General features: G+C 34.8%; 1 protein-coding gene across 1 annotated transcript; it reads right to left on the reverse strand.

Annotated features, from left to right (window-relative positions):
• Positions 1–44706: 44706 nt before the first annotated feature.
• Positions 44707–47574, reverse strand: LOC139854623 (uncharacterized). Its single transcript, XM_071843918.1, has 7 exons — positions 47486–47574; positions 46978–47263; positions 46827–46913; positions 46275–46676; positions 45939–46187; positions 45383–45560; positions 44707–45266 (listed from the first exon to the last, which is right to left on the reverse strand). The coding sequence occupies exons 1-7, from the start codon at positions 47572–47574 to the stop codon at positions 44707–44709; spliced, it is 1851 nt and encodes a 616-aa protein (XP_071700019.1).
• Between the last annotated feature and the right edge of the window lie 24515 nt (positions 47575–72089).

The raw sequence follows: 72089 nt of genomic DNA on the forward strand, positions 1-72089 counted from the left end.
CAACAAGCATACAAAACAAGACAATATAAGGATCGGCGGCTTGTACGGGCACACGACCCTTGCTGATCGGGCTAGAATCTACTGATAGTCCTTCCTACCAAGTCTCTGTATAACTATCCAAACGCAACACATGCGTTCTTTTATGCTATACTATATAGACTGTAGGACTTGGACTTAACCTTGCCTAGCCTCGGTTGACCTTATATGAACCCGACCTTGCCTGGCCTCGGTGGGTACCCAACCTTGCATGGCCTTGGTTGGAGTCAACATAGTGCGCACCTATACAACATTTAATTCACAGAACATGCAACTAACCAACTAGCATGGCAATTATTAAACTGCATAGGGTAATCATAATAAACCACAGTAGCATGACTTGCAACTTAAACTCTATCCGAAGATAGACCCACTCACTGATTACCAGCAACTGAAGATTCTCAGAAGTCTAATCTTTCTGAGTCTTCTCTTTTCTCTTTTCCACCTGAGCATAGACATAACACAGTCAGTAATCATGTCTTGATATTAAATCAAAAACAAGACAACAACACTATAGATCAACACTTAAACACTTAAAACTGGTCTGCCAACCATAAGAGTAACACACTCACTCATGCATTTGAGAACACTCAAATGTGCGGTTAACAACTCACTCGTACATTTGGTATAGGACCAAACATCCAACAACGAATCACCTGATACGTACGATTTGCCAAACGAGTGACCAGTGACTCGTACGAGTCACATCTCAATTGTATGTATCATCTTAACCAAAGCAACAGTTCTCCTTAACTACTCACTAGTATGGTTCATCACACAGTTAACCACCTCAACCGTACGAGTGAAAGCTCACTCGTACGAGTGAAAGCTCACTCGTGCGAGTGATGAAGAACAATAGCATCAACTGTTTAGGCGGGCTTTAACCCAAAATGCACAGCATAAAACATCAATACATACTGTAAATCAACACATACAATCATGTATTCATTATGACATAAGTCTATATCATAACCTCAATCAATAACAACATTCACATATGTGCAAAACAACACATATACCCTAAAACCCCTTTTTATTACCATAATAAAGTTTGATCCAGCTTCTTAAAACTGTATCATTAGAAATTAGACCTCAAGACGATTTCAATGATAGTTTATTCATCAAAAATAGAGTTACATTTTGAAAGTTATGCTCTTTTCAATTTTACCAAAAGCTGACAAGTGCTCAACCGCGTGGCTGAGCCCTCAACCGTACGGTTGAGCCCTCAACCGCATGGTTGAGCCCTCAAAAGCGTGCTCAACCGTGTGGTTGAGCTGTCAAAAGTGTGGGAGCTGATCAACAGCTCCAGCTCACCGATTTCATACTTTTTGACCCCAAATCTTGATTTTTGCAAGTTCTAACACCAAAAACACTTCAAAAACATCATATAAACTATATAGAAGCGATTTCTAACAACAATTGAGCTTAACAAATACTTAAGGTCAACAATCAAACATCAAAATCATACTTTTACTCAAGAACATAAAAAAACCCATTTAACAAGGATTAGAACAATGGTTCAAGCAAGCAAACCTGGTTTAATGATTACAAGGATGATAGAAATCAGTCCCCAAAGCTTCTTAATCCAATCTCTAACTTGAATCAATTAGGGTTTTGAAATGGGTAAAGGTTAGGTACGGTGTTTTCTTAAAAATATCTAGAAATGAAGGAAACAAGCAGATACATACCTATCATTGTGTTAAAATATAATACCCTATTACACACGGGTATTTACCAGTTATCTAATATCTTTCGTACATTCTTAGGTCATCCTAACGGAGTTCGATTTAAACAAATGAACCTGTTCTGCGACCCTTGTGACAAACTGGTCTTAACCACATAGCCAATTAATAATAAACTTACTATTAAAATTAAAAGCACACAATTAGGCACACATAACCTAAGGGCAAAATAGTCATCTTACATCTAGCCCATGTTTCAGTCTGTTACAACTTTTCATAACATAAAGATCATAATGCCTACCCCTTCCTTAATCATATTCATTAAACTTTATGCCCATTTTATTTAACAAACATACAAACTCCTTCATTCAAACATTTCATCAAACACGTTATGTGCATAAACCATTTTCAAGCTTAATACTTACACATTAACCAATTACCATGTCTATTCATTTTCATATCATTCCGTTAACATAATCATACTCTTCACATAAACACTAGCAAAGTCTTATTCGTAAATAATTATCTTATACTAAGTTTATCATAAACACTAACAACTCAAAGTAGCCTAATTCATTTTTATTAGCCTTTTATTCTAAACTCTTAATACTTTATGTTGGTGATTTTAATGTGATCCAACATATTGTTTTTGGTGTATTGGATTTGCTAGGTTGAGAGTGGAAGCTATATCTAATACTCTAGAATGGATTTGGAGAGTGTGGAGTACACGTCCATCAAAGTGTTAAAGAAATAGCTTGGTTTGGGTGTTAGTTTATTGAAAACAAACTCAAATTATTGTCCAGGCTTATGGTGCTCCGCACCAAAAGGGAGGTGAGCCTCACCATATAACTAAAAATCTAAAAATCAACATCATAAAGTTTATGTGTTAAGGTGAGCCGCACCTCATGTCTGGTGAGCCGCACCTTAAGGCATGGACTGATGAAAAGGTGCAAAGTTTACCCAAACGAGTTGCAATGATTCACAAATGGTTGCTTTGTTTACATGGACGTTTTGGGAAATGCACCCTTTCAAACATGTCTATAGCCAAGAGATGTGTCATTTAATCATGATCCATTTTGAAGGGTTGCAACACTCCATTGCACCTTTTGACCCATTATAAATGAAAACCTTCATTCATTGAAGAAAGGTTCCAGATTTTTGATATTTCTAAATCACTTTCAACATTCAAACTTACAGAAATCTATTCTCTACAATTGCAAGGGATCAATTCTCTTTTGGACAAGAAAGTTGATCAAACTAGTCTTATCCCAATATTGATTTCATATAACCCGTGTCCAATCGGGTCGAAATACTTTATTGAGAAAGTGTTCATACGATTCTACTTTCAATCCAGTTCCAGATTCACAACCCACCAATCCTCATTTCTAATACTTTATAATTCAAGAATTTAAACAAACACTAGGTGTGCATAACTTCATTTTAACACATTTCATAGCTCATATAATCATCTTCTTCACCATTTACAATCTTTTACATAGTTTTATTCATATTCATAAGCCATAATACCATAAAACTACAATTTATACATAATCGTATCATAAACCCATCATAAATTAACATTATACTTTCATTTCATTTACAAAAACCTAAATTACATACACCTTAACCCTTAAATCCGATTTTCAACTCATACATACATAAATCATACTATATTTCATAGAATACATATCAATTTATCATAAACTTGTAAAAAATTCAAGTATTCTAGTCATACTTCAATTTTCACCTCAAACCTTAATCTTAGATCCATTCAACACAAATTATTCAAGTTAGGGTTTTACATCAAGAGGCAAAAACGAACTAGATTGCTGCAACACTGGGATTGGGTTTTGATTCGGGTTGTACAAACCCAACTTTACAATATTTACAAAACAGCCCAAAACACACTTCCAGACACAGGTGCGGTGCACCATTTGCCTTTCCAGCTTATAACTGTTCCAAAACGTTCGAGCTCGAATCACAGTCATTTGGGCTTTTGATTCGCCTCAATACGAGTTCGTACGAGAAAGTTATGGCCCAAATGGTGAAGGTGCGCATAACCTTACAACATACTTACAACTTTAAACGTTATACTCCCAACACTCCAAACATTATATTATCATAAAAAATAATAATATTTCAATTTACTTCTAACATCCCTAAACATCACGATCACTCCCAATATCATTAAATTAATGTATAAAAATATAAGAAAATAATACTTTAAATTTCTGAGATGTTACAACTCTCCCCCACTTATAATGGATCACGTCCCCATGATCCACGCTACATACTACATGTGATGCCCTGTACAAAATTAACGTGTACGGATCATCAACAACATTATCATTACAAGGTCAAACACTATATGTTGTTTTAAAATAAGTTTGCATTCATAAGAAAGAGTGACGTCATAACCAACATCAAAAGTTTTACAAACGATAGTAGGCTTCTACGAATAGAAGCAATTAAGATAAGTACGAGAGCCGAAGGTCATTACAAATTCATTGTTTCAAAAGTAACATAGTTTGTGAATGCAAGGTAAACGTTTCATGCAGAGACATCTCTAACAAAAGCAGCGAGAGTCTACATAGCAAGACTACTACAGCGGAAGCATCAAACCTCTAAGCACCTGATAAAACATGCTTAAAAACGTCAACACGAATGTTAGTGATCTATAGTTTAAATGTAACAGTAATGTAACATAGGCCACGAGATTTCGTATTTCAAAACAGTATGAAAAGTATATGCTAAACCGTAGGCACTTGGTAACTAACTTAAGTAATATCACCCCCTAAAAGTACACTTGGCGAGTGCATAAGTTTATAAAGTATTAAACACCCGTTAAATACTAGCGCGATTAGCCCGAGTGGGGATGTCAAACCCTATGGATCCATATCTAAGATTCGCGTTCACCGATTCAAAAACCAATGACTAAACGTTACCGAGCTAAGGGAAAAGTTAATGCCGTTGTATAAACCACATATATAAAGTTTAAGTACTCGTGCCTAGTATGTAAAACGTAAAAGGGGCATGTATTCTCAGTTCCCAAAATAGTTAAAGTAAAAAGGGATGCTATAACTCACAGTGAAAAGTAGTAAAGTCGGTACGAGATAAGTAAGCAAGTAGTTGGTCCGAAAGGTCCTCAACCTAAGTCAAAAGTTACTAAGTTAGTAAATCGTTCCCAAAGGTTTAAAAGTATGTAAATTAGGTCTTAAGTATCATCATCATTCATCATCAATCAAAAAGAGTGAAGTAAGTTTCAATCAAGAATAGAGATCGAAACAAGGGCTGATTTGTTCAGCTGCTACGACCTCTATACAAATCGAAAAGACGCGTAGTCAGTGGCTATGGCTCCGTATGTGAGTCCTCCAACCACTGACCAATTTTGAGAACCAAACTCGTCTTTGTTTGACCGTGGCAATGGTTTAAGTGCGAGTAGGTCAGAAATTTCAGCACAACGTTACAAAGGTGTAGTGACTTTTGGAAGGCTATAAATCCTAAACCGTAAATCGGATTAAGACAATTCCTAAATGAAAAGTCATCTAATCGAACCAAAAAATCTGGAAAACAACTTTTCCAGTAGTCCAGGTGAATAATCAGACCATAAAAACAGTAAACAAAGTGCTCCGGTGGGTTCTTGGTGCTTGATGTTCATCACGGTTCTCATCCTTGATGCTTGTAGCTTCAAGTGTACAACTCGTTGATGTGTTAGCATCATCTTTACCAAGTTTTGACCATCATGACACTAGTGTATGTCTAAGATATATAGCACAACTCATTTAAGGGTTGTAAGAAGGTTGATGAACCAAAGTTACATCAAGATCTTAGATCCGACACATACATGAGTTCTAATAGTAATATTAAGCTACTGTAACATCCTAATTATTTAAGGTATTATTTTATGTGAATTTTATTGCTAAGAAATTAAATGGTAAAGGTTATTTTATTTTAGAATGGACAAAAGTTAAGTTTATTGGTTAAGTTAAGAAGGACTAATAGTGCAAAGTTAGAATTAAGGACCTCCTTAACTATAGATGTGATGGGGAGGGTAGAAAGTGTAAATAAGCCAAAGTTATTTTAAATAAAAGAAATCAAATGCTGGAAATCTAGTTTTATTCACAAAAAAATAATACAGAAAGCCTCCTGTATATGTGTGTGTGTCGATTTTAGAGGGAGAAGAAGAAGGAAACCATAAATTGATAAAAGTGTGTTCATGCAAGCTCAAATTGGTGAAATTTAAGATATTCTAAGCACACTAGCAAGCCTTAATTCTTCTTATTTCTCTTCTTGTGCACAAATTAGGGTTCTTGAACTCTAGAAGACAAGGTATGAATTTTATGTCTAAGTATTGCTTATATTGTGTGATAATGATGAGTTTTATGCTTAAGAAGTTGTTATTTGCTGAATTATGCACATTGGTATGTGTTAGAATGAAATTGCTTATGATTTTTTAAGTAGATACATGTACAAACTTGCATTAAGAATTTATGGCATGAATATGGTGAAGTTGATGATATTCTAGTGCAAATTCTAGTCATGCACACCAAGTGTTTGATAAAATGTCTCAATGAGAAGTCATGTGTTCTAGTTAGTAAATTTGATGAAGGATGTTCATGTATGAGTTATTGTTATTGTTGAAAGTTATAGAAATTGGTTACTTGATAATTTAAGGGTGCTAGTAATGAAATTGGATTATTATGCACATTGAGGAATAATGAAAGGATTGAAGGAAAGTTGCATGTTATTGCTAAAAGAGATGAACTAGTAATGTACATGATTAAAGTTATGAAGTCTAATTGGTAATATTGTTACCTTAGAATAGATGAGATCAAAAGCTATATGTATGTTTGTTGTGTTTAGGGGGTTAAATGAATGTATAAGTATATGAAGATGTAAAGATTCATGAATGTTGTGATTTTGTTTTGAGTTGTGTGATTAATGGGATTAGCTCATGTATAGGTGCTAATCAAGTTAACGAGGCTCCAAGCGATCAAGGAATTTCGTTTAAGCAAGGTGAGTTTATAGGGGGTAAAATGGGTGGGTTAAGAGTGGCTTAGTGTTCTCGGATCGCATCCGTGCAAGAGAGCAACGACTAAGTGCACTAGTCATGTAGCTTAGATAGAATTATTAGGTTAGCCTAATAATTGTATCTATGGTTGATGTTTAGCTTAGGCAAGGTTATTACATTGCTAGTAATCTTGCCTATGGTTTGTTTTAGCTTAGGCACATTAAGTGTCTATGTATGAAATGATAATGAAATGAAATGATGATAGCTTAGGCATTTTTAGTATACCTATGGTTAGCTTAGGCATGATTACTAGGGTCGGCCTAGTAAGTCATGCCTATGGTATGAATGAATCGGATCCGAAAGTAAGCAAGCAACCGATAGGTTGAAGGATAAGTATTGTGATTTATGCCCATTGATTTATGTTTTAAGTTTTATTACTTGCCTATAACTCACTAAGTGTAAAAGCTTACCCCCTTGATGTTTTATATTTTAGGGACTAAAGTTCATCGCGAAGGTAAAGAGCCCATTTGAAGTGTTAGCGGAGCATTGGCACTATAGTAAGTGGTATTGCAAGTCTTTCTTAAAATCAAGCTCTAAGGTTACCGCTTACCAATGCCGAACGTTTTGTATGTGTCATTGATGTCGTCGTTTAACTTTTGGGACCAAATGTGAATTTGAAAGTAAAAACATGTTTTTGTAGTTTATTTGGTCATTGTAATGTCTGATGATGAATTGAAAGTGGTTTATGAGATTGGGTTATTGAAGTGTTCATGATTTTTGGTTTAGATAAAATGTTGCAGGTCAGGCCCTGGGCCCGTTATATGTCGCGCCGCAGCAAGAGGCTCCGCGCCGCGGCAATGGCCTAGTATTGGTAACAAAAACTGAGTTAAGAAGTGCAATTTTTCCTGTTATGTACCGCGCCGCGACAAGGAAAGCCGCGCCGCGGCGATTGCCCTGTCTGGGCAGTAACTTAGTTTTTCAAAAAAAAAAAAAATTTTACTCGTTCTAAGGCGTTAAAAGTTGATATCAGAGCTGTGGTTTAAGGGACTTGGATAACCCACGCTAGGGATTATCTAGGCTTAAACCATTGTTGTGAAGGGATAAGCGGTTTAGGACTTGCATAAGTGTTAAGGTCGAATAGTTGTGCCATGCTCCATAGGGTAGAGTCGTTGACGAGACTTGTAGTATAATGATTGAGATTATGATTGGTTTATGTAAGGAGTTTAATACTCGTTAGCCATGATGTCGTAGTAGACTAGATGTGTAATGAAATGGTGTAATAACAACAGGCCATTGTTATTACTTCATTTTAGTACACATGAACGTCTACTATGGTCACGGTGAATCGAGTTAGGAATTCTTTCGATTTGTTTGGTTATGATGATGATGATGTAGGTATTTGAACTAACGAGTTGAATGTAATTTTCAGAATGGCTATTGTATCACCGAATAGAGGTAATGAGGAGGACGACGAGTACGTCCACACCCCATCCATGGAGTCTATTGAAGACTCTCAAAATGAACCCGAAGAAGTTAACATGCCAAATGACATTTCTGGGCAAATAGGGCAAGCCTTGATACGTTATACCCCAACCTTGTTAGAAAAGATCAAGACAATGATAAACGATCAATTAGACGAGAAGTTAAAGACTCTTATTGCTAATAACCCTACTTTAAGAGGCGAAGGGGGAAGTGGGGTAAGGCAAGAAGAGGTAGAAGCCCCAAGAAGGAAGGATGATCGATTTGAATATAAGAACTTTGCAAATTGCCATCCCCCGGAGTTTCATGGTAAGGTTGACCCAATTGTTAGTGAAAGATGGATCGATGAGATTGAAGAAACTTTTATGTTGTGTGAATGCCCCGAGCATTTAAAGGTAATTTATGCGGCTCATCAAATGAAGGGTAGTGGTTATGAGTGGTGGAATTTCATAGTTAAGTCTCATGGGCGAGACGTGGCTACAAGTATCTCATGGGACAAGTTCCGTGAAATGTTTATGACCCAATTTTCTCCACCCGCCGAGGTTAGTAGGTTGAAATCCGAGTTTATGAATATAGAGCATGGAAGTAAATCGGTGACCGAGTTTAATGCCGAGTTCAATGATAAGTCTCGTTTTTGTCCGGACTTTGTGTCAAGTCCCAAGTTGATGATGGATCATTATCATGAAAAGTTGAATCCCGAGATAAGTGAATTTATCGACAAGAGCACTTATAAGACCTTAGCCGAAATGATGAATAGAGCACTTGTTAGAGAGCATGAACTTAGGAAGAAGGCGGCGTTTAAGCGAAAGTTAGATCAAGACTCTAAGGCGATGCATAATGTTAGTCCGAAGAAGGGTAAGTTTGGTTCCGAATCCCCGCACAAGTCAAAAGGGAGTTTTGTGTCGGGTAAGAGCGGTGGGAAAGAAGCCAAGTCGTGTACTAGGTGTGGTAAGAATCATACGGGTGAATGTAAAGCGGGTACCACTGATTGTTACTCTTGCGGGAAGCCGGGTCATATGGCCGTCGAATGTCCTAAGAAAGGTAAGCAATGTTATTATTGTTTTGAGAAAGGTCACTTTCAAGCCGAATGTCCGGAATACAAGAAGGATTTAGCTAGTGGTAGCGTTAAGAAAGAGGTTAAGACGGAACCGAAGACTAGTGATAGCCGACCAAGGGCCCGAGCTCATCAGATTACCGCACTCGAAGCGAAGGAGTCCCAAAATGTGGTGTCAGGTACCTTTATTGTAAACTCTTTACCTGCGCATGTTTTGTTTGATTCCGGTGCTACGCGGTCGTTTGTATCGTATTCTTTTTGTAAGCATTTTAATATGACCCCAAGTATGTTAGAACACCCATTAGAGGTTGAAATGGCAGAAAATAAAACCGTGATGGTATATAGTATCATTAAGGGGTGTGAAATTGTTTTGGATGATGAAAAGTTTGTCATTGATTTAATACCCATGCATATGGGGGAATTTCAAGTAATTGTGGGTATGGATTGGTTAGATGACAATGAAGGGATAATTTTGTGTCGTAAGAAAATTGTGTTAGTTCAATCGCCAAGTGGGAAAGTTATATGGATTTATGGGGAGCGAGCTAGGCGTGCTATTCCTATATGCACGTATGCTAGGGCCAAAAGATTTTTGTCTCATGGATGTTGTGCGTTTTTGGCACATGTTGTTGATAATTCGAAAAAAATTGTTGAATTAGATGATGTGCCGATAGTTAACGAGTTTCCGGATGTGTTTCCAAGTGAATTGCCCGGTGTACCTCCCGAACGAGAGGTAGAGTTTAGAATAGATTTGATACCCGGGGCCATGCCAATTGCCAAAGCTCCCTATCGATTAGCCCCGTCGGAAATGAGAGAAATGATGACTCAATTACAAGATTTGATAGATAAAGGTTTTATTCATCCTAGTAGTTCACCTTGGGGAGCTCCGGTTTTGTTTGTGAAAAAGAAGGATGGGACTATGAGAATGTGTATTGATTATCGAGAATTGAATAAGGTCACTATTAAGAACAAGTACCCGTTGCCAAGGATAGATGATTTGTTTGATCAATTACAAGGTGCAAGCTTCTTTTCTAAGATCGATTTAAGGTCGGGTTACCATCAATTGAAAGTGAGGGAAGAAGATGTCCCTAAGACGGCTTTTCGAACGAGGTATGGTCATTATGAGTTTGTGGTTATGCCGTTTGGGTTAACAAATGCTCCGGCCGCGTTTATGGATTTGATGAATAGAGTTTGTCGACCGATACTTGATAGATTTGTAATTGTATTCATTGATGACATTTTGGTATATTCTAAGAATGAAGAGGAACATGCGGTTCATTTAAGACAAGTATTAGAGACTTTAAGAAGAGAAAGGTTGTTTGCTAAGTTCTCTAAATGCGATTTTTGGCTTTGTGAAGTTCAATTTTTGGGTCATGTCATTAATAAGAAAGGTATTTGTGTTGATCCGGTAAAGATAGAGGCGATTATGAGATGGGAACCACCTACGAATCCCACCGAGGTTAGAAGTTTTCTAGGCTTAGCGGGGTATTATCGACGGTTTATACAAGATTTTTCTAGAATAGCCACCCCACTCACCAAGTTGACTCGTAAAAGTGTGCCATGGAAATGGGAAGAAAAGCAAGAACAAGCGTTTCAACTCCTTAAGGAGAAGCTTGTTCAAGCGCCCATATTGGTTTTACCGGAAGGGAATGAGAACATGGCGGTTTATTGTGATGCTTCTAAGAAAGGCTTAGGGTGTGTATTGATGCAAAATGGGAAGGTCATAGCTTATGCTTCCCGACAATTGAAGGAACACGAGAAACGTTATCCTACGCATGATTTAGAATTGACAGCCGTAGTTTTTGCTTTAATGATTTGGCGTCATTATCTTTATGGTGTTAAGTTTTCCATTTATACCGATCATAAGAACTTAAAATATTTATTTGATCAAAGGGATCTGAATGATAGGCAAAGGAGAGGTCTCGATTTGGTGAAAGATTATGATTGTGAGATCTTATATCACCCCGGAAAAGCGAACGTGGTAGCGGATGCTCTTAGTAGGAAGTCGAGTCATCAACCGATTAAGATAACGAGTTTGGCCATGGTAATATCACCTCAAATATTTGATGATATTCGTGTTGCACAAGGTGAAGCATTATCGCCCGAAAACGTGAGAAAAGAAAGGATCAAAGGGCAAGTTGAGGATTTTGTGGTAGATTCTCGTAGATTAAGACTTAGATATGGGAGAATTTGGGTACCTTTGCAAAGTGGTGTTAGAAGTGAGCTCCTTGACTTAGCTCACAAATCTAAATATTCGATTCACCCCGGTGCTACGAAAATGTATAGAGATTTAAGGAAAGACTATTGGTGGCCGGGAATGAAGAGGGATATAGTTAAGTATGTGCACAAGTGTCTTACTTATCTTCAAGTGAAAGCCGATCATCAAATGCCTTATGGTAAGATGCAACCTTTAGAGGTACCGGTTTGGAAATGGGAGCATATTACGATGGACTTAGTGACTAAGTTGCCTAAGATCCCTCGACAACACGATGCGATTTGGGTTATTGTTGATAGATTGACTAAGAGTGCATTATTTTTGGCAATAAGAGAAGCTTCATCATCAGAAGCAATGTCTAAATTGTATATGAAAGAAGTTGTTGCAAGGCATGGAGTGCCGGTTTCCATTGTTTCGGATCGAGACACCCTATTTACATCACGATATTGGAGAAAGTTTCAAGAGGAAATGGGTACTAAGTTACATGTGAGTACCGCGTTTCACCCGCAAACGGATGGTCAAAGTGAGCGAACTATACAAACTCTTGAAGATATGTTAAGAGCATGTGTCATCGATTTTGGCGGTAGTTGGGATACTCATTTACCTTTAGTTGAATTTTCATACAACAATAGTTATCATTCCACTATTGGAATGGCGCCTTATGAGATGTTGTATGGAAGGAGGTGTAGAACCCCGATTTGTTGGGGCGAAGTAGGTCAACGAGAATTAGGAAGCACGCACCGAGATGATTGATCAAATTCGTGAAAGAATGAAGGCGGCACAAGATTGACAAAAGTCCTATGTGGATAAAAGGAGAAAACCGATAGAATTCCAAGTAGGTGATAAAGTGATGCTAAAAGTTTCTCCATGGAAAGGCATCATCCGTTTTAGAAAGAGGGGAAAATTGGGTCCAAGGTTAGTGGAACCATTCGAGATAGTGGCAAAGGTTGGGAAGGTGGCCTACCGTTTGGCTTTACCCAATGAATTGAGTAATATACATGACACGTTTCATGTGTCATAATTAAGAAAGTGTTTGGCGGATGAATCAACTTATGTTCCTTTGAATGAAATCGAGGTCGATAATAAGTTAAGATATGCGGAAAAGCCAATAAAGATTTTGGATCAAAAGGTTAAACACTTGAGAAATAAGTCGGTAATATTATTGAAGGTATTATGGCAATTTAGAAAAGGTTCTGAATGTACATGGGAACCCGAAGAATGGCTTATGAAGTATTATCCGTCGTTGCATCAAGAATGGTTCGCGAGGACGCGAATGATCCAAGAGGGGGAGAGTTGTAACATCCCAATTATTTAAGGTATTATTTTATGTGAATTTTATTGCTAAGAAATTAAATGGTAAAGGTTATTTTATTTTAGAATGGACAAAAGTTAAGTTTATTGGTTAAGTTAAGAAGGACTAATAGTGCAAAGTTAGAATTAAGGACCTCCTTAACTATAGATGTGATGGGGAGGGTAGAAAGTGTAAATAAGCCAAAGTTATTTTAAATAAAAGAAATCAAATGCTGGAAATCTAGTTTTATTCACAAAAAAATAATACAGAAAGCCTCCTGTATATGTGTGTGTGTCGATTTTAGAGGGAGAAGAAGAAGGAAACCATAAATTGATAAAAGTGTGTTCATGCAAGCTTAAATTGGTGAAATTTAAGATATTCTAAGAACACTAGCAAGCCTTAATTCTTCTTATTTCTCTTCTTGTGCACAAATTAGGGTTCTTGAACTCTAGAAGACAAGGTATGAATTTTATGTCTAAGTATTGCTTATATTGTGTGATAATGATGAGTTTTATGCTTAAAAAGTTGTTATTTGCTGAATTATGCACATTGGTATGTGTTAGAATGAAATTGCTTATGATTTTGTAAGTAGATACATGTACAAACTTGCATTAAGAATTTATGGCATGAATATGGTGAAGTTGATGATATTCTAGTGCAAATTCTAGTCATGCACACCAAGTGTTTGATAAAATGTCTCAATGAGAAGTCATGTGTTCTAGTTAGTAAATTTGATGAAGGATGTTCATGTATGAGTTATTGTTATTGTTGAAAGTTATAGAAATTGGTTACTTGATAATTTAAGGGTGCTAGTAATGAAATTGGATTATTATGCACATTGAGGAATAATGAAAGGATTGAAGGAAAGTTGCATGTTATTGCTAAAAGAGATGAACTAGTAATGTACATGATTAAAGTTATGAAGTCTAATTGGTAATATTGTTACCTTAGAATAGATGAGATCAAAAGCTATATGTTTGTTTGTTGTGTTTAGGGGGTTAAATGAATGTATAAGTATATGAAGATGTAAAGATTCATGAATGTTGTGATTTTGTTTTGAGTTGTGTGATTAATGGGATTAGCTCATGTATAGGTGCTAATCAAGTTAACGAAGCTCCAAGCGATCAAGGAATTTCGTTTAAGCAAGGTGAGTTTATAGGGGGTAAAATGGGTGGGTTAAGAGTGGCTTAGTGTTCTCGGATCGCATCCGTGCAAGAGAGCAACGACTAAGTGCACTAGTCATGTAGCTTAGATAGAATTATTAGGTTAGCCTAATAATTGTATCTATGGTTGATGTTTAGCTTAGGCAAGGTTATTACATTGCTAGTAATCTTGCATATGGTTTGTTTTAGCTTAGGCACATTAAGTGTCTATGTATGAAATGATGATGAAATGAAATGATGATAGCTTAGGCATTTTTAGTATACCTATGGTTAGCTTAGGCATGATTACTAGGGTCGGCCTAGTAAGTCATGCCTATGGTATGAATGAATCGGATCCGAAAGTAAGCAAGCAACCGATAGGTTGAAGGATAAGTATTGTGATTTATGCCCATTGATTTATGTTTTAAGTTTTATTACTTGCCTATAACTCACTAAGTGTAAAAGCTTACCCCCCCTTGATGTTTTATATTTTAGGGACTAAAGTTCATCGCGAAGGTAAAGAGCCCATTTGAAGTGTTAGCGGAGCATTGGCACTATAGTAAGTGGTATTGTAAGTCTTTCTTAAAATCAAGCTCTAAGGTTACCGCTTACCAACGTCGAACGTTTTGTATGTGTCATTGATGTCGTCGTTTAACTTTTGGGACCAAATGTGAATTTGAAAGTAAAAACATGTTTTTGTAGTTTATTTGGTCATTGTAATGTCTGATGATGAATTGAAAGTGGTTTATGAGATTGGGTTATTGAAGTGTTCATGATTTGTGGTTTAGATAAAATGTTGCAGGTCAGGCCCTGGGCCCGTTATATGTCGCGCCGCGGCAAGAGGCTCCGTGCCGCGGCAATGACCTAGTATTGGTAACAGAAACTGAGTTAAGAAGTGCAATTTTTCCTGTTATGTACCGCGCCGCGACAAGGCAAGCCGCGCCGCGGCGATTGCCCTGTCTGGGCAGTAACTTAGTTTTTAAAAAAAAAAAAAAATTTTACTCGTTCTAAGGCGTTAAAGCTATAAACTTGAATGTAAACTAAATAAACAAGATCTTAAGTTGTAGAACTTAGATCTTAGTTAGATCTTAAAGATCCTAGAATAAAAAGTCTAGATCTAGTGTTCTTAAGTTAAATCCTAAGTTATGAAACATGGATCTTTACTTTAATAAAACCATAAGTTATGAAACTTAGACTTTTATCTTGTAGAATGTATATAAGCTTATAAGCTTTTGTTTTAGACAAAATTGGAAGACCATAAGCTATAGAAACTTAGATCCAACATAAGTGTATGAAGTTATAACTAGAAAGTTTAACTTCCATGTTCTTGAACTTACAAAGTTTAAACTTTAGTTTCAAGAAAAATGAGATCAAGTTTAACTAGTAATACTTGACCAATATTATACAATCACGAATTTAAAACAAAAATAAAATAAAGAAATAAACTAAAGTTACAAGTAACAAGTTCATGTTTGTTTCATACTTAAGAAGATTCAAGCCAAAACTTGGATCTTAAGAAAATAAACCTTAAGTTTACAAAACATGAACACAAGTAAGATCTTAAAGCTCATGAACTTTAGATCTTTATAACTTTTCAAGTGTAGAACCATAAGCTAACAAGCTTAGATCCTTGTTCTTGATTCCTCATCAAACAAAGGATGGAAGAAGCAAGATTCATGAAGATACAAACTAGAAAGTTTGATCTTTAACAACAAGCAAGTAAATTGATGATGATACTTGGTGATTTTTAAAGGAAAAAGAAGAAAGAAAAATAAAGTTTTTACTTACAATTTAGAGAGAAAAGTTGAGAGAAAAGAAGTGGTGTAAGTATGGTGTGTGTAAAATGAAGTAATACTAGCATATAAGTAACAAAAAATAAAAATAAAAATAAAAATAAAAATTTGAACTCCCTCCCCACTAAAAGGCCGACGGTTTTGGGCTCCCAAAGGGGGGTGGTCAACTTGTTCTTTCATGTATGGGAGGGTGTTGTATGCTAGGAAGAGTGTAAGGTTAAATGCATGGAAAGTTGGTGCTTGCATGCTTGAAACATCTTTGTTTCCTCACTTAACTTAATTAATCTTGTTTATCCTTAATAAATCACTAGTAATATGATGGGCTCACTAACTAGTCCATTAAGAAATGTAGGGTGGGCTTGATAGCCCAAGTCCAATAATATAAGCCCAAGTATAAGTAAGCAACAAATTAGTAGAAAGCCCAAGTAATTAACTACTTACATTAGTTAATTAGAAATAATTAATAATAATTAATTATGAATGTAAATAATATTCAAAATATTATTCGTGAAAAGCACGTGTCGAAAAGACGAGTCTGGACATTGGAATGTCAATTACGGTAACAAGTAAAATGTATAAGAATACATTTATTAAAACGCAAGTATTAATAATAAATATTAATAATATAAGTTGGAAAATCCAGGGTCGTTACATTACCCACCTGTTAAAGAAAATTTTGTCATGAAATTTTAAGCTGAGGTAGATGGAGGAGTTGGGAAAAAGTGAGGATACTTCTGCATCATTTGATCCTCTCGTTCCCAGGTAAACTCAAGTCCTCGTTTGGCATTCCATCAGACTCGGACGATCGGAATCTTGTTGCGTTTCAAAGTTTTGACCTCACGGTCCATAATTTCGACAGGTTCTTCCACGAAGTGGAGTTTGTCATCAATCGTAAGTTCCTCCAGTGGTATGACAAGTTCCGGTTCAGCAAGACACTTCTTCAAGTTCGATACGTGGAAGGTAGGATGAACTGAGCTCAATTGGGTCGGAAGATCCAAACGGTAAGCAACGGGTCTAACACGCTCCAAGATTTCGAAAGGACCAATGTATCGCGGGTTGAGCTTCCCACATTTTCCAAAATGGATTACACCTTTCCAAGGTGCGACCTTCAACATTACACGGTCACCCACGTTGAATTCGAAGTCTTTACGTTTAAGGTCGGCATAACTCTTTTGGCGATCACGGGCTATCTTGAGTCTCGCTTGAATTTGGACAATCTTCTCGGTTATTTCATGGACTAACTCGGGTCCGGTGATTTGCTTTTCGCCTACTTCGGCCCAACAAATAGGAGAACGGCATTTGCGGCCATACAACGCTTCGAAAGGTGCGGCATTAATACTCGAATGATAACTGTTGTTGTAAGAAAATTCGGCTAGCGGCAAATGGTTTTCCCAAGCTTTTCCGAAAACAATAACATAAGCACGCAACATGTCCTCTAAAGTTTGGATCGTTCGCTCTCTTTGTCCGTCGGTTTACGGGTGATACGCAGTACTCATGTCGAGACGAGTCCCCAAGGCTTCTTGCAAAGAACGCCAAAATCTAGAAGCAAAACGGGCATCTCGGTCTGAAATAATCGATAAGAGCACACCATAACGAGATACAATTTTCTTGATGTATAGTTGAGCGAGTTTCTCCATTGTATCTGTTTCCTTCATGGCTAAGAAGTGTGCATATTTGGTAAGACGGTCAACGATAACCCAGATGGTATCGTATCCGCCCACCTTCTTTGGTAGTTTCGTAATGAAGTCCATCGTTATCCTTTCCCACTTCCATTGCAGTATTTCTGGTTGCTGGAGTAACCCAGATGGCCTTTGATGTTCGGCCTTAACCTTTGAACAAGTCAAACACTTTCCAACGTAAGTTCCAACATCTTTCTTAAGATTTGGCCACCAATACTGCTCCTTGAGATCGTGGTACATTTTACCGGCTCCTGGATGAATCGAATATCTTGACTTGTGGGCTTCGTCTAGAATGAGGCTTCGTAAGTCCCCATAACTAGGCACCCAAATTCTTCCGGCGAAGTATCGGAGTCCAGTCTCCTTAACCTCCAATCGAGAGACGAGAATGTTCAGGTGTTCATGAGAAATATTCTCCTCTTTGAGAGCCTCATCTTGGGCTACTCGGATCTGGCTATTGAGGTTCGAATGAATGGTGATGTTCAAGGCTCAGACACAAATAGGTGCCATCCTCTCCTTTCGGCTTAAAGCGTCGGCTACAACATTTGCCTTGCCAGGATGGTAACGAAGTTCACAATCATAGTCGTTCAGCGTCTCGATCCATCGTCACTGTCTCATGTTCAATTGTTTCTGATCGAATATGTGTTGGAGGCTTTTGTGGTCGGTGAAGATAGTACTTTTAGTTCCATAAAGATAGTGTCTCCACAGTTTGAGCGCAAAGACAACGGCCTCAAGTTCGAGATCGTGAGTAGTGTAGTTTCGCTCGTGAATCTTCAGTTGACGAGAATCATAAGCAATGACCTTCGTTCTTTCCATCAATACGCAACCAAAACCATTTTTTGAGGCATCACAGTATACTACGAAATCGTCACTGCCTTCAGGAAGTGATAAGATAGGCGCGGTGGTTAACTTCTGCTTCAAGGTTTGAAATGCTGATTCTTGTTCGATTTCCCAAACGAACTTCTTCCCTTTGTGAGTCAGCGTGGTCAAAGGATGCGCAATCAGAGAGAAACCTTCAATAAATCTTCGGTAGTAACTGGCGAGACCTAAAAATTGGCGGATATGAGTCAGAGTAGTGGGGTTTTCCCACTTGCTGATAGCTTCGATCTTTGTGGGATCAACTTTGATACCTTGATCGCTCAAAATATGACCCAGGAATTGGCCTTCCTTCAACAAAAACTCGCACTTGGAGAATTTGGCATAAAGTTGCTCTTGTCTCAAGAGTTCAAGCACTAGTCGAAGATGTTGCTCATGTTCTTCTTCGCTTTTGGAGTAGATGAGGATATCATCTATGAAGACGATAACGAACTTATCCAGGTATGGCTTGCATACACGATTCATGAGATCCATAAACACGGTAGGTGCGTTGGTTAAACCGAATGGCATCACGAGAAACTCATAGTAACCATAACGGGTTCTGAATGCAGTTTTCATCATCACTCTCCTTCACCCTCAGCTGGTGATAACCTGATCACAAATCAATCTTAGAGTAAATGCTTGATCCTTGCAGCTGATCGAAAAGATCGTCAATTCTGGGAAGGGGATACCGATTCTTAATCGTCAATTTGTTCAGCTCACGATAATCGATACACATGCGGAAAGATCTATCATTCTTCTTCACAAATAAAACAGGTGTGCCCCAAGGCAAAGAACTTGGTTGGATAAATCCACGGTCTAGCAGTTCTTGTAGTTGGCTCTGCAATTCTTGCATTTCGGAAGGTGCGAGTCGATAAGGTGCGCGAGCTACAAGTGCAGCTCCTGGCACTAAATCGATCTGAAAATCCACTGCCCTCGATGGCGGTAATCTAGGCAATTCCTCTGGAAAGACATCGGGAAATTCGTTCACAATTCGTACATCATCCACGCTCTTCACCTCGGTTTCTAATGTTTTCACATGTGCTAAAACAGCAAGACGTCCTTTCTTCATGATCTTTTGTGCTTTCATGCAACTAATGAGGTTCAGCTTCGAGTTACATCTCTCTCCGTAAATAATCAGTGGCTCACCATCTCCGTGTGGTATACGAATAGCTTTATCTCCACATATAATGTCGGCCCTTACCTTGGTTAACCAGTCCATACCGACAATCACGTCAAAACTTCCCAATTTGATGGGTATCAAGTCAATCTCGAAATCCACACCAGATACGTTGATAATACCTCCTCGGCTAATTTGGTCAACTTTCTCAAGTTTTCCATTGGCTACCTCAACAAGCATACTCTCCTTTAAAGGAACTAACGACCAGTTTATCTTAGAGCAAAAGTGTCTACATACATAACTCCTATCAGCACCAGTATCAAATAGGACAGAAGCTAATAGATTGTTGATAGTGAATATACCTGTAACCAAGTCGGGGTTCTCACGGGCATCCCTTGCGTTTACGTTGAAAGCTCTTCCATGCGCTGGCCCGCCGTCCTTTCTCTTGTTAGGACATTCATTCCTGAAGTGGCCCTGTTGTCCACACTCATAGCACTTCCTTGGTCCAGTAGGGTTTGTCTTCACAGTTGGGGTGGTGATCTTGCAGTCTTTACCAATATGCCCAGTCCTTTTACACTTTTCACAGACCACGTTGCAGTACCCGGTATAATGCTTGTAGCATCTCTTGTACTACGGGAGACTACCCTTGTAGTTAGGGTTTGAGCTAGGGTTCGGGTTGGGGTTCCTCCTGTCGTTGTTTCCCTTGAAACTCTCATGCCTCTTAGCTGGGTTTTGATCAAAGACCCTTCCTTTGTTGCTGTCCTACTTACGTTTCTCATTACTAGCTCCCGATTCTGATTTCCCCTTTTCTGGTTCTTTGCTGGTAATTTGGTTCATCAGGGTGTGAGCCATGCGCATAGCTTCTGGGACATCTGCTGGTTTCGAAGAGGTGACATTTCCCTGGATAGACTTGGGAAGTCCCCACAAATACCGTTCCATTCGCTTAAATTTCGTGGTAACCATCGTGGGGCACATCAGAGCTAATTCCAGGTACCTTCGGTTATAACCGTCAAGATCGGTTCCCACAACCTTCAACTCCCAATACTCAGCTTCCATTTTCTGAATCTCCGTTCTGGGGCAGTACTCCTCGATCATAGCCCCCTTAAATTCCTCCCACGGTGTAGCATAGGCCTCGTCAATTCCCTTAGCCTGAGCAAGTGTGTTCCACCAGGTTAAAGCGTCGTCCGATAGTGTACAGGAGGCATACTTAGTTTTGTTCATTTCTGAGCAGTTACTCACACGGAACACAGCTTCCAATTTCTCAAACCATCTCGTCAGCACAACTGGCCCCTCAGTACCACTGAAATTGTGGGGCTTGCAGCTTTGAAATTCCTTATAGGTGCACCCGTTATGATTGTTCTGGTTAACAGGTGGAGCTTGGGGGTTGACATTCACAATTGCTTCAGTTACTCGAGCAGTTATCATTTCCTTAATCTGTGCCGTTGTGGGCATTTCCCGTGAAACTCTTCCATTTGCCATTGTTCTTCTGAACAAAAGTTTTGAATTAAGTCAAAATCCAGCATTCAATAAATAATAATACGGTATATGGTAACCAACATGGAATCAACACAACACATGCTAATTAAGTAATGCAACTAGATACAGGTACCACAAAATCATCATTTAGTAACGTAAATAGAACACTGTACAGAAATTAAACAACACTAAGTTCCATTCATTAATAAGAAAGTTGCATACATCCGCATAAGGTTCGTACAATACATGAGTAAAACATGAAACTACAAACGGGATTACATAATGAAATCTAATACAACAGCCCTATGGTGACGGTGGGTAAAGGATGTCCATTATGTGGGACACCTGGTCCTCGAGCTCAGTTACCCGAGCACAGAGGATATGCACTTCCCTCGTCAGTTCCTCGACGACGGGGGATGCTGGTGAGGCAGGCGGTGCAGATGGTACAGGTGGAGCTGGTGGTGCAGATGGTGCTGGTGGAGCTGGTGGTGCAGACGGTCCAGCACCAGAAATAGGCGGTGCATAACGGGAAGCCTTACACACGAATGGATCGGCAGGTTAAGGCACAACCCGCTTACGAGGGGTAACCCTAACCAACTGTCTGCGTGCGTCCACGAACGGTCTACCTCCATTAACCCCTGGAATAACAGTACCATCGAAACGATACCGCTTCTTCGGCGGGGTAGAGGGCGGCTGCACGGGCGCCTCCTGAAGGACCTCGTCAGAATCCTCGTCGGAATCCTCCTCGCTTGAGTCATCAGATGATGAGTCGTCTGAATCATCTGAGGGTGGATCTGCTCGACCGGTGGTCATCAGTCGATATATGCTAGGTGGGATCGGCACGACACATCCATCAGCAAGACGTCTGACCCAATGTCCTTGCTCATTACGGAAAGGACCGTCCTCATTTCCTCCAGGAATTACAGCGCCACCGGAATGGTGCTGTGGCTCCAGGAGTCCTGGGCTAGATGGAGCTGGAATCTCCTCTGGGTCCCCGTCTCCGTCTGAGATGATCATCAGGTCAGGTGCCTGGTTACTGTCCCCAGAGGATGAATCGCCAGAGTCACTGGAGGGTAGCGATGACGGGATCTGTGAGTTGGCAGCAGCAGTAGTAGGCAAGGTGGCAGATGGATCTGAGTCGCTCTCTAAGTCAATGATGATGGGCGAGATATCCGACATCTGAACAAGGAAAAATAAATTTTTCCATGTCAGTAAGTCATATAGCAAGCACGTATTAGGCAAAGTAACTACGACAATCTAGATCATCTATAGTAATAAATAGCATGGCAATAATAACCAATCCTACAGAAGTGTGATGCAATCGAAAGCAGATAGTATCATGTAGTAGTGAAAACAAGTAGCAGTATATGACATATAGCAGTAAAAGTAAGCAGCATGCAGCAAGTTCCGCAGAAACAAGTAAACTAGCAAGTTGTAGATTAGTCCTATTAGTGAATCCTACTCGGTCCGGTCTAGACTCACTAATGCAACCCAATTCCCTACAACCAATGCTCTGATACCAAATGTGATGCCCCGTACAAAATTAACGTGTACGGATCATCAACAACAGGATCATTACAAGGTCAAACACTATATGCTGTTTTAAAATAAGTTTTCATTCATAAGAAATGGTGACATCATAACCAACATCAAAAGTTTTACAAACGATAGTAGGCTTCTACGAATAGAAGCAATTAACATAAGTACGAGATCCGAAGGTCATTACAAATTCATTGTTTCAAAAGTAACATAGTTTGTGAATGCAAGGTAAACGTTTCATGCAGAGACATCTCTAACAAAAGCAGCGGGAGTCTACACAGCAAGACTACTACATCGGAAACATCAAACCTCTAAGCACCTGAGAAAACATGCTTAAAAATGTCAACACGAATGTTGGTGAGCTATAGTTTAAATGTAACAGTAATGTAAGGTAGGCCACGAGATTTCGTATTTCAAAACAGTATGAAAAGTATATGCAAAACCGTGGGCACTTGGTAACTAACTTAACGTAATATCACCCCCTAAAAGTACACTTGGCGAGTGCGTAAGTTTATGAAGTATTAAACACCCGTTAAATGCTAGCGTGACTAGCCCGAGTGGGGATGTCAAACCCTATGGATCCATATCTAAGATTCGCGTTCACCGATTCAAAAACCAATGACTAAACGTTACCGAGCTAAGGGGAAAGTTTATGCTGTTTTATAACCCACACATATATAAAGTTTAAGTACTCATGCCTAGTATGTAAAATGTAAAAAGGGCATGTATTCTCAGTTCCCAAAATAGTTAAAGTAAAAAGGGATGCTATAACTCACAGTGAAAAGTAGTAAAGTCGGTACGAGATAAGTAAGCAAGTAGTTGGTCCGAAAGGTCCTCAACCTAAGCCAAAAGTTACTAAGTCAGTAAATCATTCCCAAAGGTTTAAAAGTATGTAAATTAGGTCTTAAGTATCATCATCATTCATCATCAATTAAAAAGAGTAAAGTAAGTTTCAATCAAGAATAGAAATCGAAACAAGGGCTGACTTCGTTCAGCTTCTACGACCTATATACAAATAGAAAAGACGCGTAGTCAGTGGCTATGGCTCCGTATGTGAGTCCTCCAACCACTGACCAATTTTCAGAACCAAACTCGTCTTCGTTTGACCGTGGTGACGGTTTAAGTGTGAGTAGGTCATAAATTTCAGCATAACGTTACAAAGGTGTAGTGACTTTCGGAAGGCTATAAATCCTAAACCGTAAATCGGATTAAGGAAAGTCCTAAACGAAAAGTCATATACTCGAACCAAAAAATATGGAAATCAACGTTTCCAATAGCCCAGGTGACTTATCAGACCTCAAAAATAGTAAACAAAGTGCTCCGGTGGGTTCTTGTTGCTTGATGTTCATCACGGTTCTCATCCTTGATGCTTGTAGCTTCAAGTGTACAACTTGTTGATGTGTTTGCATCATCTTTACCAAGTTTTGACCATCATGACACTAGTGTATGTCTAAGATATGTAGCACAACTCATTTAAGGGTTGAAAGAAGGTTGATGAACCAAAGTTACATCAAGATCTTAGATCCGACACATACATGAGTTCTAATAGTAATATTAAGCTATAAACTTGAATGTAAACTAAATAAACAAGATCCTAAGTTGTAGAACTTAGATCTTAGCTAGATCTTGAAGATACTAGACTAAAACATCTAGATCTAGTGTTCTTAAGTTAAACCCTAAGTTATGGAACTTGGATCTTTACTTTAATAAAACCATAAGTTATGAAACTTAGATTTTTATCTTGTAGAATGTATATAAGCTTATAAGTTTTTGTTTTACACAAAATTGGAAGACCATAAGCTATAGAAACTCAGATCCAATATAAGTGTATGAAGTTATAACTAGAAAGTTTAACTTCCATGTTCTTGAACTTACAAAGTTTATACTTTAGTTTCAAGAAAAATGAGATCAAGTTTAACTAGTAATACTTGACCAATATTATACAATCACGAATTTAAAACAAAAAAATAAAGAAATTAACTAAAGTTACAAGTAACAAGTTCATGTTTGTTTCATACTTAAGAAGATTCAAGCCAAAACTTGGATCTTAAGAAAATAAACCTTAAGTTTACAAAACATGAACACAAGTAAGATCTTAAAGCTCATGAACTTTAGATCTTTATAACTTTTCAAGTGTAGAACCATAAGCTAACGAGCTTAGATCCTTGTTCTTGATTCCTCATCAAACAAAGGATAGAAGAAGCAAGATTCATGAAGATACAAACTAGAAAGTTTGATCTTTAACAACAAACAAGTAAATTGATGATGATACTTGGTGATTTTTAAAGAAAAGAAGAAAGAAAAATAAAGTTTTTACATACAATTTAGAGAAAAAAGTTGAGAGAAAAGAAGTGGTGTAAGTATGGTGTGTATAAAATGAAGTAATACTAGCATATAAGTAACACAAAAAAAAAAAATTGAACTCCCTCCCCACCAAAAGGCCGACGGTTTTGGGCTCCCAAAGGGGGGTGGTCAACTTTTTCTTTCATGTATGGGAGGGTGTTGTATGCTAGGAAGAGTATAAGGTTAAATGCATGGAAAGTTGGTGCTTGCATGCTTGAAACATCTTTGTCTCCTCACTTAACTTAATTAATCTTGTTTAACCTTAATAAATCACTAGTAATATGATGGGCTCACTAACTAGTCCATTAAAAAATGTAGGGTGGGCTTGATAGCCCAAGTCCAATAATATAAGCCCAAGTATAAGTAAGCTACAAATTATTAGAAAGCCCAAGTAATTAACAACTTACATTAGTTAATTAGAAATAATTAATAATAATTAATTATGAACGTAAATAATATTCGAAATATTATTCGTGAAAAGCACGTGTCGAAAAGACGAGTCGGGACATTGGAATGTCAATTACGATAACAAGTAAAATGTATAAGAATACATTTATTAAAACACAAGTATTAATAATAAATATTAATAATATAAGTTAGAAAATCCAGGGTCGTTACATTACACTATAAAACTCCTAACAGTCAGGACCACGTCCCACAATTTACCACCTCCATCGTGATCTACTTTATGCCTCGATAATACTCTTTAACCCCCACGTCTAGTACCTACCAAACACAACCAGAACATTCCTTTTCACGATGAAATCTCGAACATCACCATACCATCCCTCCGAGAACGCTAAGAGTTCCTTCAATAACTATGCACACAAATTTGTTCGTCCATGAGTCATTCTAGGACAAAGTCATTACACCATACTCAAGACCATTCACCACCCCATAACACGGGGTTTCTTCATTAAACCACAACACATATAACTCAAAGTGGCTCCTTAGTACTAGCATGGAAACTATTATTGCACTAGAATTCCGTCAGCAACTATCACACCCCCAGTTAGGGCCTGGGTGAATGTGACATTAATATTAAATAAAACAACATATTATAATATACGAGAACAATGCTAAATGATGAGAATAAACTTTATTGAGTACGCAGCGGAAAATGAATGTCGTTACAATAATGGAAAGTACAATAAAGTAATTATTTTAAATGCAAGAATAATAAATGCGAAATCTCTTGATCCTAAGTCCAAGTAGCATCACATAAGCAGTAAGTAAATAAGCTTGATCAATCGGCACCTGAGACAAACATGCTAAAGTGTCAACCAAAAAGGTTGAGTGAAGTTCATAGGTTTAACAAAAATGTTTGACCGTTGTTTTAGACCACAAGATTTAGTTTATAAAGTTGATCTCGCAGGGATCAAAAAGTTATGCCAATTCGTGATATTTAGACTAAACATTCAAAGTTTGCCCCAATGACAAGTTGTGTCTGTCCTTGTCGGTTTAATTTCATTATTAAGTAATACAATGACTTGGTCAAATGTATCGGGGATGTTACTCCCGATAGGCCTACCCCCAATAATTAAGCAAGCATTTAACGAGCAATTAAAAATATCACTGTAGGAACTTAGTCGGACATAGCCGGGTATAGCATAGTTTAACAGTTGGTACTTGTGTCAAAATTGTAAATAGTAAAAGCAGCATGTGTCTCACCGCAATAAGTTAAATAAGTTGCGCAATAGTAAGAGGGGCCATGAGTTCACCTTAGTAAGTAGGAGAGAGAGTTATTCCTCGAAATAGAAAGTTTGGATGGATGAGCAGAAAGTCAACCTAAAGACATTTAAGAGTAGTTAAGTGTTTTGCCCAAATTTAAGTTAAGTATGAAAGTGGTTTAAGTATAGTTTGTTTTACTAAGTTTCCATTCTTAGTATGTTTCCACTTTTAGTAAGTTTCCACTTTTAGTAAGTTAGTGTCGAACACTAGTGAGTTGTCCCTAATAAGTCTACCACCTATTAAGTGTGAAGATAACTAGGTGTATAATTACTATAGTCGGGTTGATATTGTGCACCATACCCAAACATCTATTCCACCGCCGAGTCACCAGAATGACCAATTGTTACCGGTTAGCCCAGGATTTCTTGACCAAAATCTAAGTTTGGCATTCGTAATCCACAAGCGTCCCATAGTGGTACCAAGGATCACCCTAGGCCTTAAGTAGCATTGACGTTCGAGTAATCACACGTTATCGTGAATGACTATGGTAACCTTGTAATATAATATAAATAATAGTATATTATATGTGTTAGTAATATTATAAGTGTATAGGTGTTAGTATTATATAATAGTATTTGGGTTTTAGTTAATTAAAGTAATATTTAATATTAGGGTTTAGTAATAAATGATTAGGTTTTAATTAAAGTATTAGGGTTTTATTAAATTAGGGTTTAATAAATTTGGGTTAGGTTTAATTAGTTAGGGTTTTAATATGTATATGTATATAAATCGTGTATATGTATATATATATATATATATATAGTATTTTTATTTTTATTTTTATTTTTCATATATATAAACCGTATATATATATGTATGTATACAAAAATATATTTTTTACATGTATATATATATATATATATATATATATATATATATATATATATATATATATATATATATATATCGAATATGTATATGTATATATGTATTTATTTTGTTTCCTTAATTAAACACAAACCCATCTTCTAACATTTATCTAGGGTTTAAAGATCAAACACTCCTTCCCCTTTTTTTTTCGGTCGATACACATACATACATATTAATTTTTTTTTTCTTTTTCATGTATATATAAATCTATGTGTGTACATATATATAATGTATATGTTTATGAATTAATCAAGATTGTATCATGAACATGAAATTAAAACAAAGATCAAAGATTATGTAAATAAGTTTTAGGGTTTATATTATACCTTGAATATTCGAAGATGATTAACAAAGAAAAGATGAAACACTTTGAAGATGAAGATCAAAACCTTGAAGATTGATGAACAACTTTGAAGATCTATGAAGAACTTTGAAGAACGCGAAGAATGACTTGAAGATCACTTGAAGAACTTGAAGGTGGTGGTGGTGGATTTCGATGGTGGTGGTGATGGTTTCGGTTTGTTTGGCCGAAAACAAGAGGGAGGGGAGAGAGATTTGGGAGAGAGATTTGTGAATGAGATTTGGTACAAAGAAAAGGTTTAGCTTAGGCCTCTATTTATAGGAGTGCTAGGAAAATTCTAGAATTAGGGTTAGGGTTAGGTTTACTTAGGGAACAAGTTGGACTTGGAGAGGAAGTAATGGGGGTCATGGGAGCCGAAAATTGGGAGGGGTATTTTAGACATTTCATATTATTATTTTTTCGGCTAGGCATTATCAAGGGAGGAGTTTTGGGATTTTCATTTTAGTCCTTGCACTTTAAATTAGCTTAAATAATCCCTAAACTTGTCTTAAGATTAATTAAGTTATATACTTTAAACTTTAATTTATTACCTTTTGTTCACGGAAATTTATTACCTTATTATTTCCTTCTTTTATTAACTTGTCGTTTATTGCACAAAGTTAATTATTACATTTTATAATTCTTAACGCTTAACAATTATTGATTAAAGTTTAATCATTAAGGTTAATTATATTTTGGGCATTTAATATGGAAAAATATAGAATGGAAAAATGAGGGTCGTTATAGCAACAAGTTCTCACTTCGTCAACCGCCGCACTTCGTCATTCAACACAATCAAGTTTACATTTTTACCAAGATTTCACACACTTGAAAACAATCCACGACCGTGTGCCTCTATATGAAGCACTCGGAACTGGAACACCACACCTCACATTCGTCCATATACATTTATCGTCTAGTTTATCATGAAACTTCCAACTCTTTTTCAATCATACTCATATAATACTTATTATGAGGCAAATGTCTCGCCAAGTCATTATGATTCGCTTCGCTAAAAGTCTAGTCTTAAACCTCATTATCATCAATTTGCTTAGTCTTGTGCCAAGTTTTACACCTTCTCATATGGTTTCTTAGCCACACGCTAAGTATTATACATATTCATGTGGTTGCTTAACCATGCGCTAAGTCTTACACCTTGTCACATGGTTGCTTAACCACTCGCTAAGTCTTATACCTACTCATGTGGTTGCTTAGTCACACGCTAAGTCTTATACCTCGTCACATGGTTGCTCAGTCACTCGCTAAGTCTTACACCTTATCACATGGTTGCTTAGCCACTCGCTAGGTCTTACACCTCGTCACATAGTTGCTTACCCACTCACTAAGTCTTACACCTTGTCACATGGTTGCTTAGCCACTCGCTAAGTCTTACACCTCGTCACATGGTTGCTTAGCCTCTCGCTAAGTCTTACACCTCGTCACATGGTTTCTCAGACACTCACTAAGTGTTACACCTAATCACATGGTTGTTTAGCCACACGCTAAGTCTTACATCTTGTCACATGGTTTCTTAGTCATTCGCTAAGTCTTACACCTCATCATGTGGTTACTTAGCCTCTCGCTAATTCTTACACCTTGTCACATGGTTGCTTACCCACTCGCTAAGTCTTATACCTTGTCACATGATTGCTTAGCCTCTCGCTAAGTCTTACACCTCGTCACACAGTTACTTAGCCTTTCACTAAGTCTTACACCTCGTTACGTGGTTGCTTAGCCACTCACTAAGTCTTACACCTCGTCACATGGTTGCCTAACCTCTCGCTAAGTCTTACAACTCGTCACATGGTTTCTTAGCCACTCGTTAAGTCTTATACCTCGTTACATGGTTGCTTAGCCTCTCGCTAAGTCTAACACCTCCTCACATGGTTACTTACTTAAATCGGATCCGATCATACCATACCATAGACACATGGTCTAAGCTTATCACTTGGTGAGCTTGATCGTTACCCTCCTGCACGGATGCAATCCAGGAGCACCAATTCACCATCATGCCTTACCTTACAAGTGCTTAGTCCTCTCGAAACTAGCCCTTTGCGAATTTCATCATTTGTTCCTTAACAAGTACATAATCTTTTCGGGACTAGCCCCTTGTCACATTCATCATCACTTAAGAGTAAGTGCATAGTCCTCTCGGAACTAACCACTTATCACATTCATCATTGATTAAGCATATTTGGATCTAAATCATAACCTTACAAGGGTGGACCGAAGTCTCACCACCTGCATCATCAGCCTTATAAGGGTTTGACTGAAGTCTTGCCACTTGCATCATCAATCTTACCCCATACATACTCATAAACATCACATGATATAATAGTCATTCTTTTCCTGCATGGTTATAGGTGACCTCTTGCACGGGTGCAATCCGAAACACTTGTAACCACCTCAATACCGTCTGAACTATCCCATGCAAATCATTCTATAGTAATTGTCCTTTCCCTTTATTCATATTATGCATACTTTTATTGATGTTGACATCACGCCTACAACATGTCACTTAATAATCACGTAAGCATTCACTTTATTTTATCATCACATAGTCATATTTCATACGTATAGCGTAGGCTACTCATGGTAATCACAAATCATCACTAATAGCAATCAAGCAAACTAATAGTAATCAAGCAAACTAATAGCAATCAATCAATCTCATACGTTAGCCATGGATCTATTTAGGTTTAAGTCTAGATAATTCTAAGATGGATTATCTAAGTTTCTTAAACCTCCGCTATGATACCAACTTGTTACGCCCTAAAACCCATGATAGAAGACGACAAAATTTCTTTTTAAACACAGTATAATGGTGCGGCGCACCTCAACACTGGTGCGGCATACAACTTCACAGGAGCGGAGCTCCAGAGAGGGAAAGTGGCGCACCACAAAACTAAATTTCTAATATTCCAAGTCAGAAGCTTTTTCACATTATGGTGTGGTGCACCATTTCACTGGTGCGGCACACCTGACCTGATACTTCAGTTTCTACCTTCTTAAACACTTTTGACCCATTTCTGAAAAAACCCATTTCGACACCTGCTGACTAAACCAACATATTTAACCATTTTAACACTCAAAATCATTTTAACTTTTCAATTCAAGCTTGAATCTTGACAAAACCGTATTTGATATCCTATAAAACTCAAATCATCATAACATAAACTCATTCATTCATCTTGACATACAATCAATCTTGGCGTCTATAGCAAACGACAATCAAAAGCATCATAAAAGAGACGTGCATACTGATTACTAAATACCAATGCTTTCACACGAAATGACTCCTTTACATTCACGGTGCTTGCTCAAACCTATAAAAGAGTTTGCTAGGACCAAAATTTTCACTTTACACAAGGCATAAGTGCAAGCCCGCTAATTAATCTTTTCCTTCTTCCCAATAATCCTACAAACATGACAACAATGAATATGGGTAAACTTAATGTTTAATGAGTACATACAGTGTATGGATCGATTAATGCTAAACGTGTTTAAATTGTAATATTCCCATTCAAGACCCGCTTATATGGTAGCTAAACTCTTTTTTAAGAGTTGTACATCCTTGCTCCTTCGTTAATGCTCCATGACACATCATACATGTCATAACTAAGACATCATAACATAACATATCCACAACATGATACATTCATAAAAAGAAACATTATAATAATCATAAATCAACATTCATACAATGCTTACCTTGCTTACACCTTTTGTACAATATTAATGCATCCCCACTTACTTATTGTGGCCCTCATGATTCGACTTGTCCTATCGAGATCACTTCTTCATTAGTCCATCATAAAATCATTGCATGCCTCTTTTCGAAATCCCATACTATTATAGTCCCTAAAAGACTTATTTAACATCATGGAATTGCATTAGCGAATTTAACGCATCAACATAATAGTAAACTCTAATCATATTCTTCACTTACTATACATTACAATCATAAATTCAATAATTTAACTATCGTAATATTCCCCTATGAACTCACGAGTTAGTCGATAAAGACATTTACAATTTCCTTAACCGTATATAAAATTATACATAATGACATCAAAATCATACTACACAATCGTGAGAACATCAAAATTATACTTGTTTAGTCTAACAATAATATTCAAGAACATGAGAACAACACATCATAATATCTAACATATAATGATCACATTAATTACTATATGAGTTTACCTATGAAACTCACATTTGCCACTTAACAACGTGCTTCCAAGCTTATCTCCTTTCCTTGATTAGCACCTAACACATATGCTAACCGCATCAATCATATACTCTTTACCAAGAATTCATTCTAATCTCAAGCTAATATGATTAACTTGTCATAACATAAAGCTCATAATGCCTACCCTTTTCCTTAATCATATTCATTAAACTTTATGTCCATTTTATTTAACAAACGTACAAAATCCTTCATTCAAACATTCTATCAAACATGTTATGTGCATAAACCATTTTCAAGCTGAATACTTACACATTCATCAATTACCATGTCTATTCATTTTCATATTATTCCTTCAATATAATCATACTATTTACAAAACAACTAGCAAAGCCTTATTCACAAATAATCATCTTATACCAAGTTTATCATAAACACTAACAACTCAAATTAGCCTAATTCATTTTCATTAGCCTTTTATTCCAAACTCTTATTACTTTATCATTCAAGAATCTAAACAAACACTAGGTGTACATAACTTCATGTTAACACATTTCATAGCTCATAGCATCAGTTCTTCACCATTTACAATCTTTTACATAGTTTTATTCATATTCATATGCCATAATACCATAAAACTACTATTTATACATAATCATATCATATATAAACCCATCATAAATTAACATTATACTTTCATTTCATTTACAAAAACCCAAATTACATAAGCCTTAACCCTTAAATCCGATTTTCAACTCATACTTACATAAATCATACCATATTTCATAGAATACATATCAATATATCATAAACTTGTGAAAAAATTAAGTATTCTAGTCATACCTTAATTTTTATCTCATACCCTAACCTTAGATCTATTCAACACAAATGATTCAAGTTAGAGTTTCACCTCAAGAGGCAAAAACAAACTATATGGATGCAACACTAGGATTGGGTTTCGGTTCGGGTTGTACAAACCTCTTTCTTTTTCTATTAAGCTTTCTCTCACTTGAAATCTTTCTCAATCTAAGTTGGGGAGTTTTCAAGTAGATAGAGGTGAAGAAAATAGATTTTCAGATCTATTTTCAGCTTCCAAAAACGTTCATGCAAAATTTCCATCCAATCCCCAACTTTACAATATTTACAAAATAGCCCAAAACACACTTCCAGACACACGTGCGGTGCACCATTTGCCTTACCAACTTATAACTTTTCCAAAACATCCGGGCACGAATCACGGTCATTTGGGCTTTTGATTCGCCTCAATCCGAGTTCGTAGGAGAAAGTTATGGCCTAAATGGTGAAGCATAACCTCACAACATATTTACAACTTTAAACGTTAAACTCTCGACACTCCAAACATTATATTATCACAAAAATAATAATATTTCAAGTTGATTCTAACATCCCGAAATATCAAGATCACTCCCGGTATCGTTAAATTAATGTATAAAAATATAATAAAATAATACCTTAAATTTTCAGGATGTTACAATTCATGAGCTTCTCGAAGTCGTTCTTGATTTTTTTTTTACTTAGGTTGATAAATCAGTGTGCATTCTTGTATGGGTTAATGAAATTACGAACGTCTCTTTAATGGATAAAATTCTTTTTGAAGGTTGCAATCCTGATTTTGTCTCCGATTCAAATCGGGTGGGTAATACTCGAGAGATATATATAAATTCACAATTAATATGTTACATTCTTCGAATTTGATTCAGCAATCACCAACTATACTCACTACTCTCACAACAATATACATTCTTTCATAGAAATTAAAACAACCATACTCATTCAAATCCAATTGCATATTCTGATTTTAACATATCAGAATCCAAGTCGAGATATAACCGATGTCGTCACTCTTAGATTCCTACATCTTTCAAAGCCATACTTTGAATTTAAAACTGTGATAGCACATCACTTCTATTCATAAACCCAGAAAAATATTCGTATCATTCAAAATTCTAGAACATCATATGTATATTGACAATTACAATCTGCGTTCAAACCATTTATAATTCTTAAAAATCCCTCAATTAAGAAACAACCAAGAGGATGATCCAACCACACGTTATCAACAAAAAGAAGGATTACGCGTATAGCGATATACCTAGAAACTCTCGAAACCAAAGTCATAGACTAACACATATCTGTGTCAGCTCCTTTGACATTTATTACCAAAAATAACTTGGCAATCCCTTTCCAAAGTAGTCAGTTTTGTCACAGCTCCAGCAAGTCAACTTCGACTTTTCAGTCGAAACAGTCTTATTATAACTTCAATATATATGTTGCCCTTTCGCCATCGTTACCGGGGAACCTTTTACATTTCATCATATTAACAGTAAATGTATCAACAACTTTATTACCCTTTGACTGAAGCCTCTCCGAAAAATCACTATACTTATTCATTAAAACCCTATCATGTACTCATCTGCATCATGTAACGGTAGTTGCCGTACCCCAAAAAGCTTAAATCATTATTCTCGAATTTCGCAGCAATTCTACGCCAACAGTTATATATATATATATATATATATATATATATATATATATATATATATATATATATATATACACACATATAACGTCTATATATATATATATATATATATATATATATACACACATATAACGTCTATCTCCTAGACTTAAATACTTCGAATGTGAAATTTCTGAAAAACACCCTAAACTGCTAACTAGTTCTCCAAATTTTGAAAAAATACTGATGAAGCAGCAAAAACTGTAAACAACCTTAACAGTCGAGAGTTTGATGATAAAGAGTAGTGTGATAAAAAAGTTCAAAAAAAAATGGTGCTGAAAAACGGTTGAGCAAACCATGAAGGAGGCTGTGGACAAATCACAAAGACTAAATCTGCCTTCAAAGAACCTAAATGATTCCGTATCTGCTGAAATTATTAACGAATACCTTGCTCCTGACTCTTAACTCTTACGAACAATATTCTTCATCATCCTCTGATTTTAGATATTCAAAGATATCATCATATATTTCATTATAAATATCCTCGATATTTCTGAAGATATTTTCATAACTATTCTTATCTGAAATCATTTATCTCTTCACGCTATTAGTGTTACATCATAAAAGAAACTGTTTAGTTTCTATATTCTGTAAACCTTCGAGTTTAAATTATAGATGTTTTTGAAGTAGTGTTGGGAACTGAAGTATGAGTTAGTATAATATAATGACACTTGATCAACGTGATTATATTATAGTAAGTCATATTGAGTTTCTAATGGAACATGATGAATCACAGATCTTACCCTCATCATGTGTCATGTTACATAACTCTTTCATTCTACTTAACCTCTAAACATATCAAGAAAATATTTTCTTGATGGTTCCGTCTTTTCCGTAACTTCTGCTAATTCAACAAATCAAATCATGCTATTACTTTTTCCTTTCTGTTTAATATATTATAATCATTCAAAACTTCGTACCTACGAATTCTGGACCATTACTTTCTTCACTTGAATTCGAGAAGAGAAAACAAAGGCATGAAGATCCGACATATAAGGGAAAATATAAAGCCCGACAACAACACATAAATTACAAACCGTGAATATCAATGCGTATAGCAATATAAAGACACGGGAGAATAAAGAACACTATAACCCCAAGGTAATAGTAGAAGTTAACAGATTCCTCCGGTGGTAGATGAAAAAGGAGGAAGACAGAAGCGATTGTCAGAAGAAGGACAAGGATCAGTACTGGATTAAGCATTTTTACAATATTTAGAAGTATGGATTAAGGAAGAAAGTATAAGAATGGTGAAAATAATGGAACGGATGAGTTTAATTTATAATGGAAATATCAGACATAGCAATCGAAATAGATTACCGCATTTAATTAAAGAGAATCATAATTTCCCTATTTTCGAAGAATCAAATCTTATTTAGATTTTAAAGATTTTCTTTAAATCCCTTGAATCCCGAAAATCAACCGTGACTACGTCAAAAGTAATACGAATCTTTATCCTCCATATTTCACTCTGTTGTGATAGCTTCACTCATACACTTCGAGTAATCGAATTGTTTCATCCATATTACTCAATGATAATAAAAATCTATTTATCAACACATATTCGTCATGAATACATTTTTATTGTTAGCCATGACGACCTCGATCAAATTTCGGGACGAAATTTCTTTAACGGGTAGGTACTGTGACGACCCGGAAAATTCCGACTAATTTTGAACCAAACTCACGATACGATTTCATATTTTTGACACGTTAAGCAAAGTCTGTAATGTTGAGTCTCAAAATCTTTGAACTGTTTCATATATTCAATTGACCTTCGACCATTCCCGACGATTCACGAACCACTATTTGTAAATAGTTATGTGTATATATATATATCTAAATATATATATATATATATATATATATATATATATATATATATATATATATATATATATATATATATATATATATATATATATATATATATATATATATATATATATATATATATATATATATATATATATATATATATATATATATATATAATATATATATATATATATATAATATTTGGAAATATAATTCGAAACATTATATGTTGTTGTTATTAAAACGAATTATGTAAAAAAAAAAAAATAGAATATTATAATAATTATTATTTACAACATAACTATATATAAATAAACTATAGTAAAAATAAATATTAAATGATTGTAATACTTGTTTGATGTTCCGATTGATATTAAGCAAACTAAATTCAAACTTATATGATTTTAAAATAAACGGTGATCCGAAAATGAGTTCTATAAATTATAGACTTATTAAAAATGCATTTAGGAGCTGTTTGTTAAAATTTAGAACTTTTTATACTTTACCCAGAATTGAGAGTGACAGTTGATGTAATTTTTATTTAATAAATTAATGATCAAATCTTATACCATAATGACCAAAATAAATAAAACTATTTAATTTCAAAATATGAGATTTTTCTGAGAACTTTAATCCGCCACTGATTAATAACGAAGCAAGATATAATATTCCGTGAATTAACGTCGGTAGAGTAATCCAAACTTTAGGCTGCTTATATTATTATTATTATGTTAACTTGCATGTTCTCTTTTCTTAATGTGAAATATGAGTATGAATATAATATAATATATATAATATATAATTACTATAAATTATGTATTATATTTATATATTATTTTTGTCAACGTATTAAGATTCAAAAGAGAAACAGTTAATCTCACCCGTGATTTGTGAAAAGTTAATAAGATACAATGAATGAAACTTATATTAGTGTTTCCTATATCACAATTATGGTTTATATATACATATACATAACATATTGATGACAGAAAATTTGACAACCAAACACCATTTTTCTTCTCTCAAAACTATCACCATTTACCTTAATCACCTTTCACCTACAACCATCGGTCTTCACCGCCTATCACCACACTCCAGCCATCCACCACAAGACCACCCAACGATCACCAAATTGTAACCCATATTGTTGCTGTTCCAGTAATTCGAACAAACCCACCACCTGCTATAACTAGACTGCTACTACCATTTTCGAGCTTGTACAAAACATAAACTTGCTTCTGCCTGCTGTGTTCGAAATAACTACTGCTGTTGCTATTTGTTCTCACCATCTTAAAACACCAAAACCAAAACCAAACCCAACCCATTTGATTGCATGTTACCTGTTGCTGCCACCATCATTTATACTTCTGTTTAACCTGCAACATAAACGAAAACATTCCAACTATTGCGGTACGTTTTCTATTTCTAATTGGAACAAACATCAAGACACCCTTAATCACCAACATCTAAATATATTATTATTAACAAGAACAAACAAGAACTAAATTATAACAATCACCACCATCTTCACTCGAACATCACCATGCAACCAGCGAAACCATAACCACCACCATCATCCGTCCCGACTAGTCGAGCCTAAACCATCTGCTATCTGTTTCAAACAAATTAAAAGCCAAACAAATCAACACTTTTAAGAAACATCTCAGACCATCAGTTAGAACCTATAATTATCCACTATTACTTATGTACCTGCTTGACTCACCATTCGAAAACCATTTGTATTAAAAGCTGTACTTATGTTTCCTATTCAGTCAACGACACCACCATACCTGCAATGCATATGTGCTACTGATGTTACTATATTTCTTCTGTTTCTGGTTTGAACACTATTAACCACCATGAACCCATCTAGTGTTGCTTAATATTATTGCTGTTCAACAACTAAATCACCATCGATTTTACAACCATCCATCACCCTTGGCCAACACTTGATTCATCCTACAATTTCGTTAACTACTGCTGCTATACTCTATTTCTGTTTCTGTTCAATAACACCACCACTACCCCTCATCAGTTTTTTTTTTGTTTTTTTTTATTTTTTCGAGTACCATTATCAAACCCACCAAGAACAATCATTAATTACTACTATTGTTCAAGAAAATAATTATACAGAATTTATAAAGGGATTAAAGAAATTAAGTATATTATTGAATCAAATACATAATGGATGAATTAAATAACCGATTACATACTGGATTAATCGATGAACCGATTACTCGATTAATTGATAATGAAGGCTGATGTTAACGGTTGTGATCTTCATGATTCATGTTCTTGTGACTGGGTTCTTCTCCTGATCGGACAAATCAAACGATGACCTAATAAACATTGGTGATTATTACTTGATCAGTTGTTTGATTTAATGAATCAATGAAACCCTGAACCGTGATTTTTCTTCTCCTGCGTGTTGCCATCCTCGATCTGATTGAACCTTTTTACATCTGTTCGATTACATATTAATCGGTTCCTTATATTTCAATCGCCAATAACCTACGAAGTATCCATCAGATCATGTTAATGGATTTATACTAATATTGGATTACTCTTTAAACCTGGCCCAACTTGATTTTGTACAACCACACCCGGACCAACAGCATGGTGCAAGCCCATCAGTATATTATTAATCATTATTATTATTAGTTATTATTATTATTATTAGTTATTATTATTATTATTACTATTATTATTATTATTATTATTATTATTATTATTATTATTATTATTATTATTATTATTATTATTATTATTATTATTATTATTATTATTATTATTATTATTATTATTATTATTATTATTATTATCATAAATAGTATTATTAATATTATCATAATAAAAAAAAATATTATTTTCACTATTATAAGTTTTATTATTGTTATTATTAATATTATTATCATTAATATTATAAATATCATTTTTGTTAAAATTATCATTTTTTTTAATTAAGATTATTATTAAACCTATCATTATTTTTATTATTACTATCATTATTATTATTATTATTATTATTATTATTATTATTATTATCATCATTATTTTAGTATTATTATAATTACTATTTTACAAGCAAAAGATATTTATATAAAAATATACTTATTACATATATCATAAAATATACTAATACTACATAATATCATGTTTTTTTTATTAATATATCATATTGATATAACGTTAACTAAATTATATATTATATATTTATATATTATAACATATTATAAATCTTTATAAAATCATAAATAATAATATTAATACATTATGTAATATATATAAACCATAAAATATAATATTTAAGATATTTATATATGGTGAGGAATATTCATTTGAATCCATAAATTAAGTTGAGATCAAAAAGATCAATGAGAGCGTGACATGTAGCGTGAAATCACATGTGATTGAAAAAAATTCAAAAAAAAAATTTTTAAAAAAAAAAATTTAGAAAAAAAAATTTTAATTTTTTTTCGAAATTTTTTTCCCGAAAATTTTTTTTTTCAAATTTTTTTCTGCAATTACATGTGATTTACCTGCACAATCACATGTGATAGAATTGTACAATCACATGTGATTGGATTTGACATGCATAATCACATGTGATTGGATTTAACATGCATAATCACATGTGATTGTAAAAAAAATTTTGAAAAAAAAAATGTAAAAAAAAAAAATTTGCGAAATTTTTTTTTATAATTTTTTTTTTCGAAAAAAAATTTTTTTTAATTTTTTTTCCAATCACAAGTGATTTTGCGCCACATGTCGCGCTCTCATTGGTCCCTTAAATTTCAAGCAAATTAATGGATGCAAGTGATTACAACTCTATATATGGTAATAAATGATATATATCTTTATAAGAAATAATTATAAATTATTAAAATATTTTAATAAATATGTAAGGTATTAATATTAATAGTTTACTTTTAAATTAATAATAATTATTAACTACTTAAAATATAAATACATTACTGGTAATAATATATAAACTTGTTCGATTACAATTACATGTGTTGACATATATTAACGATATAGGTTCGTGAATCCGAGGCCAACCTTGCATTGTTCAATGTCTTCATATATATTTTTACTATAAAATACAGTATTGTGAGTTTCATTACTCCCTTTTTATATATATTTTTGGGACTGAGAATACATGCGCTGCTTTTATAAATGTTTTACGAAATAGACACAAGTACTTAAAATTACATTCTATGGTTGGATTATTAAACCGAATATCACCCCTTTTAGCTTGGTAACCTAAGAATTAGGTAGACGATAGGTTCTGTTCCTAATTGACGTGAATCCTAAAGATAGATCTATTGGGCCTAACAACTCCCATTCAGGTTATGGATGGATTTAGTACTTCGAGATTATTATTATACAGGCAAGAGGTTCTGTTTGGGGATATTCTATGCATTAAAGTTAATGTCGATTACTAGGTGTTCAATCCATATGAATGATTTTATGTTTATGCAAACGAGAGGTTCTGCTTATAAATATGAAAATCTTGTGGTCTATTAAAATTATGGAATGATCGATTATGATAAACTAATGAACTCACCAACCTTTTGGTTGACACTTTAAAGTATGTTTATTCTCAGGATTGAAAGAAATCTTCCGCTGTTCATTTGCTCAATTTAAAGATATTACTTAGAGTCATTCATGGCATATTTCAAAAGACGTTGCATTCAAGTCATTGAGTTTAGTAAAGATTATGATTAAGTAAATGACAGATTAGATCATTTATAGTTGGATATTATGAAATGGTATGCATGCCTGTCAACTTTCGATGTAATGAAAGTTTGTCTTTTAAAACGAATGCAATGTTTGTAAAATGTATCATATAGAGGTCAAATACCTCGCAATGTAATCATATGTTATTGTATTCGTCTTATGGATTAGGACGGGTCTTTACATATTCAATGATTACATTATACTTTATTGATATGTACAAATTTTGTTTAATTAATTCTTTGCCTTCATTTGTTTATTATACAGAATTTGTGATGAATTTTTACATGAGATAACACATAAATTATTATATTTAAAACTTTTAATAGCGAAGCTGGCGAATTCGCGGGCCTTAACGTGGGCCTTAAGCTAGTATAATATAATATTTTCACGTATAAAGTATATTGTCGGTGGCTCATAGTTTATACTAGTGAAATGACCCGTGGAATCACGAGTTTGTTTAAACGAAACAGTTTAATGATATGTGTAGGTATTAAGTGAATGTAAATGCAAAAGTCATTTAGTTTAATGACTCGTGGAACCACGAATTCCGACTAAAAAATTTGTCGTTGTTTAAAAACATATTGATCTATTTAATTGGCTTGAATAAATGAACTACATTTATTTTACCACCACCCTCTTCTAATTTTCATCACCGTTAGAAGGGGTTTAAGGATCTTAGGACTTAGCTCTCTGGTCCGGCTACCGTGAATAACCTTGGCCGACATGATGATGTCGGCGGGGTGGCTAAGTGGTTAAGTCCACCTTCGATGATGGTCGTCGATCAAAAGGCCTTGGATAAGGTTGTAGGTAGCAGTCGTTAAAGAACTAACCTGTTAACCTTTAGAGAATGAGAAATAATGATAACGATTGTTGCGTGCTGGTGGTTACGTAAGATGGTGGTCTTTAGAATGACGATTAGGGTTAGTATATATAGGCAAACCCTAATTCTAGAATCATCCAAGATTGTGATAATCTCTTCCATAACAAACTCCCCCGAATCTCGGATGTAATTATGGAAAGTATACTCAGACTTGGTCGCCAAGTAATTTTCCCTCTGGGAGTAATGTACATCGTGCGCTACCGCATACCGCATAGAGTCCACCCACATACGCTTACTATCACTTGGCCGAGTACTAAAAGCATGCGGGTGTGGGTCGCGGTATCATTATGCGGGCGTTCTAGCTCATTATCAGGTAGGGTTAGGGCAATTGAATCCTTATGTCATAGGGAAGATAGTTCTGTTCAAAATGTGGTGCGTGGCATTGAACAAAGTACCACTGGTTAATGTTTTTTGCCATCTATACCGCTTTGCCACCCACCATAAATCTTGGTTCACCTTCTTTGCACGCCAAAACTTCACTAAAACCCCCAAATCTAACGTTGGCCAATGGAAAGAAACCTTTTTCTTTATCGACCAAACTGTTGTGGGTACCAATTTCCCGCAGACCTTGGTGTGGTACGATGGCGTAGCCAAAGATGTAAACAAAACCCCAATACTTGATGATGAGGAAACCAAGTTGCTTGCGGAATGCGCAAACGCACAACTTGTCTACCGCGCGTATGGGAATGTGATGCTGCGGTTGGGAAAGATATCTGCCCATTGGCCATGGGATAACATGCGCCCAGAAATAGTCGCGCCGAATGGCAAGGGTAGGAATAGTAATACATGTATTTTTGTTTTATGCAGCCTTATATGTTTTTATCTAATCGCGTGCTTGTGTATGCAGAGATGAAGATGAAGAAGGTATTAACCATGGAGGAGATTGCGGCTCTCTCCTTCCGCAAGCAGAACTTGGAGGAGCAGCTAGAGTACAAGAAGACAGACGAGAATGAGGTTTCCGCCTCTGCGACTTCATCAACCAAACGCAAGGCATCTGCGACCCAGCAAACGAATCAGCCCAAGAAAAAGAAACTCACCTTGAAACAAAAAGAGGACCTGTGGAATGATAACTTTGTCCCCATAGAGCAGCCATCTGTAGATCTCCCTCCTCCGATTTGCCAGTAAGAATCCCATTACTATTGTTTATCAGAAGCGTTTCCTTGTTCTAACTTACGTGTGTCTTTGCAGAGCAAATTGATGATACGCACCGCACGCCGTCGTGGGTGAATCCAGACCTCGAAGCAACCACCACTTCAAAAGATCAGGTCATACATTTGGATTCTGATACTACACAAACGCCACCACCCGACAGCTTCCGCTTGGCCAACCTTGCCCAACTCATCCAATCTTCTGCGGAAAACTCTGCGGAGCAGTCTGCAACAAATTTTTCCAGCACAGTTCCGTGAAGAGATATTTGCGCTTCCATACCGCCAAGCATATGACACCGTTGTTTAGAATGGTCTCGTGTTCTTTGGCATGTTCGCGGATTTCGTTCATCGTGCTGATAATCTGTATGATGTAGCACTGCGAACAGAAACTGAACTTGGTGCTGTTGTAGGCAGGTGTTGGGCATCTGAAGAATGATAAGAAAGACGCGTAAGAGGCGCGTAAAGCTGCTGAAGCTGCTGCGGCTGAAATGAAAACTTTCTTGATTGCAGAAAGGAAGAAAAATCAAGAGTTGGTGGGGGCCGTTGATCAAGCTAAGGGGGAAGCGGAGCGTTTACGAACTGAACTTAACAGGGTCCGCAGGAAAAAAGATGATGCGGTAACGGGCAGCGAGTTAGCAGAATCGGATTTGTTAAAACTGCGCACTTCTCTCCCAGTCGTCGCGCAAAAGGTTATGGATTTAGAGCCCGTAACCGAAAAGTTTAACGCATATGTGGACGCGGCTATGGAGCATGACTGCAACAAGTTCGTGAGAGAGGTGCTCAAATGCTGTGACCTTGGGCCCCCTATCCAGACGCTGTCCAGAAACATCAAGGAGGATACTGCCGCAGTACTCATGGACGCAGAATAAGAGATCCAATGCATTGAAATCCCGAAACTTGCGGCATTCTCCGCGGACCCAACGCCCCCATCGACCAGCTTTTAAAGGAAAACTTGTAAGTCTGAAACAATACACCATCAACTGCGCCATAAGTCCTATGCTTAGGAAGGTTTATGTATTTATTTTTTAGCCCTAAGTCCCATGTTGGGCAGTCGTTGAAACAATGATGAAGTTTATGAATGTTATTATGTGTGTATGTCTTTTTCATGCATGTATTTTATATTGAATATATATCGCGAATCAAAACAAATATAAACCGCATGCCTATGCGCACGGGTTAACCAAAACCAATACGCACACGCGGGCACTGCGTAAAATAAACCAATATTTTAACAAAAATAGCCTAAGTACTTTAGACTCAAAAGCTACTGCGTTTTTGCTTTGTCATGTACTAGAGGTGCACTTTAGTTGTATGGTAAGCAACGCAACAAAAAACAAACCAATGTTTTTATGCTTAAAAGTTTCCTCAAGCAAACCAATGCGAGAGAGTAATCATGCACAAGCAAACCAATGCTCGTATTTTAAATCGACTTTGCAGCCTTCTAGTCTGCGTGGTGCTTGGCTAGGGGAAAACCAGTTCCCTTCACATGCCGTTTGCGTCTAGCCTTGTAATCAAACAGGCTTCTGTCGCGATGGGGGCTAGAGGACACCCCTTATTTAGGCAGGAAACCGGATAAACTTGTAATATGTAGATAATAAAATTATGCGCGAGTAAATATTTCCATTGGCATCAAAAGTATAATTACAACCGCGACACATCCAAACGGACGAAAATTACATGCATTAAAAGAAAAAAATAATGCACTAGGATATTTTGGAGTGATCAGTTCCAACCAGCTACATGTAAAATTTCTTTAACAACGTCGCGTGCCAGGTGCATTTTACAGGTTTCCCACCCAACGTAGCCAGATGGTATGCCCCGGTGTTACTTGTTTCCACTACCCTGGATAGACCTTCCCATCGAGGGCCCAGCTTCCCAATATCTTCTACATGACTTGCGTCATTCTGAAGCCACACTAGATCCCCACATTTATAGGAGCGCGAGCGCACAAGATGATTATAATACTTTGCGATTTTCTGTTTATTATTAGCCTCCTTAACTGCCGCAGAAATCATACATTCCTGCAGTAAGTTAAGATTCTCTCGCAAAGCTTCTGAGTTCGATCCCTCATCAAAATTCTGTATGCGAAACGTTGGTACCCCAATCTCTGCGGGTACAACAGCTTTCATCCCATATACTAAACTAAACGGAGTCTCACCAGTGCTTGGTTTAGGTGTTGTGTGATGTGCCCACAGCACATTTGGCAATTCATCTACCCAACTGATACGACAGTGCCCAGCCTTGCCTTTATTCCAGCCACTATATCCCGGTTGGTGACTTCGCACTGACCATTCTCCTGCGGATGCACAACAGATGTGAAAGTTTTCTTAATGTTAAGTTCTTCGAACCAGTTTCGAAAAGGATCTCCGGCAAATTGCGTGCCGTTATCGTTAACAATTTCGTTTTGTATACCGAAATGGCAGACAATGTCTTTCCATACAAAGTTCCGCACTCTTTTTCCTGAAATTGTTGCCCGTAGACGTGCTTCTACCCACTTTGTGAAATAATCGATTGCAACAATCAAGAACTTGATATTTCCTGCATATGCAGAGTCTGCGAAAGATACTATTGCACGTAGCGTAACTATGAACTAAAAGATTATATTACGTCATCCTTTTGGAAATGGTCCTACTATGTCAATTGCCCATTTACAGAACGGCCATGGTGAGGAGACCAGAATCATTGGATGCGCAGGTGCCCTACTAACTGGCGCATGTATCTAACAAGATTCGCAGTGCTTAGTTATGCTTGCCGCGTCTGTGTACATCGATGGCCAATAATAACCTAACCGCATGATTTTAGACACAATAGACCTGTGCCCTGAATGAAGTGCGCATGCACCCTCGTGCACTTCCCGTATAACTTCCTCTGCCTCTTTTGGCCCGACGCACTGTAACAATGGTCCTAAATAATTTTTCCTATATAGGACATTGCCCTCAAGGGCCTACATTGGCGCTTTGGTCCTGACCTTCGTTACATCTGCAGAATCCGCAGGCACTGTGCCGTCCTTTAAGAAAGCAATGATAGGTGTCATCCATGTCGAAATTGATTCTTCGACCGGTGCCACTAAAGGCATCAAAATAATAGATTTCGCATGTAGTTCTTCTATGAGAACTCTCTTGCCCAGATGATTAAAGGCTAGCGCAGCTAGTTTACTAAGCGCATCTGCTTTTTTATTTTGCCCTCGCATAACATGAGAGACTTGAAAAGCCTCGAACTGATCCACAAGATTATGTACTAGCGAAAGATATTGCTGCATGGCTATATCGTGTGCTTCGAAATCGCCATTAATTTAGCTGCATACCAGTTTAGAATCCACATAGGCATGTAGGATTTTAATTTCAAGTTTCTGCGTAGTCCACATACCCGCTAGCAAAGCTTCATATTCTGCCTCATTGTTTGTGACCGCGAAATTAAATCGTAACGCATATGTATGCTCTTCACCATCTGGGCCGGTTAAAATTACCCCTGCGCCCGCACCTTCTATGCTACATGCACCATCCGTGTATAATTCCCATGGTGTTAAAATAGGTGCGGGTATTTTATGATGTTCAGATGACGCTTCCACATCCGCAGATAATTCTGCAAGATAATCTGCAAGTATTTGACCTTTAACCGCGCTTCGCGAAGAAAAATTTATTTCGTGCTCTCCTAACTCGACTGCCCATTTAACCATTCGACCAGACACCTCGAGCTTGCATAATACCTGAAAGAAAGAGAGATGCGTTAATCAATGTGGTATTCCCGGACATTGCCACGATTTTAGGTAGTTACCAACTAGCTTAATTGGCTGATCCGTTAGGACCACTACTGGGTGCGCTTGAAAATATCGACACAAACGTCGCGCTGTATGTACCAGCGCATTTACAAGCTTCTCAATTGGTGAATAGTTTACTTCACTTCCTGTCAGCGTCTTGCTTACAAAGTAAACCGGAATTTGTGTCTGAGAAAACCTCAACGTTAATTAAGCACGAAATAAATGATGAAACAGAAATGAAACGAATTACCTTTCCGCCCTCTGCAATGAGAACTGAGCTGATAGCCTCCTTTGATGCTGCAAGGTATAGCGTTAGCGTTTCACCTGATACTGGCACAGTTAGTGTTGGTAATTCCGCAAGAACTTTCTTCATTTCCTGAAAAGCTGATTCCGCCTCCTGAGTCCACACAAAGTCCTTTTTCTTTAAGTAATTCTTTAATGTGTTGAAGAATGGCAGCCGGCGTTCCGCGGCTTTTGACAAAAAATGAGTGATTGTCGCTAGTTTCCCAGTAAAACTTTGCACGTCCTTCTTTGTTCTAGGAGATGGTAGCTTATCAATAGCTTTTATATTTTTAGGATTCACTTTGATTCCTCACGCTGTTATTACATGCCCTAGAAACTTGCCCTCTTCTTCCCCGAAACTACACTTGAGCGGGTTTAGCTTCATGTTTATCCTGCGCAGAGAAGCAAAAGTTTCTAGGATGTTTGCGAGCATCTGTTCTTCGGTGTTGCTCTTAATTACCAAGGCGTCCACCTACGCTTCAAGATTTCTGCCTATCTGGTGCTTGAACGCCGCATCAATGACGCACTGATACTTGGCGCCAGCATTTTTTAGACCAAATGGCATTTTAGTATAGCAATATATATCCTACGGTGTATGGAAATCTATCTTATCCTCATCTTCCGCGGCCATAAGGATTTGATGATAACCCTTATATGCTTCTAAGAAACATTTGTATCGATAACCTGATAGCGATTCTATCTTCCAGCCAATTTCTGGCAGAGGATAGTTTTCTTTTTATCATGCTTTGTTGATGTCTTTTAATTCTACGCACATTCGCCAGTTTCCATCAGTTTTCTTCACCAATACGGGGTTAGCAACCCATGTCTGGTACCGCACTTCCTGTAAAATATTCGCTTTGACGAGATTATCCACCTCTGCGCATAATCAATCGCTGCGCTCAAGGGCCATGTGCCTCTTTTTTTGTCTAACTGGTGTAAGCGATGGATTAACGTTCAACTTATGTTCCGCGACATCTCGTAGAACCCCGGTCATGTCTGACTCCCGCCATGCGAAAACATCTGCGTTAGCTAAAAGAATTCCATATAGCTTAGCTTTGGTTTCCATTGACAAGTTTGCACAAATTTTGATTTTCTTATCAGGATATAAGCGGTTAGCTATGATTGCGCTGCTTTTCAGTTGTTCTCTCGTATTACGGATATCCACGGGCATGACCGAACTGCATAATTCAATTGGTTGATGCGACGCAATCGTGGCAATTCCACCAGAGGTGGGAAACTTAATTAAACCATACACTACTAAAGGTATGATGTTGAACCTTCGTATAAAGTTTCTGCCCAGAAGTGCATTGTATCGTGAAGTTGAATGCACCACGTAGAAGTCAATTACCTCGCTTCTCATCATCTACGGATTCTTATCATCTGCAAGCTCGATTTCGAGCTCTATCTGGCCCAGCGGCCATGAGCATTCTCCTTAGAATCCTGACAGAGTTATATCAGGCTGGCGCAAGCGTGCTTTAACCTCTGTAGGAAGAAAACGATAGCAGTGTTCATACATAATGTCTACACCGCTTCCCGTATCAATGTGCATGCGCTTAATCTGTATTCCGCGATCGGGGATATGACATCTGATGATAATAGGCTCGTTGGTTGAATCAATTGATGGAACAGGAGGGAATGAAATTGGAAGGAGTTCCCATTCCCTATGATCATTGTATTTTTTGCGCTGGCCAACTTTTTCTGCGTCAACCATATTAATGGTTAAGTCCATATTTTTAGCCTTGTCTGCTTTCTGCTGCCAAGCGAATGTTTTACTTTTGGGAGCTTCATCTGCGGCTTTCTCTTTGTCTTTCTTTGGTGGCTTCAGATGATCCAACTTTCCTGCCCGTAGTGCATCTAGCACTCGTTCCATTAGGTTTTTACACCAGTTGGTGTTGCGACCGTCATCGTCATGGAACTCACAGTATTTTGTTTTATCCCGCTTACCAAATTCTGTCGTTGGGGTTGGAACCGCAAAGGTTGCACACACCAGTTCAGTGGCTAAAATTTCTTTTGGTGTTTTAGACAGACTTTTCAATAACGCGTAATTCTGGTTGTTAATGCCGCGCTAATTGTTGTTTCGATAATTACTACCACTTAATCGCCCTTTGTCATTTCGCATGGGACCTCCGTTTGAATACCTGCTATGAGATTTGTTACCGCGACTTTGATCTCGTGAACGATCATCGTCCTCCTTCCTATCATTACGCGAGCTAGTAGTAGGAATATCTGTATCCTCGCCACTCCGCATGTAATCATGGCATTCCTTAAGCGCTTCAGAATAAGTAGTAGGTACCGTATGATGAAAATGCTTGACAAGCGTTGGGTGACGCTCCGAACTTATACCATGTATGAGTCTAGAGATTTGCTGTTTTGGCTTAAGATCAGGTATGCGCAAGCATTCTTTGGTGTACCTCATAAGAAATTCCCCCAAAGACTCCTTGGGTTTTTGTACGATATCATGGCATTCAATATGAGTGCGCTTGCGAGGTATCTAATTTTTGTACTGCAACAAAAACTTTGTCCGTAAATCCATGAATCCGGATATGCTACCAGCTGGGAGTTTATTAAACCATTCTCGCACAATACCCTGCAGCGTCATGGGAAAGATCTGACATGCTACATGGTCCACCCATCCTTGGGTGCACATTGCTCCCTCAAAACGCTGCAAAAAATCATCCGGATCAGTCGGGCCATTGTAAGTACCCAGCATGTGGGGTATCTTCAGCGCAGATGGAAACGGATACGCAGATATATGTGGAGGAAATTTAACGAAGGTAGTTGGCAAATCAAAAGGTTGCGTAACAGGGTCACCTATGAGCCCTGCGAAGAAACGTTTCATCATGTCCTGAACAAAATCAGGTTGTGAAAATAAGTGAACCATATCAGGCGGGTCGGCCTGCATAAACTGACCCGCAAGATTTGCCTGCCCTTGAACGTTTTACCAAGAGGGTTGCCCCTACATCTGCGCATATGACCAAGGCTGTTGTATGGAAAAAGATGGGAGCCCCGACGGTGCAGAGTATACTGGCTGATAAAGGGGATCTGAAAACTGCGGTACGGGTGGCAGCGAAACATGCGGGTATACCACCGAAAGACCTATTGTATGCGCAGTGCTCTGTTGCTCTGAAGTTAGCGGTGTCCAGTGCGATTTAGCGTCTGGAATCACACCGTACCCCCAACCATTAAGTAATGCCTGCGCATTCGTAGGAGTTAAAAACTGCGACAGTGGGCGAGGCGGTTGCCAAGGCTATAACGGTGTGAATGATGAATTATGCTGATCACTCTGCAATTGTAGAGGAATTGCCACCGTAGTACTATAAATAGGCAACTGCCCGCAGCACACTACGTTTGACCCCACCGTTTAGGACCAACAGAGATAACTCTCGGATCCACCGTAGAGGACCCCCTAAAATCCAACCGCGTAGTTGCCATCGGTTAATTGGCCCTCGCTGGTGTTATTCCGTCCGAGTATATCGGCTTGTACCTTTGAAAAAGTTCACCGGACGTGGGTGGAGGATATGTTATATTATATACACCCGTAGTCATAGCTTGAGTATTCTGATCATCAATCTGATTTCGTTCTGATGAATCCCCGAAAACCATGATTCTGTTAACAAAAAATTCAAAAAAGAAAATTGTAAATAACGAGCTTTAACAATTCAAGACTTTAAAAGGAAAATACAATTAAACACATCTTGAATTAGTTCTACTCTCAATGAAAGCACCAATTGATCATGCATATATTTTCAGGAGGGTAAGTATGCATGCTCAATACGTTAGAAGGGGTTTAAGGATATTAGGACTTAGCTCTCCGGTCTGGCTATCGTGAATAACCCTGGCCGACATGATGATGTCGGCGGGGTGGCTAAGTGGTTAAGTCAACCTTCGATGACGGTCGTCAATCAGAAGGCCTTGGATAAGGTTGTAGGTAGCAGTCGTTATAGAACTAACATGTTAACATTTAGAGAATGAGAGATAATGATAACGATTGTTGCGTGCTGGTAGTTACGTAAGATGGTGGTCTTTGTGTAACACCCCGTCAAAATTGACATTGACGCAGATGTTAACTCTAGTCCCAGTGCATGGCTTGACTTCTAACTACATCAAAGTTCTACAGCGGAAGCATAATATATAAGTACCTGAGACAAAACATGCTTAAAAGTGTCAACCAAAAGGTTGGTGAGTTCATAGGTTTATCATAAACAATGATTTTGATAATAATGATAGATCACAAGATTTAGTTTAAAGTTGATTGATATAGAAATATCAATATAAAAGTGTTGCTGCAGTTTGTAATATCGCTACTAAACAAAATTTACCATGTGACACCTTGTACTGTCAGTGTCGTGAAATCATTATTATGTAACCAAAGACCAATGGTCGAATGGTTAGAGACGTTACTCTCAATAGGCCTACTCACAATAATTAAGTTTGCATTTAAACATAGCAATTAACAATATTACGCTAGGGATTTAGCATGAATCAAAGCATGACAGCATAGTTAACAATTTAGTACTTGTGTCTAAGCGTAAAACAGTTATAAAGCAAGCATGTGTCTCACCCCAAAAGTTGTAAAACAGTTATGAAACAGTAAAAAGTGGGGCTATGAAGTTCACCTTAAATAGCAGTTGAAGATAATCCACAAAGAAAAGAAATGACGGAAGTAAGTAACGGAGATCTTAACCTAGAGATATAACGTTTAGTCAGTTATGTTCTAACAGACAAAAAGTATGTTCATTAATATAAGGATTATATTAATAGTGACAATTTATAGTAAGAGTTTTTACTTTTGAAAAGTTTCCATTTAAAGCAGGTTTATAGTTTTAGAACGTTTGGGTTATAATCCTCCACATTAAGACGTTGTACAACTTCGTCCAAACTTCGTTGCTATTAAGTAAGTCGGAATGACCAGATTTAATCGGGGGTCAGGAACTTTCAGTTGGACTATAAGTCTACAACCTTTCGTTTAATCCAAAACCTTATTCCCATTATGGCAACCTAGACATCATCCACTTTACCGTAAATAGCGGTGAGTTCGTATAAGTCATACGTTATCTTTTGATCATAAACTTCACCCATTATGTGAGTATAGAAATACGACATGTTTATGTATTAATAATATGATATTAATAAGTTTATTGTTATCGTATTAATAATTCGATTATCTTTATTATTTATTTAAGTGTATATAAGTTTAGGTTTATTATTATATATATTATTGTATTTTATGAATTAATAAAGTATATGTATGTATAATAGGGAAAGGAATTAATTAGTTATTATAAGTATTATTTTGATGTTTTATAATAATAGTAACAATATAATATTAATGTATTTAATTAGTTTAGCCGAATTATATACATATACGATTTAATTTGTTGATTAATTCCATTAGTCACCTAAAAATTATGTTCATAATTTTTATAACTCTAGTTAGGTATATGAATCAGTAGAAACATTTACAAAAATAATTTTTCCAAGTTTTATATTTATTTCTATTTTTCTTTGCATATGTTCTCGGTTTAGATTAAATCAAAGTTAATTAGGTAATAAATATCAAATCGACCTAAATAAATAATTTTATATTTTTTATAGGCTCTATATTCTGTAAAAATGTTATAAAAATTATTAAATCAAATTTTATATCAAAATATTATTTATTTAATGTTTTCTAATTATTTAACCATTCTAATCAGCCTAGAATTAAATAAATAGGAAAAACAATTTAAAATTAATTTTTATATTTTTTACAGTATCTAGTGATGCTACTAATCATATAAAATTTTTATAAAAATAGATTTAATACATGTTTGTATTTATTTTGTATTTTCTTTATTATTTCTCTCAGTTTAGAATAATGCAAAAATAAATTCTATTTAAATAATAATCGACCCATTTATTTAATTTTTATCATTTTCGCTTGTTTATAAAAATATAGTAATCTCAAAAAAAATTATAATTATTTTTATTACCGTTTAATATTTTATTACGAATTTTTCATAGTTTTCGTGTTTAATTAATAAGTAATTCGTAATTAAATACAATTAATTTTCCAAAAATTCTAAAATCATTTTCACATGTTCCTTAATAGTTCCAACTAATTTTTATACAATTCTTACTGATCTTAATATTTTATATCATTTATATCTATTTTATCTATATATATATATATATATATATATATATATATATATATATATATATATATATATATATATATATATATATATATATATATATATATATATATATATATATATATATATATATATATATATATATATATATATATATATATATAGTGGTTTTGATTAAAATATAGAATATATATATATATATATATATAAAATAGTAAATAAATTTTGATTTCAATTCTAATATTCTTTTTATGTTAATTTAAAGTTATGAAAATATTTTTTTCCAGTTTTTAAGTACATATACTAATTTTTATTGATTTATAGTATATATATACTAACCGAAATAAAAATAAAAATAAATATATAGAACAACATATAAATTAATATTTTAAATTTAATAACTTATATTTGATTAATAGAATCTGTAAAAATTATTTTTACTAATTTTAATAATTTATAACTATTTAATCCGATTTATATATTATTTTATGTAAACCGAAAGAAAAAATGAAATAAAAAGAAGGAAAAGAAAGTACCTCAAATTTCTTCAAAATTTGAAGAGAAATATTTAGGAGTTGTGTAAAAAAATATTTGAGTTTTAGGTTGGTATTTATAGGTAAAAATGGTTGGTGAAAAGAAAAAAAATATAATAAAATAAAGGTGTCAATTTTGACAAAATAATAAAAACATGTTAAAAATGTTTTTAATAAATTTTTTTGTTTTTGAAAATATTTAGTCAAAATTCATGGGCTCATTATTTAATTTATAAAAAAAATCTTATTTCTTTTTTTTATAAGCTAAAAATATAAATAATGATTAAAATAACTTATCATTTAATTAATAATTATGTTACATATAGTTTTATATATAATACACATTAATATTAATATTAACTAAAGTTATTTTATATAATTAGTATAAACTTTAGTTAACAAAACGTGTCGACAAAAAAAAAATATTTAATCAACGTCGAATTTAATCATATATTAAGTATGGATAACAACCCTAGGGGCAAATTAGTCAATTCAAGTATAGAAATATGAGGGTTGTTATAGTACCTACCCGTTAAAGAAATTTCGTCCCGAAATTTGACAGAGATCGTCATGGTTGATAATAAGTATGTTTTCATGACGGATATGAGTTGAAAAATAGAGTTTTATCACTATTGAGTAATAAAACAATTCGATTACGTGAAGAGTATGAGTGAAGCTATCGTAAAAAAAATGAAATGAGGAAAATAAAATTTGTTTTAACTCTTGACGTAATTAAAGTTGATTTTCGGAATTCAAGTGATTTAAAGAAAATCTTTATAATCTATATAGGATTTGATTCTCCGGTAATTAAGGAAATTAAAATTTCCTTGATTGTTGTGTCTGGAATTTTGCTATAAATTAGCTTCTTCTGTTTCATTATCTTTACTACTTCTGTACTTTCTTTCTCGATTCATACTTCCAAAGATTGTGAAAATGCTTCATCCAGTTCTTATCCTGGATATTTTTCTGACTATCATTTCTGTCATTCTTCTTTTTCATTTACCCCCGGAGGAATCTATTTACTTCTACAATTACCTTGAGGTTATAGTGTTTTTAATTCTCCCGTGTCTTTATGTTGCTATACGCACTGATATTCACGGTTTGTAATTTTCGTGTTGTTATCGGGCTTTATATTTTCCCTTATATGTCGGAGCTATATGCTCTTGTTTTTTCTTCCCGACTTCAAGTCAAGCGAATAATGGTCCAGAATTCGTAGGTATGGAGTTTCGAATGATCATAATATACAAAGCAGAAGGAAAGGTAATAGCACGATTTGATTTGTCAATACCAGAATTACTAAGGATAGAACTATCAAGAATATATGTTCTTGATATATTCAGAGGTTAAGTAGGATGTAAAAGTCATTTAACATGGCAAATGATGATTATAAAGTCTATGAATCATCATCTTCCATTAAAAATTTAGCATGACTTACTGTAATATAATCACGTTGGCCTGACGTCATTATATTATACTAACTCATGCTTCAATTCCCAACACTACTTCAAATCATTCAAAATTTAAACTTGTATGTTACAGAAATATAGAAACTAAAACAGTTTCCTTTATTATGTAACACATATAGTGCAAAGTGATAAATAGTTTTGGACAAGAATAGTTATGAATGTATCTTCAGAAATATGGAGGATATTTATAATGAAAGATACGATGATATCTTAGAATTTTCTAAGATCAAATGATAACGAGGAAAATTCTTCTGTAAGGATTTAGAATGCGTAAGGAGATCTTTTGTGATTTTCATCAGAAATCGAATCATCTAGATTCTTTGATTACAGGTTTAGTCCTTGTGATTTGTCCACGGTCTCCTTCATGGTTTGCTCAATCCGTTTTTTAGCACCAAATTTTCTATCGAACGTTCCCAATACCCCATTCTTTATCATCAAACTCCTGGCCATTTAGGCCATCTAAAATTTTGCTGTTTCCTCTGCATTTAATGCAGCCATATTTGAATCGTCGATTATCAATCTGAGATGGTTTCAAGAAATTTCGTTTTTAGATGATTGAACAGTGATTGTGATCGTCAAGATTCAAAGGATGTTTTCAAAAATTTTGAATTTGAAGTGTTTAAGCGTAAGATGCATCCATCAATGGATCTAACAGTTGACGAAGAAATGTTTGTGATTTTCAAAAGTAAGGAATGGTAAGTTCGGTGGTTTGATGTGATAATTCATCATAGAATACGAATGAATATAATTCATGAATGTAGTGATCTTTAAGAAGATAACACTTGCTAAAGCTTTACTTAAATTCCGATATGTCAAAATCAGAATATGTATTTGAATTTGTATGAAAATGGTTGTTCTTTAGTGAACGGATACATATGTGGATGTAAGTAGTATAGTTAATGACTGTTGAATCAGAATTGAAGAATGTACGGTGTAACATATTAATGTGAGATGTAAATATTTCTCGGGTATTACCTACCCGTTAAAATATTTTCACCGTCAACAGTTTGTACAACAGAATATTTAATTACAATCTTTATGAAAATATACGTACATATATATTTTCTTTCAGATATCATGGATTTAATGAGTTAATATAATATTAAACTCATTTGATTTACGGTTGAAATGAGAATTAATAATCTCCAAAACCTTAGAGATTTCATAATTGTCGCGAAATATTTCGCTAATGAAGTTATGAATCAATACTTCATCGTTCATTGTTATTGATATATCTCGGTATATGATGTTGGTGCTCGTGGATTTCTTGTGAAATTCACAAGGCACGAATAATGTTTTCTAGAATGTTTTGAGTACATCGAAAATGGAAGTGTAAAATCAAACATGTATTTGAATAATACACTTGATTTATTATGAAAATGGAGTTTAGTGTGCTGAAGCAGTGATTAACGATTGTTAAGTCATTAACGAATGATGTACATCATAGCATATTAGTGATATGAATTAACCGAGTAGTATTTACTAGTTAAGATTCACACGTAATAGCTTAGTACGAAAAGATTTATTATTGTTTCAAACCATATATATATATATATATATATATATATATATATATATATATATATATATATATATATATATATATATATAATTTTTCAGGAAGAATGAGTCAATACATCTTAACTCATTATTACTAATATTCCTTGGTATCTATGGGGCGTATGATGTTAATGTTTGAGGTACTGAGTGTGATGTTGAGGCGTGGAATGCAGATGTTGTTGTTGGTGAAGCTGATGCTATTGGCGGTGATGCTGATGGTACTGGTGGTGCTGGTTATGCTGTTGGTGCTGCTGCTGGTGCTCGTAGGTTTTGCACCATATTTTCTAAAGCCACTACTCGAGCGCGAAGCTCGTTGACTTCTTCTATTATTCCGGGATGATTGGCGGTTCGGACGAGTGGCTGAATAAGATCTAGAATTCTAGTTATTATATACTCGTGGTGGGATACCCTGGAAATGAGGGTGAAAATAGTGTTCCGAACGGGCTCGCCGGTAAGCGCTTCAGGTTCTTCACCAATAGGACAATTTGGTGGGTGAAAAGGATCACCTTATTCACTTCTCCATTGATTAAGTAGACTACGAACCCACCCCCAATTCATCCAGAAAAGATGATGACTAATTGGTTGGTTCATTCCGGTTACGCTGCCATTGGAGCTTGAGGAGGTCGAGGAATCAAGTGAGAAATCCATATTATCTGATCGGAATAAGGGTTTTTATTATGAGATGAGTGTTGAATATTAAATGATATATTTGTATTCTTGATATACGTATATATAGGAAGAAAAAAAAAAGATTTCCGTAATTTACGGAGGAAATTTAGAAAAAGTGTTAGACAAAGTCTATTAAGATAGATATGATAAGATATACTCCCTCCGTCCCATATTTATTGTCACCAGACAAAAAACACACAGTTTAAGAAAATTCCACTAACTTCATTTCTCCACCAATGAGATATCTTCTCTCCCCAGATCCACCAATGAAATATCTTCTTTCCTTTCCATTTATGGAAGTGGACAATTAATTTAGGACATCCCAAAATGAAATAGTGGACAATTATATAGGGACGGAGGAAGTAATAAGATATGATGTGTCTATACTCCAATAATAGCAGTATGACGTGTCGAGATCATAAAATGATAAGTATGTAATCTGATAATCTTTCGATTAAAGACTTTCAATTCGTAATGGCCTATTCAGGTCTAGGGGCTTGAGCTATAGGATCTTTTAAATCGATAATCCAAACCCTTCTATTCTAGAGTTTCGTAGACGCCATCCGTCAAGAAAATTCAATGATAAAAAATAACGAGAAATCAAAGATTTAAAAGTAATGAATATGAGTAGTGATGACATTATAATGTCTTTGAGATTCTCGATAACTCAATGACATTTTCCGGTTCACGAACCGATGTATAAAGGCATAAAGCATATAGGTACGTGATATAACAAGGAGGTTATATACGTTTGAGTATGAATAGTAACAAATATAGGAGTTTCAAAAATCATGGATAACATTTCATGTAATACATATGTAATACACAAAACTATGATAGATGACATAGGAATATCGAGAACGGTGTCGCATTTAAATGTGGTGGCGGAATTGAATAGTACTTAGGAAAGTGAGCAGAGTTCTTAGGTTGGCTCGGCATTCTAAGATAAGTAAAGTTTCTAAAGTATAGTGTAGCATTTAACAGTTTAAGGTAACAATTAAAGGCACTATAGTCAAGGAAAGTTGTAGTCCTACATTGCTAAGGTACCTAATTGTATAAGGCACACATAAAATGCAATCCTGGTTCTCTACAACAGCCTGCTCTGCTACCAACTGTAACACCCCATCAAAATCGACATTGACGCAGATGTTAACTCTGGTCCCAGTGCATGGCTTGACTTCTAAGTACATCAAAGTTCTACAGCGGAAGCATAATATATAAGTACCTGAGACAAAACATGCTTAAAAGTGTCAACCAAAAGGTTGGTGAGTTCATAGGTTTATCATAAACAATGATTTTGATAATAATGATAGATCACAAGATTTAGTTTAAAGTTGATTGATATAGAAATATCAATAAAAAAGTGTTGCTGCAGTTTGTAATATCGCTACTAAACAAAATTTACCCTGTGACACTTTGTACTGTCAGTGTCATGAAATCATTATTATGTAACCAAAGACCAATGGTCGAATGGTTAGAGACGTTACTCTCAAAAGGTCTACTTACAATAATTAAGTTTGCATTTAAACATAGCAATTAACGATATTACGTTAGGGATTTAGCATGAATCAAAGCATGACAGCATAGTTAACAATTTAGTACTTGTGTCTAAGCGTAAAACAGTTATAAAGCAAGCATGTGTCTCACCCCAAAAGTTGTAAAACAGTTATGAAACAGTAAAAAGTGAGGCTATGAAGTTCACCTTAAATAGCAGTTGAAGATAATCCACAAAGAAAAGAAATGACGGAAGTAAGTAACGGAGATCTCAACCTAGAGATATAACGTTTAGTCAGTTATGTTCTAACAGACAAAAAGTATGTTTATTAATATAAGAATTATATTAATAGTGATAATTTATAGTAAGAGTTTCTGCTTTTGAAAAGTTTTCATTTAAAGCAGGTTTATAGTTTTAGAACGTTTGGGTTATAATCCTCCACATTAAGACGTTATACAACTTCGTCCAAACTTCGTTGCTATTAAGTAAGTCGGGATGACCAGATGTAACCGGGGGTCAGGAACTTTCAGTTGAACTATAAGTCTACAACCTTTCGTTTAATCCAAAACCTTATTCCCATTATGGCAACCTAGACATTATCCACTTTACCGCAAATAGCGGTGAGTTCGTATAAGTCATACGTTATCTTTTGATCATAACCTTCACCCATTATGTGAGTATAGAAATACGACATGTTTATGTATTAATAATATGATATTAATAAGTTTATTGTTATCATATTAATAATTCAATTATCTTTATTATTTATTTAAGTGTATATAAGTTTAGGTTTATTATTATATATATTATTGTATTTTTTAAATTAATAAAGTATATGTATGTATAATAGGAAAAGGAATTAATTAGTTATTATAAGTATTATTTTGATGTTTTATAATAATAGTAACAATATAATATTAAATGTATTTAATTAGTTTAGCCGGATTATATACATATACGATTTAATTTGTTGATTAATTCCATTAGTCACCTAAAAATTATGTTCATAATTTTTATAACTCTAGTTAGGTATATGAATCAGTAGAAACATTTACAAAAATAATTTTTCCAAGTTTTTATATTTATTTCCATTTTTCTTTGCATATGTTCTCGGTTTAGATTAAATCAAAGTTAATTAGGTAATAAATATCAAATCGACCTAAATAAAAAATTTTATATTTTTTACAGGTTCTATATTCTGTAAAAATGTTATAAAAATTATTAAATCAAATTTTATATCAAAATATTATTTATTTAATATTTTCTAATTATTTAACCATTCTAATCGACCTATAATTAAATAAACAGGAAAAACAATTTAAAATTAATTTTTATATTTTTTTACAGTATCTAGTGATACTACTAATTATATAAAAATTTTATAAAAATAGATTTAATACACGTTTGTATTTATTTTGTATTTTCTTTATTATTTCTCTCGGTTTAGAATAATGCAAAAAATAAATTCTATTTAAATACTAATCGACCCATTTATTTAATTTTTATCATTTTCGCTTGTTTATAAAAATATAGTAATCTCAAAAAAAATTATAATTATTTTTATTACTGTTTAATATTTTATTACGAATTTTTCATAGTTTTCGTGTTTAATTAATAAGTAATTCGTAATTAAATATAAATAATATTCCAAAAATTCTAAAAATCATTTTCACATGTTCCTTAATAGTTCCAACTAAGTTTTATACAATTCTTACTGATCTTAATATTTTATATCATTTATATCTATTTTATCTATTTATATATATATATATATATATATATATATATATATATATATATATATATAGTGGTTTTGATTAAAATATAGAATATATATATAAAATAGTAAATAAATTTTGATTTCAATTCTAATATTCTTTTTATGTTAATTTAAAGTTATGAAAATATTTTTTTCCAGTTTTTAAGTACATATACTAATTTTTATTGATTTATACTATATATATATATACTAACCGAAATAAAAATAAAAATAAATATATAGAACAACATATAAATTAATATTTCGAATTTAATAACTTATATGTGATTAATAGAATGTGTAAAAATTATTTTTACTAATTTTAATGATTTATAACTATTTAATCTGATTTATATATTATTTTATGTAAACCGAAAGAAAAAATAAAATAAAAAGAAGGAAAAGAAAGTACCTCAAATTTCTTCAAAATTTGGAGAGAAATATTTAGGAGTTGTGTGAAAAAATATATGAGTTTTAGGTTGGTATTTATAGGTAAAAATGGTTGGTGAAAAGAAAAAAAAATATAATAAAATAAAGGTGCCAATTTTGATAAAATAATAAAAACATGTTAAAAATGTTTTTAATAAGTTTTTTGTTTTTGAAAATATTTAGTCAAAATTCATGGGCTCATTATTTAATTTATAAAAAAAATCTTATTTCTTTTTTTTATAAGCTAAAAATATAAATAATGATTAAAATAACTTATCATTTAATTAATAATTATGTTACGTATAGTTTTATATATAATACACATTAATATTAATATTAACTAAAGTTATTTTATATAATTAGTATAAACTTTAGTTAACAAAACGTGTCGACAAAAAAAAAATATTTAATCAACGTCGAATTTAATCATATATTAAGTATGGATAACAACCCTAGGGGCAAATTAGTCAATTCAAGTATGGAAATATGAGGGTTGTTATACTTTGGAATGACGATTAGGGTTAGTATATATAGGCAAACCCTAATTCTATAATCATCCAAGATTGTGATAATCTCTTCCATAAAAAACTCCCCCGAATCCCGGATGTAATTATGGAAAAGATACTCAGACTTGGTCGCCAAGTAAGCGCCCCTCTGAGAGTAATGTACATCATGCGCTACCGCATACCGCATAGAGTCCACCTGCATACGCTTACTATGACTTGGCCGCGTTCTAAAAGCATGCCGGTGCGGGTCGCGGTATCATTAGATTGTCATGATAATCATATGTGATTGTCTAGCGTTTTTAATCCTATCCAATCACATGTGATTAATTCGCGTTTTTAATTTTAGTTATTGATTATATTGATTCAAGGGATGAGATTTATCTCCTAATTTTCAAATAGAATGAAGTATGCTAATGAATATTTTCCTACGAAATTTAATATGAATATCATATTGAATAAATTAAGTAGGTATTGACATTTGACTTAACTAATTGGTGTATGTCATTGACAAATTTATTACTTTATCAACTATCAAGCTACTTAAAATCATGCGTATTTATTAAATATTATTGTTATGTTCACATTGAAAAAGGTCAAGATATTCAAAGGGTCAAGGTACGTTCACATCATAAAACTTGCACTTTTCATATTAACATGAATCAAATTTACCTTTTCTGACAAAAAGTCTCTCTCTGATGTGTAAATATTATGTGTAAATATTATCACTATTTAACTTTCATTAACTTAAAATGTTGAATTTGTGTGTAAAATATTTGTAGGTTCTCCTAATTTTTTTATTATTTACATTTTATTATTATATTTTTGGGTATATGTTAAATGAGAGTATTCGATGTCGACGGTTACCTTTAAAAAAAATTACATACCACTGCTAAATTACATTTTATATTATATAATTTTGTACGACACCTTACGGGGAGCCGCCTAAAGGCATCAAATGCCTTAAAGGTTTATTTTCTATTTTTATGTATGTACTCCCTCCATCTTATATTAATTGTTCCTAGACAAAAAATACAGAGTTTAAGAAAATGTTTTAAAAGTACTGTACTTTTTGTTTACTTTTCAGTTTACCCTTAACTTTTCATTCTTCTTTAATCTTATCCACACAATTAAGGGCATAATAGAAATTAATCTTCTTATTCTTTCTATTTATAAAAGTGGACAATTAATTTGAGATATCTCAAAATAGAATAGTGGACAGTATATTAAGGACGCGGGGAGTGTATGCATTTTTATGAAGGAATAGTTAGAAAGAAGAAGTAATTTGGGTGTGGAGGATGGAGTAGTGCAAGTTTGGTGTTTGAAGAAGATGAAGATGTTGGGAAGATAGAGAAAGGAAGATTTCTTTTTGTGAACAACCAGATTGAAATTAAAGATGCAGGATCACTAAAGGAGTTTTCACCACCCGATCATATTCGTTTCACTTGTCAAGAATCTTTCACCGAACAATTGTTATAGGACAGACTCTGCCTGTAGTCACCCTTGGGAAACACCTCTGAACAACTGTCATAGGACATGTTGGGACAACGATGCTTTCAGAAGCACTCCCTGAACAACTACCATATGACAGATTCAGATAGAGATGCCTTGAGAGGACTCCATAACTAACTGCAAAGCAAATTTAATTATGAAATCTTCAAGTGAGACACGAAGACCCCGCAGACACTTAGAAGGGTGGTAACCACTCAGCTAAATTTAGATGGTTACAGAGAAATGAAGATGATGGGCCATAATTTTTTTTTACTCCATAACATTATAATCGTTAAATGTCTCAAGTCTATAACTGGACCCGTAAGCCTATTACTTCAATTAAGACCTTAATTAGTGGTCATGAAGTGTGATGGGGGGTTTTGTGGGATATAGTGACAATTGTGATAAAGTGATGGAGTTTTTAGTGGTATTGGAGTAATTGCTTTAGAAAACTCCGATTACTCACGATAATCCTCGATTAATCCTTTTTAAGAGCAGTCCGTTCCGATTGTCCAAAATCCGTTAAATTAATCTGTCAACGTCAGTTGATGTGTCAAATTTGGATTTGTTGATCAAATTCGATCATAGTCAAAATTGGTCAACATTTTAACATGATTTCAAATTAGACTTTTAGAGTTTTTGAAAAAAATGAACAAAACAAACTCTTGACCTCTCGCTAAGAGAGGCATTCCACTACCAGTTGAGCTACAACTCAATGTGTCATTAATGTTATTAACTAATGCTAAAATTAATTTGAAAGAGAGACGATAACAAATGACAAATTTTCGTTAAATATTTAACAACCGTTACATAATTTATATGATTTGTAACTTGTTAGGTTGTGCATCTTTTCATGAACACCTAGAACATATTATTTTAATATGAGTTACATATTACTAGATTATATGTTTCAATTTAGAAGTATTCAAAACTTTTTACAAAATCACCTCGGTTAGTGAAAACTGAAATATTACATCTTATTACTTCTAAAATTCTAGACATTTCTATGTCAACTATATATATATATATATATATATATATATATATATATATATATATATATATATATATATATATATACATACATATATATGTGTGTGTGTGTGCGCGCGCGCGCGCGCCATTTGTGACATATAATGTGCTTATGTGTTTAATTAATTCACCCAAAATTGTTTTAAAACATATATACGTATCGCGAAAATTACCGAAGCTTGTGGGATTTAGTTGTACATGATTAGTGGTCAAGTTGTAAAATGTAAAAGTTATGTGGAGAGCCCATCTTGCCTAACCATTCAGCCCTATCTCCTCAAGGGGGTCAGGTTGTAACTTTTTTTTTTTTTTTATCATTTAACTAGGTATTTTCTCAAATTCACTAGTCACATTGTCACACAGAAACCCGGACTAAAAGTAAGAAGACTATTTTGCCCTTAGGATTACGTGTGCATTATTATATGCTTTTATTTTAATAATATGATTATTATTAATTGAGTACGTGATTAAACCAGTTTGTGACAAGGGTCACAGAACAAGTTCGTTTGTTTAATTTGAACTCCATTAGGGTTACCTAACGAAGTACGAAAGATATCAGATAACTACTAAATAGTCATGTGTTGTGGGATATGGGTTTTAATAACCCTTAAGATTGCAATCTGCTTCTTGAGTTCATTCTAGAACCTCCCAAGCTAGAACCGTACATTGTTTCTATCACATTCAAAACCCTAATTGATTCAAGTTAGATTTCAGATCAAGAGGCTTTAAGGATTGATTCTTATCATTAAATCAGGTTAGCATGCTTGAAATGATGTCTGATTTGTTAGAAAATTGGGTTTGTGTTAAAATGGGTTTTGTGACTTAAATTAGCTTGAATATTGTTGTTTTGGTGATGTTTGTGTTGATTATTGCTTGCTAAGTGATTTATATATGTTGTATGTGCTTCGTGAGCTAGCAAATTCCCAGAAACATCACAAATAAGAATTTTTGGATTCAAACCCATCAAAACAGCTATTGTTGTTGTTGTTCTTCATCACTCGCACGAGTGAACCCTCACTCGTACGGTTGGATGGCCAAACGTATGGTGAACCGTGCGAGTGAGTTGATACTTGATCTGTTTAATGAAATGGCTAACACGTACGGTTGAGCTGTGACTCGTACGGGTCACTTGTGTGGTCAACCGTACGGATCTTTTGTTTATAAGTTGGATGTTTGGTCAAGAATCAAACGTATGAGTGGGGTTTCAACCGTACGGTTGAGGTTTCTCAAATGTATGAGTGAGTGTCGCTCGTGCGGTTGAAAAATCTGTTTGATTAAGTGATTAAGTGTTGTATATTGATATGTTGTCTTGTTGATTGGGATGATATCAAGACATGATTACTGACCGTGTTGTGTCTATTCTCAGGTGGAAAAGATAAAGAGAAAGCTCAGAAAGATTAGACCTCTGAGAACCTTCAGTTGCTGGTAATCGGTGAGTGGGTATATTTTCAGATAGAGTTTAAGTAGCACGTCATGCTACTGTAGATTATTCTGATTACCCTATGTAGTGTAATGATTGCCATGTTTGTAGATAATTGCATGTTCTGTGAATTGTATGTTATATTTGTGCACTGTGTGTGACACCAGTCGGGCCTATGGAGGCTGGGGACTTGTAACCGGGATTGAAGAGGTAGAGTCTGTATGAGGTCAATCGGGTCTGAGGAGGTTGGGTTCTGGTCCCGTTGTCTGTCTACTGATTCAGTAGGAAGGACTATCGATAGACTCTAGCCTGATCAGTTACGAGTGGTGTGCCCGTACAAGCCGCCAATCCACGTATTGTCTTTGCTTGTATAATTGTTGGTTGTAAGCAAGATTGTTGTCTGATGTATGATAAATTCTTAAGCTTATTCTGTAGATAGAGTCCATTCAATTAGCGGTGCGCTAATCCCCCATATTCCTCCCTTGCAGGTGTAGGTACTGCTGATCGGACCGGGTGGTGATGTTGTAGACGTGTTTGACATTTCAAACTCTGATATGAACTCTTGAAATAAAAGTTTTGTAATAGGTAACATTGTAGTGTATTTATTAACCAAAAATGACGTGGCTTTGTGTAATAATGAAATATTGTATGGTTGTGTAATTTTAAATTAAAGTTTTCCGCTGCGTTGATAAACAACGGCCAGTGTTACACACAAAACCTACACAACTTAGCGCCGTGGATTTTCCTTCTCCCTCCTTAAACACGTCAACCACCATCACCTTCATCATCAATCCATCATCAAACTTCATCAATTTCAAGAATTGATCATCAATTCAAGTCATAAACATGCTCCGAACGCGTTTTCTTTATCAATCGGTGATTATATCGCATAGAATTGTAAGAACACATAAACCTATATTATCTATTAACTGACTTTATTCATCTTTTATATCACAATAATGATGGAGTTCGAGTTATGCGTTAATAATTACTACCTCCGTCTCATTCCAATAGTCCACAGACAAAAAACACGCAGTTTTAGGAAATCCCACTAACTTCATTTCTCCACTAATGAAATATCTTCTCTCTCCAAATCCACCAATGAAATATCATCTTTCCTTTCTATTTATGGAAGTGGACTATCAGAATGGGACAACCCAAAATGGAATACTAGCCTATTGGAATGAGACGGATGTAGTAATATATACGCGTTAGTTTATCGTTATGTGGTTTTAAATTTGTAACCTGATTTTGATCAGCCGTTTGGGACACTAAAGGTTACTATTTTATTGATGTTATTTAATTATTTAATATTTAGATTGCTCTTATAAAGTAATTGAATTTTCATATAGAGTTCATAGTTTTTCGTTAAATGGTCGTTGAGATATGAATTGATTATGTTATACATGTTTTACTGAAAACAATAATATTAAAAACTTTAAATTTTTTACAAAGTCATATATATGTGTGTGTGTGTGTGTGTGTGTTATTTTAAGTATTCAAAACATAAAGTGGAATATTAATTTAAGACTATTTAAAAGAAGAAGAAGAATTATTAATGTGAGACGGATACATGATAATGCTAAAAACGAACATATATTTCATAGCATTATTTCTCAAGAAAGACAAGCTTTTAGTTGCAACTGTTCTATTTACAAGTGATATTCGTTTAAATAATAAAAGGTGAAGACAAAAGACAGATTCGACGAATTGAAGACGCAAATGACCAAAAAGCTCAAAAGTACAAAATACAATCAATGAGGTTCCAATTATTGATAAGAAACGTCTCAAAATTACAAGAGTACAAGATTCAAAACGCAAAGTACAAGATATTAAATTGTACGCAAGGACGTTTGAAAATCCGGAACCGGGACCAGAGTCAACTCTCAACGCTCGACGCAACGGACTAAAAATTACAAGTTAACTATGCACATAAATAAAATATAATATTTAAATAATTCTTATAATTATTTATATATTATATTATTATTTATAAACGTCGGCAAGAAAGAAAACAAAGATATGTGACTTCTCCCAGCTGGCCATGCGATCGCATGGCCTGGAGGCACAAAAGTCATGCGATCGCATGGCTCTGAAATCCAGCCCAGGTCCTATAAATTCAAGGCGTTTTGGCCAAAATAAACACATCTTTTTCTTCTTCACTCAACGTAATATTTATATTTATATTTATATTTTAATTTTAATTCTAATTTTAAATCCTAATAATAAGGGTATGTTAGCGAATGTTGTAAGGGTGTAAGTCGAAATTCTGTCCGTGTAACGCTACGCTATTTTTAATCATTGTAAGTTACGTTCAACCTTTTTAATTTAATGTCTCGTAGCTAAGTTATTATTATGCTTATTTAATCCAAAGTAATCATGATGTTGGGCTAAAAATATTAAAATTGGGTAATTGGGCTTTGTACCATAATTGGAGTTTGGACAAAAGAACGACACTTGTGGAAATTAGACTATGGGCTATTAATGGGCTTTATATTTGTTTAACTAAATGATAGTTTGTTAATTTTAATATAAAGATTTATAATTGGACGTCCCTATAAATAACCATATACACTCGATCGGACACGATGGGCGGGATATTTATATGTACGAATAATCGTTCATTTAACTGGACACGGGAATGGATTAATAGCCACTAGAATTATTAAAACAGGGGTGAAATTATGTACAAGGACACTTGACATAATTGTTAACAAAGTATTAAAACCTTGGGTTACACTCAGTCGACATCCTGGTGTAATTATTAAACAAAGTAATAAAACCTTGTTACAGTTTAAGTCCCCAATTAGTTGGAATATTTAACTTCGGGTATAAGGATAATTTGACGAGGACACTCGCACTTTATATTTATGACTGATGGACTGTTATGGACAAAAACCAGACGGACATATTAAATAATCCAGGACAAAGGACAATTAACCCATGGGCATAAAACTAAAATCAACACGTCAAACATCATGATTACGGAAGTTTAAATAAGCATAATTCTTTTATTTCATATTTAATTTCCTTTATTTTATATTTAATTGCACTTCTAATTATAGCACTTTTATTTATTGTTATTGTATTTAATTGCACTTTTAATTATCGTACTTTTTAATTATCGCAAGTTTATTTTATCGCACTTTTATTATTCGCAATTTCATTATCGTTATTTACTTTACACTTTAAATTAAGACTTTTATTTATTTAATATTTTACATTTGGTTTTAACTGCGACTAAAAGTTTTAAAATCGACAAACCGGTCATTAAACTGTAAAAACCCCCCTTTATAATAATAATATTACTTATATATATTTGTATTTTTATAAATTTAAACTAATATAGCGTTAAGCTTTGTGAAAAAGATTCCCTGTGGAACGAACCAGACTTACTAAAAACTACACTACTGTACGATTAGGTACACTGCCTATAAGTGTTGTAGCAAGATTTAAGTATATCCATTCAATAAATAAATAAATATCTTGTGTAAAATTGTATCGTATTTAATAGTATTTCCTTGTAAAATATAAAGCTATTTTATATACACCTCGCATAACTTCAAGTATTTTTGGCGCCGCTGTCGGGGAACGCCGAAGCGAAACGCCACACACATAAAAAAAAAGATTTTTATTTTTAGTACGCTTTTGTAAAAATACGTTTTAAATATTCAAAAATATAAAAAGAAAAACAAAAATATAAATATTTTTAAGAGTTTGTAAGTTATATAAAAGTTTCTTTATCTTTATTTTATAAAAATATAAGTTTTATTTAATTTATATAAATATATTACATAATTTTATTAAAACAGCAAAAAAAAAGAAGAAGAAAAAAAAATAATATAAAAAACATACTCTGCCCGATCACTGTTGCAGCCCAGAGCCTGGCCCAATTTCGCAAGCCATGCGATCGCATGGAAAATCAACTAACACCTCATGCGATCGCATGAGGTGATTTGACAGGCCTGGTAACCTCAGCCGCCTGTTTAGGGTTTTAATTAATATATAATTATTATTATTATAACCCTAATTAGGGTTTAATTTTTAATTATTAATTTAGTTTTTATTAATAATTTGTATTATTTAGTTTAATTAGTATAATTAAATTATAAAATTAATAGTTTTATAAAATAAATAATATAAAAATAATAGTTTTATAAAAATTGTAATTTTTACAACTTTTTATATATTTTGTCCCTTTTTAATAGTTTTAGCGTAATTTTTGTATTTTTCGCTCGTATTTATTTTTAACTCATAGTTTTTGCCATAGTTATTTTTACTTCTAGATTTTTAGGCTTTGCCGTAAAATCCCTTAAGTGCTTTTTCTTTAGACTAAGATTTAAGTGCTTTAGAATTTTGCGACGCCTTTTTAAGTTTTAGTTTCTTTTTAAGTTATTGCCATTTGGGATATAGTTTTTCTTGTAAGCTTTAATATTTTTAGACACCTTTTACCTATGTATCAATTATCATTCCAATTAGTAATCTCAATTTGCGATTATAATTTTAAGTTAGTGGTAGTAATAAGGTTGGGTTAGGCGAATGTTTTAAAGTTTTATAAGTCACTCTTTTTATTTCTTATTTTTCAACGCCTTTTTCAATTTTTCTTTTCTTTTTCGACCTTTTTCGACGCGCTCTTTTTCTTTCTTATTTCTCGCTATTCTAGTTTTTAGGACATAGATTTTTATTCTACTTCTTATCTAAATTTCTTAAAATTACGAAAATTTATTTTAAGTGGTTAAATTGATAGACATCAAAATTTTCTGGTTCGTAGTGATAGTTGGATTTGTACGTGGACCGGGTTATTGGAGCCAAACAGTCCTCAATTATATTGAGACCAAACGAATCCTGCCCCTATGCTGCATCTTTTGGCTATTCGAAACGTGAGCAAAATCAGAAAAGTCTATTGATTGGATAACTTATATAATTTTTCTTTCCTTTTTAAAAACTAATAGGATATTCAGTGAATGCACCGAGCAAGACGTTCACCACCTTTTGTACGTTCACCACCTGTAACTAGATCAAGACATTTAGCAAATATAACCGCCATTGATTTTTCTTTAGAATCTTCATCCAGTCGACCAAGTACTCCAATTCAAATTTCCGATAATCCATTTTTTGAACCCGACCTCACAATTGAGAATCCGGAGAATATTCAGGGACGATTCATAGATCCTGAACCATTAAATTTTCCTCCGGAACCACCAATCATTCAAACAGAGATTGTTGAGGAACGAACCATTAAATCATAATCCTCTAGTGATTCGGATTCAATAAATTCAATTATGGAGAATCTGGAACCTTTAAGTATGGAAGACCGAATGAGAGCTAAACGCACTGGCCAATGTCACACAATTACTCATCCAGACATTAATGCGCCAGATTATGAAATCAAAGGACAAATTCTACACATGGTGACTAATCAATGCCAATTTAGTGGTGCGCCAAAGGAAGATCCAAATGAACATCTTCGTACCTTTAATAGGATCTGCACACTATTTAAAATAAGAGAAGTTGAGGATGAACAGATATATCTCATGTTATTTCTCTGGACTTTAAAGGGAGAAGCCAAAGATTGGTTGGAATCGTTACCTGAAGGGGCGATTGATACATGGGACGTTTTAGTTGAAAAATTTCTTAAACAATTCTTTCATGCATCTAAAGCCGTAAGACTTCAAGCAGAAATTGTTACGTTTACACAGAAACCGAATGAAACTCTATATGAGGCGTGGACAAGATTTGGAAAGTTATTGAGAGGATGTCCGCAACATGGTTTAGACACCTGTCAAATAGTACAAATATTCTACCAAGGATGCGACATCACTACAAGGAAAGACATAGATATAGCAGCTGGTGGTTCTATTATGAAGAAAACCGAAACTGATGCTTACAAAATTATTGATAACACTGCTTCCCACTCACATGAGTGGCACCAAGAAAAAGATATCGTTAGATCATCTAAAGCAGCTAGAGTCGATTCTAGCCATGACTTAGATTCCATTTCCACAAAGATAGATGCTGTCGAGAGACGAATGGAAAAGATGACTAAGGATATTCACTCAATACGAATTAGTTGTGAGCAGTGTGGAGGACCACATTTGACAAAAGATTGTCTCAGTATTGAATTAATAATGGAACAAAGAGAGAATATTTCATACATAAACCAAAGGCCTGGAAATAATTATCAGAATAATTATCAACCGCCAAGACCGATTTACAATCAAAACCAGAACTATAACCGAAATATTCCATACAACAACCAACAAGGTCCTAGCAATCAACAAGTATCTAACAATACTTACAACCAGCAAACACCTAATTTTCAAAACAAACCACCACAAAAAACCGATGATAAAAAGCCGAATTTAGAAGATATGATGACGAAGCTAGTTGAAACTCAAACGCAGTTTTTCACATCTCAGAAACAAACCAATGAACAAAATGCTCAAGCATTTAGAAATCAACAAGCTTCTATTCAAAATCTGGAACAAGAAGTAAGTAACCTAGCAAGGTTAATAGGTGAAAGAAAACCGGGAAGTCTACCTAGTGATACAAATGCTAACCCCCGGAATGAAACAGCTAAAGCCATTAC

Source organism: Rutidosis leptorrhynchoides, chromosome 6, assembly GCF_046630445.1.
Source record: "Rutidosis leptorrhynchoides isolate AG116_Rl617_1_P2 chromosome 6, CSIRO_AGI_Rlap_v1, whole genome shotgun sequence".
Lineage (NCBI taxonomy): Eukaryota > Viridiplantae > Streptophyta > Magnoliopsida > Asterales > Asteraceae > Rutidosis > Rutidosis leptorrhynchoides.

What these genes read in the sequence shown, in the direction of transcription:
- LOC139854623 (XM_071843918.1), bottom strand. Translation starts at nt 47,574, where the DNA reads ATGCCATTTGGTCTAAAAAATGCTGGCGCCAAGTATCAGTGCGTCATT. An exon ending in TCATTGCAGAGGGCGGAAAG is followed by an intron (nt 46,914 to 46,977) that starts GTAATTCGTTTC and finishes AGGTTTTCTCAG; the next exon opens with ACACAAATTCCGGTTTACTT. An exon ending in AGACATTGTCTGCCATTTCG is followed by an intron (nt 45,267 to 45,382) that starts GTATACAAAACG and finishes GTGCATCCGCAG; the next exon opens with GAGAATGGTCAGTGCGAAGT.